At 42.4% G+C, this 72,089-nt stretch overlaps 1 protein-coding gene across 5 annotated transcripts; it reads right to left on the bottom strand.

Annotated features, from left to right (window-relative positions):
- Positions 1–17,540: 17,540 nt before the first annotated feature.
- LOC147888477 (Protein phosphatase 2C family protein) lies at positions 17,541–55,735 on the bottom strand. 5 transcript variants are annotated; one of them, XM_087392215.1, is made up of 12 exons: positions 55,500–55,735; positions 54,575–54,740; positions 53,927–54,389; positions 45,331–45,439; positions 44,893–44,929; positions 43,981–44,025; positions 32,858–32,910; positions 32,455–32,652; positions 19,227–19,310; positions 18,850–18,939; positions 18,672–18,719; positions 17,541–17,895 (listed from the first exon to the last, which is right to left on the bottom strand). In XM_087392215.1, the coding sequence occupies exons 3-12, from the start codon at positions 54,376–54,378 to the stop codon at positions 17,764–17,766; spliced, it is 1,248 nt and encodes a 415-aa protein (XP_087248341.1). In that variant the 5' UTR covers positions 54,379–54,389; positions 54,575–54,740; positions 55,500–55,735; the 3' UTR covers positions 17,541–17,763. The 5 variants fall into 5 exon arrangements, with proteins under 5 accessions (XP_087248341.1, XP_087248343.1, XP_087248342.1 ...); XM_087392217.1 differs by having other exon boundaries at positions 54,615–54,740; XM_087392216.1 differs by having other exon boundaries at positions 55,442–55,511.
- Between the last annotated feature and the right edge of the window lie 16,354 nt (positions 55,736–72,089).

The following is a 72,089-nucleotide window of genomic DNA, read 5'->3' as shown; positions in this document are numbered from 1 at the left end:
GTAAAATTGGATGTTGCCAAGTCTTCTATAAAGTATGTTGAGGATTCTAGTGTCATCCCAATTTTTAAATCAAGGTATGGATCGACTATCTTAGGAAAGTTGATTAACAAGACATCAAAGATTTCTTGAGTTGAAGAGATTTCTAGAGCCTACAATGGTGATTGTGTGTTTGAGATACCACCACCATCAAGCCACGGCACAAGAATGGAGGGGATGGAGCAAAAGTATGGTGGTCACATATGGACAAGGGTTGTCACAAGCCATGTTGCATTCAATGGAGTGGTTCGAGTTTCCTATTGTGCAAGGGTATTTGAAAGTTGCAATCCTTCATGCCTCCATTTCATGAACAAGGGTTTAGCCAACAATGCTATTTTTAAAGGCCTTCTATCAAAAGGTGTGATTTAGGCAACCTAGCTACAATGCAAGGAAGTGTCTTGACTTGCCATTTTTGCAAGAAAGTTGTAAAATTTATTGTTTCATGTTCATGTAATGTATATTACGTCATGCCAAGGGAGCTATCCTTGACAAGATTAATGATGAACGTGGGTGTTCACATGCATGAGGTCCAAATGGGAACGTCTAGATAGAACATGGAAAATATACATGCACTATTGGAGAATTTCATTAAGACACATAGGAGTGCTGGCCCCCGAAAAGTTCAAATGAAAATTGAAAATGATCTGATCCATGATATGGTGATGAATGTCTCTCGCAAAGAGGGGGAGCTATTTGGATACCTGGAACTATATAACTTCTTAGATGAGTTGTTGCCATTACCACAAACCAAAAGGTGAAAATTATCATATAATATGTAAGATTTTTTTTCATTCACTTGTGTTCATATATCAATGTAGAAATTGATTTGCAGCTTCCAAAGAATTGTTGGAAGAGCGAGAAAAACATTGCCATGAGGTGGTGGCCTAGATAGGATCCTAGAGTTAAAGAGAATGTCAATGTATGACTTTTTCCACTGTAGTCAATTTCCAGGGCAAGGATTTGAGGATTGCTGATTCATTTTTAAAATGTCAATGAAAGGGCCAGCTTCGGGAGTGGATTTGCTAAATCGCATGAATCGATGAGGGAGTGGTGATTTGAAATGTGCATGTATGTTTCACCATACTAGATGAGTACTTTGGGTGGACCACATTAGTTTGTCATGTTTATGATTCAAGGTACTATAGTGCTCATAGATTCTCTTGCACTAGGTGCTAGCAATGTAATGCATTGTCAACATGCAATGTTGCTTTATCATTGTGAAGCTGCAGGAGCTACTCACTATAGCCACATGCGAAATGAAAGAAGAAGGTACAGAAGCACAAATTGTTTTTTGGGAGATGCTCAATGAAGTGATAGTACAGTTAGGGAATAAAAAAGCATATTTCTTTGGGTTTATGGTGGCTGATGAAGCACAAGCAAATTGGCAAGTTGTATGACATGTATTTAATGCGGGTACAAACAATGTCATGCATGGATGAGAGCGATCATGCCTATTCCATTGGGATCAAAGCATAGTTTGTCATACATAGGCATACATAGTTTGTCATACATAGGCATACATTGTGAAAGAGCATCAAGATGAACACAAGGAGATGTGCGAGCAATCGAGGACATCCACAACAAAAGAAGATGCTGAAAAGATGTCTCAGGTAATCCAAGTGCGGTGGCATGATGGAAAAGTAAAATGGAAAGCTGGCTAAGTTGGTGGAATGTGAGGATTTACAATTGGGGAGAATTTAAGGGAGTGGTAAGATCTCACTTGTGTCTAGGCCCACACCCTTGTTTTTGCTATGCTAGCACCCGAGTCATTCATCTTGTATTTTGTTTTCTCCTAATACAGATCATTGATAATGTTGATTCAAGGTGCATTCCAAGACCAAATATGTCTGAATGCAAGCATCATAGTTGGCTAGTTGGAGAGGTTTCTAGGGCCAAATTAGTTTATGCAATGCATTTGTATCTGACCTTGCGAATGCATTGATTCAAATTACAAAGCAATATGCTTATGAAAGGGGGAAGGACAAAGGTTAGGGGCCAAGCTTGGCCATGCTTGCAAAGAGGGCCATTGAAGCAAAAGCATATACACCATCTAAAGTGGTATAGACTTTGAAGGAGACTATTGCAAGAACACCCATGTACCACAAAAGAACACACTTGATTCATAAAGGGAGAAAGCCAAAAATAGTGATAGATGTTGAAGAGGGGAGCAGCCATATGCCTGAATTTGACCACATCACTCAAGATCATCAACTTGGAGGTCGGCCAAGGAGAAAGCTTGTTGATCGTGAGGATGCAGAAATGGTTGAAAGGGATATCCTTCAAGATGGAGAGATTGTGGTGGAGAGGGAAGTTAACCAGGATTTTGGGCAATTAGGAGAACAAGAGCAGGTAGTCATGTGAAGTGTCTAGGATGGACACCAGAGAGGAAAATGTGTAATGAGTCTATATCTAAATCGAGGAATGGTTGTCTTGCACTTAGCTTCTTTTCAATGCAGAAGTACCCAAATGGTGGAGTCACAACACAAATTTTTGCAATACCTCGTATACACATACTTGGAGTATGGACAACAACATTTCCCATGTGCCTGCAAGAGTTCCTAGTATATGGCCCATGGTGGACAAAGGCACAAAACTTACCCAAGAGGAGGTAAATATGTGTTACTCGTGGTGGGTTTACGTTAGAAACAAGAGAGGTGGAAACTAGGCAAGAGAGAAACCTAACCACCCCTCCAGCTGAAGGTGAAGAGAAACTAGGCAAGAGAGAAACCTAACCACCAACTGAAGGTGATTGCAATGAACAAGCACAAGCAATGGCCAAAGTTCATGGCGTCCCCATTATAGGTCAACTATATCCAAAGAAGCAAAACAAAGGATTAACCGAGCTTTAGATATGGCTACATTTGTGCTTGGCAAGAAGGTTGAGAAGGTTAATGCCCATGAGAAATTTGAAATAGTGATGAATAGAGGCAGTGTTGAGGATGGTGTAAATTGCACCATCTACATAGGGCATCTACATAGGGCATAGGGGCAAACCCTAACCCTAACCCTAAGGGTTCACATGTATATCTTCATGTTCATGTTCAATACAACTTAGTGTACAAGTAGCTATATCATGTGCACTCCTCTCTCTCTCTCCCTCTCTCACTTCTGCTATCATGGTATTAGAGCCAAAGGTGCTCCCACTCCCTTCATGCGTGTGAAGCCCTCCTTCCGTGAGGCATCTTCCATTGAGGGAAATTTCCATGAGAGAGAGTACAAGCCCTTGTTTTGTCAAGGTATGTAAGCCCTTGCTCTCTTGAGGAACAAGCCCTCTTCTTGAGGCATCTCCATTCCATCTCTAGCTCTCTTCTTGAGGCATCTCCATTCCATCTCTAGCTCTCATCGTAGATCTCCTCTTTGACTCGGTTCAGAATGCTCAAAAATCTGCTTCCTGGAGCTTGAGATATGTATGTGTTTTGAGATGAGACAGATGGTTAAGGTTTATTCTGTGAGGTTCTTCGTGATTTTTTCAATTTTGTAAGGGTGAAGAATCCCAGGGTGGTGAGTTCCTTGTAAGGTTTTCTGTTAGAATCTGGCCTTTACACCCCGGGTGAAGACTCCTCCCTGGCGCATGCAGAGAAGCAATGGTCTCCTAGCTTCATCAAGCGGCTTCGACCAGAAGGGAGGTGCAACTCCTTGACTGAGCAACAACTGCTTCTACAAACGCCTAGGTCTAGATCTCCTTCATCGACCCATCTGCTCTCAGTGCCTCCACATCGACCATAGCACAACAGGACATACAACGACTCCTATGTCTCCGATGAGTACTTAACAAAACAATAAGTTGCTTGAATCCAACGACCAGTCGCATGAGCGCTCAATGCCCAGAACGTCTGACGGCCCTATCACAGTTCTCCATCGACTGCTCAGACACCTTCTCTAATGAGCTGAACGACTTTCACGTTGCTCTTTACGGGCCTCTTCAACGTGCAATACCAAGCACCTTCAACAAGGCGACTGACAGCTGGCTCCTACGATCTGCAACCAGAGCTCCAAACTGAAGCTCAACATCTTTAGCGGCTTCCGTGACAGAAGCAGAACTAGCCATCGACAGCTCCTACGGCCCATCTCCATACGACTGTAGTAGCAGCACGGTTCCCATATGCCTCCTCGATGCCATTTGAAGTAGAGCAGCCGATGCTACCTCTAAGCCATCACATCAATGCCTTGCCATATAGCCTTTAGGCCTCCACGACCGATCACACAGCTCCCATGACCAGACCTCTCCAACCCGACTGCACCACCTTTGTAACTCTGCAATAGCAAGGGCGGCTACCTCTTCATCAGCTCCAGTGCTCCAGCCAATGTCAAACTGGCTCCAACACATCCAGCCGTGACTCTCCTCAAGCAATTGACAATAGAAACCCGCTCCACGCCCAGCCACCTCCCTTCGATCTTGCAATGTCGATAAGTAGCCCAGCACACGGCTAGCAATAAAACGGCCATCTCCAAGCGTGCGCAGCACATCAATGGCTTCCATAGGAAGGGAGAGACGACTCGTCAATGCCATAGCCAGCTAGTGGCTCTACCACACCCGACGAGAGCCCACAACTGTATCACCTCCAGAGACCAAGCGACCTCCAAGTCATCTCCATCCTTCACCGGCGCTAACATGGTAGATATGGTGGTTCAAACTAAGGCTCGTTAAGTTATTTGGGGTTAGGTTTGGCTAGAGGTCTTTGGTCAACAGAGTACCACGAGGCAGATAAGCTCAAACTTGGGTCAGGTCAAGTTGACCCCGGTTGAGTGGTTATCCTTATCATGCCACATCACCAAACTTTCCATAGGCCAACATTAGCAAATCCTCATCATCGGAAACCACCTCCTAATCCATTGTAGCATACCCAGTACTTAAAATGAATCCTTATAAATTCATTTGCTGCATTTTGCGATTCGACGTGTAGTCTAGCTGTAGACTAGCATCGTCATAGAGGAGATCCAACTCCACCAAGCCAAGTCATCCATTGCCATATCACCTGATTAGTATCCACCGGTGTCAGCCCCATTGGATTTATCATCAGTATACAAATTCACACATCTGACACCAGTTCAGTTCTCTTGGCATTCAGCGGTCATCACACAGTGTGACACTTAGCATTGATCTTCCTCTCAAATTTAGGATGGTTGCATACTTCTTGCACACATGTATGCCACCCATGTATAGTCACATTTGTTGAATATTTTTTGGCATTGGTTCTTGCACACATACATCAGCCTTGTACAGCCTCATGGCTACTCCCGACACAGGTTTTTATCATTTTACTATAGGCTTGGTCCTTGGCATACACGCATTTCTTCCACCATGACTTGGTTCAGATTTGACAATTTAGCATAAGCTCGCCAATGGCAGTCTTTTACAATGTTCTCATGGATAGACACTCTTGCCGATACATGGGTAAGCCTCTTGCACAGAGCACCAAACCACCTCCAGCATGGATTTATTGACATCACGCTATTGATGATACACCAGTCATGACTCCAGATGAGATCCATGAGTGGAAAGCAAACCTACTTCGACCATTCATGCCACAAGGTATGTACCAGTGTACGATGCAGACTTGAGCCTCATTGGTCTTGAGAGATTGGGTGCAGAGGCTTCGGATATTAGCATGGATCAGCCCGTAGTTTTTGATCATGCACACTTCTTGGTAAGCCCTAAGCAAGCATGCGGCACATTCAGTAGTAAGCCCTCAACACAAGGCAAATTTAATGGTAGGTCCTCAGCCGAGGTAGTCTCATCTACATCAACATAGTCTGATTCCACTGATGTACAGCCATTAGGTTTATGCATGGATCTGACTCCATTTACTGTCACATCAGATAAAGATATTGATTAGGAGTTCAGTAATTATGCATTTTTTCAACAGGTAAGTCCTCAGTACGAGGCACTCACATATTTTGCAGCATGCAAAGATACATGCCATAGTGCATTCATCTCTTTAGGTGATTTCATTCCAGAATCCATCATTGATGCTTTCACCTCTGATACAAAGCACATAATCTCCTTGGACACAGTATCCACGAGCAGTTTAGATTAGCACATCAGCCAATCATGCCGCATTGGACCACCGTTGGATCCATTTATCACCACCTCTTTCAATCAGCAGATCATTCCTCAGCATGAGGATGTTTATGCATCAGTGCAGTCCTACCCCGAGTGCAGTAGATATCATCAGATTCATCCATAGTGCAGCTTGGGGAGACTCAGTGTTTCAACATGCACTTATGGATGTCGTAGATAGTCCTTACTTGATGCAGCTCAGTGGTTGGATCCACGACTTCAGATCACTCCCTAGGTCATTATTCGGCACCGCATATGCCTAGGGACATCTTGTGATTTTTATGTTGTATTTCAGGCTTTTAGGCCTTTTCACTTTTAGCTCCTTCTCAGCGAGCCTATGATAGATGCTACATCCCATGCCAATAGATGTCTAGCCATGCACACATCATATGACCTTCAGCTCATGATAGTTGAGCATACACGTTTGACAAGTTGGCGTACCTTGTCAATTTTACGGGCCTATTCTTTATCAGCACAGCAGTATATCACGCCTACACCTTTGACCCCAAATTTTTAGCCCTTGCATAACTCTATCCACACTGACTATGTGGTCTTCTTAGACCCTGCATCATATGATAGAGATTACTCTATTGCAACATACCTTTGACATTGCTGTCAGTTCTTTTGGGTTGGTGACACCCTTTTTTGTCGCAACCTACCGGATCACATCTCCATTACTACATCGACTAGCCTCACTTCAGGATGCCTCTTCCTTAGAGTAGCTGCACAATCCACAGCGACTCATGACATGCTCAACTTTGACATGTTTAGCATGCAACCATACACACAGTTCTCCACGCGGTCATCTTTTGATCGACCATTCTTTGATCCAAGAGGACTTTGCTTTTTGCATATATTTCCTTTCTCTTCCCTTCTGCCTATCTTCTGGGTTTTATTCTCAAAGGCAAAGGATGACCCACAACTTAAGAGGGGGAATGCATGTTATGTACAAGATCGTAAGTTGTACTCATTGTATAGGTTTTCGTTATGTAGTCATTGTGCTCACCTATGCACATACTACTCTAATTTCTTTCAGTTTTCTTTTCAGATTTGGATGCACCAAACAAAATCCACAAAAATTTCTTGTACATGCACCCTCTACTTACCCAGTGCAATTTAAGGGGGGGTGTTGAGGATGGTGTAAATCGCACCATCTACATAGGGCATAGGGGCAAACCCTAAACCTAACCCTAAGGCGTTCACATGTATAACTTCATGTTCATGTTTAATACAACTTAGTGTAAAGGTAGCCCTCTCTCTCTCCCTCTCTCACTTCTGCTATGAGGCAGTATAATAGATGGAGGGCATTATGATGTTATAATTTGTGAGACACCATCATGCACATGTTTTGATTTTCAAGGAATATTGACAAAGCAGAAATCCTATTTGCCATACAAGCACTTATACTTTGTGTTTCTATAAACAAGGATATGCACATGTTCATGTATTAACCCATTATGAAGAAGTCAGAAATAATCCTTGCACTATTTAGAGAATGGAATTACTCTTAAAAATTGTAGCTGTAATGTTCTCAAACATGTATTAGTTGTTCAATTCATTTTTGTGGCTTCAATAGTTTTTTGTGATTGTAAGTTTTTTGGGATTTTTTATAATAATCTCCCAATTTTTGCAATGTATTTCACATGATCTAGCAATAGACCTACTCTATTGGTGTTATGGTCTCAAATATGTATCAAATGTTACACAACCCATATTTGAGGCTTGTCAATTTTTATAGTTGTAAGATTTTTTTTTGAAAATAAGATCCCAAATTTTGCAATGTATCTATGTGTAAGGTTGTGAAATGATAGTGTGAACAATAAATAGAAAGGAAGTAATTGAGAAAGGAAAGGAAAAGCTTGAGCCCGATATGTATACAGAAAGGAGTAAAGTAGAGTTGAAAATAAGAAGGCCTTGAATAGAACTGTGTGCGCTACTTAGCAAAGACTCTGCATATATAACCAAGTTACAAGAGGTGCGCCCGGCACATAACAGCTAACAAACATGGCCATTATAGATATAGAGTGAAAATCCTACTTAGGAGAGTTATCATTGCAAGTAATCCAATACCCCCCTTAACTCCAAAATCTACAAGTACTGAGTACAACTCTAGTATATTTGGGTTGTAGTGATAGGGAGTAGGAGGGTCATAGGTAGGGAGGCAAGATTTGTGTAGGAGTCCTCGAAGCCATATGCCTTCAGTTGAAGCATTGATCAAGGCCACATATATTCAGCCTTAGTGGTGGAGAGTGCTATAGTAGATTGTTTCTTACTCAACCAAGCAACAAGACTACCTATGAGAAGAAATGCATAGCTTGTGGTTGACCACCTACTAGTGTTGAGATTGCTTCCCTAGTTAGCATCACACCATCCTTGAAGTGGTGAATTTGAACTTGCTTGATAAAGAATACCAACATCTCGAGTAGCAAGTAGATAGCAAAAAATGATCTTAACATCTTACCAATAAACTGGGCCAGGGTTCAGGGTTCTGAAGATACCGAGAGACTTGTGATGTAGTGTAAGTTAGGTCTACCCACCCGTGCAATCCAACTTGAATGGCCCTAACTTTAGCTCGTGCAGGCCATCTCATCTCCGGCCACTCCAAAAGCTCCCCAATAGGCCATCTGGTTCATCTTTGAAGAATACACCCTGTTTGGGTTAAATCCCCACCTCAACTAGAGGGTTAGTTCAACCTTGGGTTAGCAATAGAAATGGCCAGAAGGGATTGGCCCAACCTCCCTTCCTCTTCCTCCAAAATGCCCTTTACTCCAACATCCATGCACAGTAGGGCTAGATATGCCACTGTTGTAGCTGAAACATCGTCTCCCTATGCACATGTTTATGAACGAGGAGGTCTTTCCAACCGACCCATTATTGGGTATCATGTATAGATTTTATTCTTACAGGCTGAGGTGTGAGATTTGAGATTACAACTAGCGGATGCAATAACCATGATTCAGATTCTTGAAGGCCCTAGTAAGCAAGTAGTAATAGATGAGGTTGTCAAGTCTTGCAAGGCTCCCCCCCCCCCCCACTCCTCAATTAATTTCTATTGTCAAAGATTTGGTTCAAAATGTATAGGCAGCCAAGCAAGAGGTCACTATAGAGGTTGAAGCAAAGGTGAATAAAGCTGATATTCATGAAGAGATCAAAGAAAATGAAGCCAAACAGGACAAAGCAAAGGTGAATAAAGCTAATATTCATAAGAGATTAAAGAAAATGAAGCCGAACAAGACAATGCATTAAAAATTAGGGGTCTTCTAGATGAATGGTACAAGGCAAAGGATTTCTTTAATGATACTTTAGCACAAGTCGAGGAAACTTTGCCTAGCATTGATTGGACACCAAATGAAGATGATAAGCCCGATAATCCTAATGAAGAGGGTGAAGCTAGAGTAGTCAATATCGGTTATTAGAGAGGGCATGCTATAATTTCATTTAATCCATGAGATCTTCGACTTAAAGTCCTTAGACAATCTTACAAGTTGAAAGGAACTAAACTATGGATAGCCAAGAAACTCACAAGAGCCCAATTGAAAGATAAAGCAATGGAATTAGCTAAGGTTAAGAGCTGCTAGGAAAGATGGAAAGTGGTCAGTTTACCATGGTGGAATAGCACTTATCAAGGAGTTTAAATCCAAACCAAAAGACTCTTAGTCTTAAAATGATGTATGGACGATGATATATATGATCTTAGAACATAGTCTAGGTACTGTAAATAAGTGGAGTTGCTTCCACACTCCTTGGGAGTGCCATGTGCCCTCCCTAAGTTGATGTACTGCATGGTGTTTTCTATCGTACCATAGACCTCTGGTCTCTCGTGGACGTTAATAGACTTTCTTTCTTTCTCCACCCGCGCCTCTCACTTAGCTCGTCTTGTATCTCTCACCTACATCCTCCCGTTGCCCCCCATTCTTCCCACCTATTGTTGTAACCAGTAGCACAGCAATAGAGGGAGGTGCCATGGGCCAGGTCACGGTGATGGAATCAACACAACAGTAGCTCAGTTTGATCCTTAGGTTGTGTGGGAGGGGGGAAGTCCTTTTTTTGCAGGTCATCAACCTAGGAGAGACACAAGAATAGCCTATCCTCAGCCCCTAGGCCAAGTTTATTATGGAGTACTAGAGATAGCAAAAGGCCCTCAGCTATTCACAGGGCACCATGGAGCTCCCAAAGGTGAAAACCTTTGTTACAACCCCTATTAATTAACCCTCCTACTCCGACATCGCACAGCAACACCCAGTCCATACACATTGCATTACAAGCGAAGGACTAACTCAGACCCACAAAAGCTGATATACTTTCCACAACAGAAAGTAAAGGAGCTCAGACTTATGGTTGCATCTCTCAGGATGAACGTAAAGGAGATGGAAAACAATGGTCAGTAAGAAATCATACAGGACGTACTACAAATACACAGGGAAGAAGCGCTTGCACCACAATTGGTAACCAAAGCCCAGGACATGGGTCAAGTCAATCGAAGAGAAAATCTCAGCACAATAATGGATAATAAAATCAACAAATGTGAAGTATATGGAGAGGTACACGAGCAAGAAAAAAGGGCTACTAATGCTCGATGTCTACACATTGAGGACTACCTAAAGATTGGCTTGAAGGGAGCCTGGCAAAAAAAATTGATAATATCATAGCAGTGACCCCTCAAATTGAGTGGGATTTAAAGGACATAACCATTGTGGCTCCTATTGGATACAAGCTAAAGTGGTGCTCAATGACAAGAAGGAAAGAACCAAGATTCTTATGCAAACAAATAAGTTGAGAGGTACCAAGGTATGGATATCAGAGGAGCTCACCCCAATTCAGCTCATGATGAAGTCCACAGAATTGAACAAAGAGAAGGATGCTCGCAAAGAAGGAAAATGTGTTGTCTACATAGATGGAAAGGCACTTATCAAAGACTTTAAATCCAAACCCAAGGACTCCTAGTCTTAAACTAATGTAATACAAGCCGATCATCTTAGTACAATGTAGCTAATCTCTATAATAACTTTGGGAGTGGTATATGCACTTCCAAGAGACTCTTAGTGTATAACTGATGTTTGGAGGAAAATGGGTTGTGTACTAATATGGAAAAGAACTTATCAAAGAATTTAAATCCAAACCCAAGGACTCTCAATCTTGAACTGAAATAATACAAGACAATGATCTTACTTAGTACAATGTAGTCAATCTCTATAATAACTTTGGGAGTGGTATATGCACTTCCAAGAGACTCTCAGCCTATAGCTGATGTATGTTGTTTACCCTTTTTTATGTGTGCACTTTGTCTCATAGTCCCGCGAGGGCTTATGAAGACTTTAATATATCTTTTTTTCTTTCTTTCTCAAATATGTATCAAAATGTTACAACACCCATATTTGAGGCTTTAATTGTTCTTGTGGTTATAAGTTTTGGGGGATTTTGAGAAGATTTGAAAGTTTGCATTGTAAATAAGTTCAACTCGTATTCATCCCAAATCTCATGAGAGAAGTTCATGCTCTAAACATGGTGAGTAATCAGTACATATCAGGGATGTTTTTATCGAAGCTATACTTATATATTAATATAGAATCTTGGTGAAATTTTATGGAGCTAGTTTTTTTAGTTTCACAATATTTGTAGAAGATATTACAATTTTATATATTTTCTTTTGAATTGTAAAGAAAAAGTTGTAAATCCTGGTGAAACTTTAAAATTTTTCACATAAAGTTTCAAATCTTGGCGAATTTTTCAAACCTTTATTTTTATCAAGGGATTCAAACATTTGACACCAATATGAACGTTTCTCTTCTTAATGAAACTTATAGGAAAAAATCATCCATGGTACATATGTATTGAGTAGCAGATGTAGATATTGAGTTATCATGTGTTTGGGTTACTCCTACATCTATGCAAACCAAAGATGGCAAACTCAACCTCATATCATATTGCATGCAATTTTTCATTGCGAAACTAAAATATACTTATGGAAGGAGAGCGAACCCGAATGCATAGATAATGTGCATGTTGGTATGGAGTAGTTGATGGAACAGTCACAAGTAGAAGGATTCTCCTATAATTTCCCTACAATTCTATAATCCGGAAGCTTACCAAAAGTTGTGAGCTTACAACTTAAGGATTTTCCTATAATTCTAAAATTTGAAAGCTCACCAAAGTTGTGAGCTTACAAAAAAGTCGCCATAAATAGCTTGCCAAAAAAGCGCACTCTCACCTAGGCTACAAATGAATGAAAAAGAGAAGGTTCTAATGTGCCACCCTGAAGTTCATAAAGAAGAAAGCTAGCATTGGAAGATTGAAGGTAGATAATGCATTCTATCAATAAGGGAGTAGAAACTAAGTGGAAGATGAAATTGAAGTCTTGATGGTGATCTCAAAGTTGTCTCAAGGGTGATCTCATATGTGTCCCTAAGGTGATGTTGAAGGTAGTCTCAATGGGTCTCCACATGGTTTGAAAGTGATCTCAAAGTGATAAAGAGAGGGAGTCATAGAAAGCGCATGTGGCCTCATCCATGAGTGACACGTGGTAAAAGGGGCACCTTGTTAAAGTCTTTTCAACCTACCTATGCAAAGTTACAATCACACAATCACCTATAGACTCTTACATAGCCCAATGCTTTAACCTTTTGTCTTATCTCATGAAACTTGACTCTGGTCTATTTTCATATCTATTTAAAACAATCAACGTTCAACTGATTAATTTTTTATAAAGTGGTCAGATTGAGTTGGTCGCCAAAGAATAATTATTCAATTTTCATGCTCTTCCAGCCAGTTTAACCTCTAAGAAAGATTATAGGGGCCTTTTTTTAGTTCAATGATCGAAACTATGTCTTGGAAGGGTTAATGAAGGGTGTCACTAAACTTATCCCATCTTGAGGTGTGCTTTTGTGAAGAATGTATTATCATCCAAGGTAAGATTTAATCTTTCTCTTGATGTTGAGTATGTCATGTTAGAGGCATCCCATATATCCCCCATCCAAAGTAAGCTTTAATCCTCTATTCTACATTCAATGTGTGCTCGTGAAGAATGTATTCTCATATTCCAGGTTCAAGGTAAGCTTTAATCTCTGTCATGTTGGAGGCATCTCAAGGTCAATCCTTATTCTAATATCTATACTCATGAATGTATTCGCAACAAACATTTTCTTGCTTTACCTTGTCATTGCCCTATTCTCTATCATGAGATCACTGATATGTTGGTTTTGATGCCCTAGAAGTGGAGGTAGTTGAGAGTGTGGTATTTTTCTTCTTTGTGCACATTACTAAGAGAAATGTTGACCATACTATGACCCTAAAGGATTGGGATTCTCCTTTTTGAATTCGGCTGGTACCCCCATCTCATTCTGCCTACCCGTAAGGGATGAAAAGACCTTGCTCACGTCTTCACATGATTCCCTTTGGAGCTTTTGAATATTCTAATCTAGATCTTGGATGTTATGGAAAGATTCATCTTGGAGCTTTTGTGTTGACAAGTACCTAAACCTGTGAAGGAGGAGGTCTACTACTAGAAGTTGCAAACAAGCGACCACCTTGTGAAGGTCGAGAAGAGCTTGGAATATCTTCATCTAGACCCAACATAATGGATATCAAAATCCCTGTGGTGTTTCATTCTTGCACTAGGATGGAATTTATTTTCTCTCCTGGGTTTAATTTCTCTCTAGAAAAGATTGCCCAACTGACAACAATCCATGCAGTGGATTGATTTGTTGAGAAAAAACTTGCCTCCTCGTATTAGCAATTTTGGGTCATACAATAGGAGCAACACACATTCCTATCATCATTGTTCAATCCCAAGACTATCATGATTAAGATCTTTAGGCTATGTTAACCAAAACTAGGATTAAGCACACTAAGTGGGGTTTTTAGTTATAATGAGGCACGGGCTATTTATGGCTCGTGGTTTACGGGAGGTCTATATAAGTGACTTTCATTTTTGGAGATTGCTCCTCATACCTACATTTGAGGCCAATGAGACCACAACATGATCACATCTCTAAGCGTGTAGTGGTAGTATGGGGTAGTAGAATCTTTGCACATGGAGCCCATGTTTATGTTTGTCTTTGTTTATGCTTAAATGCTAGTTAATCAATATAGAGCATTTACATTGCTATTAGAGCCCTGACAACTTGGATTAATCCGAGAAAACTCCAAAAGGAGAGGAGAAAATCAATCATCTGGGACCATAGAGTGTAAAAGTCAGTAAAACAAATGTGGCTTTGGCAATAGATCGATGAGGAGAGAGAGGGAGAGTGGCGCTAAATAATTAAGACCAAAACCATACTTTTTTAGGACTTGCTATACACTACATTCCACCTTGCAACATGGTACACACCACCATATCCATCTAAGAGCTTCCATCAATGTTGCATGTTGCACTAGATTTGTTTCAATGGAACATTCCACTCCCATAAAATGTGCCTAGGTCATATTTTATAAAGCAACTAGGGATTGAGGCATGAAAATGTAGCCACTTGAATAAATCAGTAGAATGAATATCTTATACCTTTTCTTTAACAAACTATTATCCCTATGAAGAAAAATGTGTAGCAACTGTACATTCAAAATAGGCATCACTAGTAGCAAGTGGCCCTTGTTGATGTTAGTACCATTTCTTGTGATTAGGAACGTCCTACATTTTTAAATCCTACCATAGGCCCTTCTACACACCCACCATGATTCATGTTTGGAATACCTTAATGCTTAGCTTTTTTCATCTCTAATTTGCCACCACCTATAATTTCTCCCATAAGCTCCCTAATAGGACCACCATGGCCAATGTATGGCGCAATATCCGTATCTCACTTCTCTCTTGGATTTAAAGCCACGCCCTACTCAATGCGAATCTCTCTAATGGATATGTGTTATCATTATATGGCTCTTCCAATAGTTTCAATTCATGGCTTCTAATTCATATGCAACCTCAATGCTAATAGCTACCTTTCTGAATTTTCGTAACAAGATTCCCAACTCTTGTAGTAGGTTATAAGTTCTTGACTATACAGGTAGGTTCTTGTGTATCCAATTCCTACCACCTCCTAGTCTTTCAAGGATTTTATCTTAATGTCCATCTATGTAGGTGGGGAACATGAGAGCTTGTCCCAGAGGCACAACTCAAATCAAACAAAGTCAATAAATGGATAGAAGTACACTTATTAACAATATTAAAGGGTACTTTTAAGTCCCAAAAGAAATAGATTGGCATCCTTACATGGAATCTAACGAAAGAGTGTGTATAATCATGACCATTTCTTTGAGTTAATACATATATATTCCAAAATATAGTACAAAAGTTTGAAGTAATAACAAGCTAGCATGGCTTATTGATTATTCCTAGTTTTGTAATAGAAGTGGAGTGTTTCTTAAGTCCTCCATCTTAGATGAGGGATCGAAATCATGGGGACTACTTCAAAATGGAAATACACGTGTAATGGGCATGTAAGGGATACATGGTTGAATAGAGGGAAAATGGGGAAAGGCAAAGTTAATTAGTGAGATGTGAAGAGAGAAGCAAGGCAAGTGACCATAACATATGTAGAAAGTAGTTATGATCGTAGGTAAGGGAGGAAGATCTAGTGAGTAGAGGGTGTCGGGGAGAGGTGAGGTATAGGTGCAAAAATTTTAGAAAACTACAATGCACAAGGGAGAAAGATGTAAAAGGTAGGAACATGAGCTGCAAATGAGAAGGAAGCAAGATACACATGTAATAGAAGGGCCAAAGGTAGGAGAGGCCATTGGAAGAGAAAATCATCAGAGAGAAGGATGTAAGGAGCAAGAAATGAGGACATGTTTCTCTTTTCATTAACTAGTGGTTATCTTATTCTTGCTTCTACTTTGGATACCCTACATCCTACTTCAACCTTGGGACCCTACCACTTGCATGCGTCAACCTTCTTTAATTTGGACTTCATACTTGGATTTGAATGATGATACCCCATTAGGGGTGGTGAACATTTATCCACATTCTTGTTAATTTCATTTTGTCCTTGTCTTATTGGTGGAAAGTAACCATGACCATCAACAAGTGACTTGATTACCTTTCCTCCCAAGGCTAAATAAATAGCACCTTTGGAGTGAAGTTTGCATTGAAAAATAGCCGTGTCCACCAAGTCACAACTTTGGTTTATGCTTCCAATACTTGCTTGAATATAACACTAGACGTATTTTGAACTGATGTGCCAAACGTAATAACTATAGATTGCTTCTCCTCAAGCTCCTCCTAATCCCAAAACCTTTCAATGATACTAGCCTTAAAAATGTCACCCACTTCCTTGAACATGCTACTAGCTCGTATGCAAGGTTCATATTGCATGATGGCATCCAAACCATACACAACGTACAGGGAGAGCATCCTATACTAGTCTTACATGGTGCTTTATATGCAAACATGCTACTAGAGATGGCGCATCCCAAGCTTGGTCAGAATGTGATGTGTCTTGTTGGTCCTTTTGTGAAACATGTTGGGGAGTCCATCTTGCATTCCTTCATAGTAAAGACCACTTCAATATGTGCACACATGATAAATGACATCCCCATTGCATTGATGCAAAATAGGTGCTTTTACTAGCATTCCCTTCAAGTCCTCGAATGGGAGTTGTACCTTTGCCTAAACAAATGATCTCTCTTGGAAAACATCTTGGGTGAGTGACACATGAACATGTGTATAAAGTGGATAAATTTGTTATAGAATATCCCACATGCCCCATGAAGGACTTCACAATACTCTCAAATCTAGTTAAACATTTGTAGCTAAAAGGACCGTCACATGCTGTAGATGTAGATGGCAATAGTATGAGCAAAAGTAGTGTTAGGAGTTGCTCTCTAGACAGCTACTACAAAAGGTTTCCCCACCAGAAGCTCAAGAAGTTGCTTCCTCAAACCCTCGAGATATGTAAATTTGGAAGCATCATGCCCTGAATTTCACAAACTGAGAAAATAAAGCAGAGATGATACCTTACATTTTGAGATATGGCGTCCAATAGTGCATGGCAATGGTTTGTACCATTACCCATGGTCTAAGCCTATGAGGCGACAAATGTCAAAAGAACTATCGTTATGAACTTAGATTAATAATGGTTCACAATGATATCACACCATGTTGCATGCATTCATCTTCAATACATAAGAGGTTCCAAGTATTACAATTGATTCACAGCCAACATGATGCTACCAAAGTCTATCATGCTCGACTATATTTTACCATAATGCAAGCATTTATAATGGCTCACTTGCTCATTGCCAATCACTTTTATTTAAGGTTGCACACGTGTGCACTGCTAAGGGTTAAATACGATCATAATGATGCCACAAGACAACAACTCTGCAGTATGGAAGGTTAACAATGGTGCATGAATATAATACTCAGCTCACGTCCCTCTACTTCTCACCGAAGCATATTACTGAAAGGGAATCGAAGCATAACAGACCATAATTGTTTTTAACTAAGATCTTAAATAGAAGAAAAGGAAGTGCGAAAATACCCAGATGTTACCTGATTTACTTAATGTATCCATGATGGCACACGCCCATGCTAACACAATTTGACAAATCATGCATCAAACATGTGTACTAGGGCTAATCGAATCATATATCTACATACACTTTTTTGTTTTCATGTGTGCGTATGAGTATGTAGTAAAACCTAAATCCAAAAGTAGGTCCTTATTTCCAGAATCTCAGTGAGAAGACTTGTGTGTCTGTGCATGTTTGAATGAAACTAGCAATGCAGTACAATTATCCTTGCATCTTCGCTCCCGAATCGCTTCCCGAATAAGCCTGCGACATGCTACTCCAACAGAAACACCTTCCTGAAACAGGATACAAAGAAATCAATTGATTAGATACACAATTTGCTTGAAGAGAAATACACCACAGAATGTTGTACTTAGTTTCTTACTACACAGGTCAAAACGAGCCAGCTCTACAATTGATACATCCAGTAGATTATATCTGCGTGAGTGCAGTCTCTCTGACATCCTTTTCCAGAGAAACACTTTCAAAAAGAGTTCAGTTTTGTGAAAAATAGTACATTCAGGAAGATAAAAAATCCAACATTGTCCTGCAATCTACACGTCTAAGATATGATTGGAGGATTCCCAATCAATGTCAATTGCAGCTCTCTTTGCAAGTGAAAGCGGACTTTTCTGGAAAGCAATGATGTCCTCCCTAGCTAGTGCCATCATCCATGGCAGACAAACATCTCAAGAATGTATACAAGCACCACATGTATTAAGACTCATACAAAGATTATTCTCTCTAAGATAGACAATGAGTCATGCCATTAGAAATTAGAATCCCATTAGCAGCAGGCATACACACACTTATACATATAGCCTGAATCTAATGAACAAGCATGAAATGCAAACCAAAATTGACGATGCTTCTGAGGCTGAATCATTAAGTCATAGCATAGGGCAATCATGATCTCAGAACCCCAAGGGAATCTGTGAACGAGACCTTGATGAACATAGATATCTGCAAACTTGCATATTTGCATAATCAAAGCCAAGTACAAACAGATATTTGAAAAAGAGACATTTTCAAAGCGTCATCTTTGCAATTTTACAACAGAAGATTCTCTTACCCTTAATTGTGCATCAACAAATTCAACAGCATCGCTTGGTCCAAACACCTGGCAAAATGTCTTATGAGACACTGGATAAACTACAATATCAAATCCATTCTCTTAACCAGAACACTCCAGAAAATGCTAGTCAACAGAAATTATATGAAAGTTTGTAATGTAGCTTCGATATCCTCACCCCCCAGAGTCCATCACAGCCTAGTATCAGAAAGCGTTCCCTTTCGGTTATTTCAAAACTGTTGACATCTGGAACTGCAATTACGCCTACCTGCAATGCCCGAATTTCACATATATATGTACCTTTGTAAGACTAGAATATATCCAATCGTACAAATTCAGAGTTCTGTTGTTCTAAAGTCCAAAATTCTACAATAAAATTCTGCAATTACACCTACCTGCAATGTCCGAATTTCACTTATGCTTAGAAAAGAAAAATCATGATTTTGCTAAGGGTATTCTAAGAAAAACTGTAGAACAAAATATAATCAAATGCAAATAATGTGTTCAAAATGCAGATATTGAAAGCATATTTGTGTGAAAAGAGAGAGCTATCACCTTTTTAAATTGGCGATCGCCAAATGCTCTTGAAACCTCAAGCCGATTTAACAAGCGACCGTTTTCCCCTACATAGCCTCCAGCCTGATCCAGCATTGCAAAAGCACGCAACCTTCATGTTAAATCAAGGAACATTCAAGTAAATCACACTTGAACAAATGTCTGTAATGCTGCGCTAGTTCCTTATTGCCTCCTATATAGACAAGTCTCATAAGAGATTAAACGCTCCATAAACTCAAATTCATGAGTAAAAAGGTAGAAGTTTGCTAAGAAAACAGCGCAATTAGTGCCAATGCTTTGTGGAAATAAAGAGGCTCCTAGAGTTATGAACAAATTATCTAGAAGGAAGTTCAACCAACAAAGGACATCTTCAACAGCTGCAACTTTTGTGCAGCAACAAAAATCAAAATGCAAGGCTGATTTTTCAACTCTTAAAAACTGTGCATCTATCTTTTTCATATCTATAGTTGAACATAAGCTTTCCTATTTGTGACTTCAAATCTTCGAAGTCTATCCTAGTATAGGGTGTAGTGAAATAGCAAAATTGCAGTACACTTCTCTTCTACACTCCGAGAGGAGTCAAAGAACTTTATGACTGGTATACCTCCCACCGAATCATTCAAAATCCAACTTAAATCTACTGGAACATCAGCTTCTCTCAATAAGCTTCTCCAAAGTTCATGGACAGTTGGCCTTGAAGCAATAACTCAACCACTTTGAGACATTTGTAAGAGAATTCTTACAAGCCGCTGCTACAATGAAGAAAGAAGAGGCTGGAAAAGGACATATATAGATGTTTGGGAAATCATATGCGAAGGCAACTCCTCCTACTATATGGATGTTTTGGGCTGCAAATCTGTACTTGCACATCAAATTTCCAAAACATGGAAGGATACGCATGCAAGACAGCTAAAGGATCAAGTGTGGTTGACTATGTGATCACAAAAACTAAGGAGGACGTGGGTAAAGCCCTAAAAAAGCTAGCTAATGAATGGGAAATCTCCATTCATGCAAGGGCTAGTGTGGAAATGTTGACATGGGGAGGCGAGAAGACAGAAAATGCTTACCAGGCTTATGAATATGGCTCTCGAAGAAGGGTTTCCTTCAAAATGGTAGCTTAGTACGATTGTACCAATCCATAAGAGGGGAGATAGCAAGACGGCAAAGAATTATCCGACAACCATAGTGAGTAGACTAATGGCAAACCTATATGGCACTATCCTTGAGGAAAAATCAGCAAATAGGCACAAGAACAAGGAGTCAGAGCACCATCCCAAGCAACGTTTTGTCCCGAACACTTTATTTGGAAGAAAGAGGTAGTCTACTATTGCTTTGTAGATTTCAAGAAAGCCTTTGACACAGTTCCATGTAGGAAGTTGTGGGAAAGGCTAGAAAAACTCCTAGTCCCTCTAGAACTCAAAGAAGCAACATATCGACTCTATGAGATAGTTTTAGCATAGTTAGCACAGCTGCTAGTACATGGATCAAGTTCCAAGGGAAAAGCTGACATAAGCAATGATATAGGAGTGAAGCAAGGATGCCCCCTGTCACCAACACTTTTTGCCTCTTTATCAATGATTTAAGAGAGTGGATGAGAAAACATAGCAAGGAGGGCGTGCAGATCGCAAGATACGAATTGCTAATGCTTATCTAACTAGAAGATGTGGTATTCTTCGCAAAGAGCAAGGAGAACTTGCAAGCACATTTAGATGCATTGAGAGAATTCTGTACGCTCCGATGCTAGTCAATATAAATAAGTCAAAGAAATGGTGATTGGGACACGTAATAAACAGGTAGATGTCAACTTCAAAGGACAACACCTGTAAACAGTCAGCACATATAAATATATACGACTGGATTTCACAGACGACTACAAAAGGATAATACTGCGAGTGAAAGAGTTATAGCTTCCAAAATAAGAGCAAGAAGGCACTACAAACAGTGATCCTTTATGAGTGTCCAACATGGGCTCCAGGCTCTCTAAGACCTACTGGACAAGATCAGAAACTTTACATTAAAGATTTCTTATAGGCACATTGCAAGTTAAGGCTCCCCTATCCCATCCTACTGGCTGAGACGGGTATGATACCTCTCGAAGGGAAAGGATTATGCCAATTCATGGCTTACCTCAACAAAGTTGAAAAGATGGATGCCAACAAGATACCTCGCAAGGCCTTGGAAGCTATATAAACCACTAGATGGCACTGAACAGTTGCTGATATACCAAAGTATGAATGTGAGATCACGGAGTTAGTGACACAAAAGATGCTACAAAAATTATGACAAGACCTAGGGGCTAAAATGCAGTTCTACAAACAGGAAATCAATCCAATGGACAACTATGAAATGCAAAAATACTTTGGGGAAGACATATCAATGTCTAAAAGGCATCTATTATGTAAAATGAGAACCCGATCATGATCTAGAGATGGAGAAGGGGAGGTGGGCAAGACCTGGGGTCCCAAGAGAAGAAAGAATAAGAAAATCTGCCACCACAAGGGACCCAACATGTACTCCTAAGATGTCAGGCCTATTCACACATCCAAGAAAGATATGATGACAACAGCAACAACCTGAAAAATCTATTAGAGCAGCCAGCTACAAAGCTAGGAAGTCACCTAAAAGAAGTTTTGGAAAACCGCAACAAGGTACTTGGATTAGCACACAACTAGCTCAACAAGTACGAGCTAGCTTGTGTGCTAGCAAGTCTATAGTATTTTCTTTCACCGGATTTAAAAGATCACTATTTGTAGATAATGATGACCAGTCCCATGGATCATAAAGGGTCTCAAGAGGACCTTGATACAACCATATCATCTCTCTCTCTCTCTCTGCTTGCCATCCATCCCTGCATCCCCCTCCACCCAACTCTACTCCCCCATACGCCACCTACGCCATCACTGCACCTACCTGCCGTGACCCCCCCACGTCTGCTGCTAGCTCACGGGATCTGTGTGAGCAGCCTCGCACCTGTGGGAGCCTGTGTGCTCTGCTTGGGGGCTGCTTGTGTGCCACCTCAATCCAGGCTGGCTGCCTCTGGGAACTCTGAGGCTCCAGCAGCAAGCACGCTGCTTAGAGGCAGTGCCTAGATGTCGCCTAGTAGGCCCTAGGCTGACCTTAGTGGCCAGCCCCACTCGCCTCAGGCTCTGCACTTGCCAGGAAACTGCACACTGCCTGCACATTCAAGAAGGCTGCAAGGACAATCAGAAAATACCAAGAGAGCTACCAAATATTTCGAATTTTCAGAGAAGGGGGCCATGGAAAGCTCACCCGATCAGAAAACCAGAGGAGGAAAAGACACGAAATACTAGACCAAAGGGCAGAAAGTAGAGGATGGGAATTATAAAGCATGTCTATCCACTATCAAAGAGGCATGTAAGCTACAAGATGCTGAAATTGAATGCTAAGAAATAAGAGCTTGGAAGTTCAGGTGATTAGTCTCCAAGATGAGAATGTAAAACTGAAGGCAAATACACACGGAGATGAAGGGGAGCTTCAGCCATCCCTACACGAGGAGCTGAATATCATCAGGGAACAAATGAAGCAGCTCAAGGGGGCAAAGGGAACTTCAGAAGAAGGATACAAGATTATAGATGAACTGAAATCGAATGAAAAACTCAGAAAAGACTTTGCATTTTTGCAAGACACTATGCAGGGTAAACATGCTGAATTTACACAAAAGATCAAGAAAGGAGCGGCTGCAATCTTGGAATGGAGAGATGTGGTCAAGAAAGGCACGGCTTCCCCCAAGAAGAGTTCATTTCAGATGCTCCGGAGGAGGAAAAAAGGAGAAACAGTAAAGCCCTAAATGTTTTGGTTTGAGGTCTCACAGTGGGAGACACTCCTATGGCAGATGCAAAAGCCTTGTTCACCAAAATGGGTGTGAACCTGACATGTGAGACAGCTTGGAGAGTTAGCAAGCCCGATGCACCCACAAGGCCACTTGTGATGAAGCTCCAAATAGCCATGGATAGGAAAACCCTCATGAGCATGAGGGTGACTTTGAAAGGAACGCGGATCTACCTAGACAATGACCTCACCCTCCTACAGCAAGAACACTGGAGGGAAGGTATGGTACGCGTCATGGCAGCGAGAGAAGCAAGGAAATGGGCTGCATACAGGGATAGTAGGATGATCATCCGAGAGAGAGGAGATCAGGACCAGGGGGAAAAGGAAGAAAAGGAAGAGAAAGAAGAGGGTGAATTATGTCGGTGTCGGGCCAATGGGGCACAAAGTGGACTGAGAATGGCAGTGTGGAATTGCAATGGCACACTCTAGTCTGATCCGGGAGGTTTCTTGGAGACAACACTGACAAAGACATGGTCTTCTAAATTGAGACACATGAGAGCCCCGAGAGAGGACTGCCCATTGTGACAGGATATACACGGGAGTCATCTCATAGGAAGGAGACAAAGAGAGACACTGGTGTGCGGGGCTCGGGGGGAGTGGCTATCCTCTTTAGATCACACATGAGACCTCTCATATCAGTGGCACAAAGAGAGGAGCATGCACGACACGTTCGGATACGAGTCCAACTACCAGACGCACAACCGATACTCATAGCGGTGTGCTATTTCCCCCTAGATACTACATCCTATGCACATGAGGTCACCACAGAAGGGCACAGCCCGTATGGGTCGATTCAGGATGATATCATTGAGTTCTCCAGGCAAGGGGACATCCTCCTGCTTGGTCACGCACAGGGGACAGGCAGATGGGCCTACTAGACTCTGCATTGAATTCCCTTATAGTACCAGCACTAGATGCAACTGAGCTCGAGATAGTGAGGCACTCCTCAGATGCACCATAGGTGAAAGAGTATAAACGACATCTACTTGAGCTAGGGGCTGTCCACGATTTGATCATTTACAATGGTCTACAGAGATGGCCATTATCTGGTGGGCTCACTTGTTTCCCGCATGGTGAAGGGACAAGTAGAGTGGACTACCTATTGGGTCCCTTTGCCTTTACCTCACGGATATACGACTTTATTGTGCCCCCTCCCCCACTTGGTGCTGATCACTCGTACTTTGCCTTCTGTATCTCTGCCACTATGCCAGTCACAGGGAGGGTCCCCCCCACGCCCACTCATGTACAGGTTCACTTTGATCGTGACCTAGACCCCATCTATGTGAGCAACTTGGTGAAGGGGCTTCCAGCCCTACTACTTGGAGATGAGGTAGACCTCACCCACGCCTCAAATACCCTTGCCACAATGGTCATGGACGCAGCTGTCAGGTCTTTCCCCACGACTCGATCTGCACGTGCCTCACCAGGGAAAATGCCACAGAACCCTTGGTATGATGATGAGTACAGAGGATGAGAGCTCATCTCACATGTGAGCGAGCCCTTGGCCACTTGACATCAACCAAGGCACAACGGATCTCACGGCAACTGACATGCCGTAAGCAACGGGCCTTCCTCACCCACGGAATGGACGAGGTGATCAGTTCATTTCGCGGGGGGGGATCCCACCATTGGCTGGGGGCTTCTATCGGAGGGGAAGCCGCCTATCCCCATCACAGACCCAAGTATTTGGCACACTTATGCATGCTCTCTTTATGATGTTCCGATGCAAGCACCACCTGATATGGCCACTATGCCTAGGCCCACCAATTGCCACTTGTTCACTGCACCAAATGTGCGGGCTGCACTCAGCCAACTTCATTACCGGAGAGCACAGGACCATGAGGGACTACAAACTGAGCATTTCAATCATGGACAGAAGGTTTTGGCTCCGGTCCTAGTGCAGATGTTCAACCACGCCATGTCTCAGCTTCCCACCCTCTTGGAGTACCACCACCATTGTACTGATACACAAGGCAAGTGACCCCATGGATACTGGGAACTATCGCACTCTCATGATTGGCCATGCGCTGGCAAAGATCAATGGATCGGTACTGGAGAGGGCGATCAGCAGCCATACAGAGGCACATGGGCAACATGCTCTAGGGCAAGCACGTTTTCGGAGACAACACTCCAAACTAGACCACATCTTCACCCTGAGGACTATCATTGAGGAGGCAAGAGGTCGAGACGCCAGAAAGTCTACGCTTGTTTTGTACACTTTCGGAAGGCCTTCAACACTGTCCCGCAATCCCGCATGATCTGGGGACTACAAGATATGCAGATTTCCAGAGGGGTTCTGATCTAGGGAGTTCTGAGCCTATATGAGTCCGTCAGAGGGAGAGTTGCCCCAGGAGGTCTATCAGACTGGGTTGAGAGCACGATCGGGTTAGAGCAGGGACGCCCTCTCTCACCGACTCTCTTCGGGCTCTACATTGATGAGATCACATCTTTCATAGACCGCCCAGGAGGCAAGGGAGCACCACTAGCTGACTTGATGATATAGATTCTACTATACGCGGATGACAGAGTCCTCTTGTCATCTTCGGCAAAGGGACTACAGAGACATCTAGATGCCCTAGAGGTGTTCTGCAGAGAGAGACACCTAATGGTTGACCTTGGGAAGACCAAGGTCATGATCTTCAAATCCTCTTACACAGTGCTTCACCACCAGAGTCAGCCAGTGGAGATTGTGCAGTCCTACACATACTTGGGTTCAGTCTTCACAGGGCCAATTTTCACGATGACCCATGCAGCCAAAGCACAACTCACACGAGGGCATGGTGCTTTGGCCCAACTAGAGCAATAGTGCTTTCAGGAGCACTTCCAAGATCCATCAACGAAGTGTTGGCTTTTCGACACTCTGGTGAGGCCGACTACCATGTATGCACACCTTTTTTGGGGTGTGATCTTTCAGCAGCAGAATGGAAGAGATTTGAGTGGCTACAGGTGATTATGGGCTCTAGGATGGTTCGGAGTAAGCCCTCGGTGCCCCATCAGATAGTACAAGCAGAGTTTGCCATGACCCCTCTCCAGGTTGATGCCATCTTTCAAACTGTGACATTCCTCCACAGAGTTTGGGACCTACCTCGCAAGAGACTTCCGAGACTGGCACTAGAGTCCTCCATACGACTAGCAGAGAGTGGGGTCGGTACAGCATGGCATGCATGCATCACCGCATAGTTTTCCAATCATAGCATTTAGATGGACCGACTTCCCCGTTTTCGTATAGCATGGATGCACTGCCTGAGTTGATCCCAAGGAATGAGATTAACCACATCATACGGTTAGATCTCCTTCAGCTCCACACATCTCGCACTTGGGGGGAACTCCTGGTCCCCCACCAAGACCCAGCTCTACTATGACCATTTCCTAAGAGTATCGGAGGATGGGCTCATCATACGACCTCAGTATCTCAAGGACAGAGGAGTCTCACACGCATTGAGGGTTGCCATCGAACAGATGCGGGTCTCGTCCCATCACTTGAGGATCAAGGCAGGGAGAGCTGCAGGCATACCCAGAGAGCAGCGGACTTGCAGGTTGTGCACGATGGGGGCGATTGAGACAAAGGAGCATTTTCTTTCTCTCTCCCCATTTCAAGATAGCATGGATGCACCGCCCGAGTTGATCCCACGGGATGAGATTAACCGCATCATACGGTTAGATCTCCTTCAGCTCCACACATCTCGCACTTGGGGGGGGGGGGGGGGGGCCTAGGAGTTTCCCACCAAGACCCAGCTCAACTATGACCATTTCTTGAGATATCGGAGGATGGGCTCATCATCCGACCTCAGTATCTCGAGGACAGAGGAGTCTCACATGCGCTGACGGTTGCCATCGGACAGATGCGAGTCTCGTCCCATCAACTGAGGATCAAGGCAGGGAGACCTGTAGACATACCTAGAGAGCAGCGCACTTGCAGGTTGTGCACGATGGGGGCACTCGAGACAGAGAAGCATTTTCTTTGTGTTTGCCCAGCCTACTATGAGATCCGAGGGCGCTACCACTACCTTTTTCAAGAGGGACACGGCTTTGGCACACTCTCACGACTGATCCACTTCCAGGACCAAGTCTGTATTGGACTCTGCCTGATGGAGATGCGATGACACAGAGAGAGACTACTATGACATATGAGAGAGCAGCAGGATGGGACCACTGCACCACAGAGCACTGAGGTAGACCAAGCACAGAGACAATTCATGGATTTCTATGCATTTGACTCAGCTCCAAGGCCCTCTGGGGTAGAGGAGGAGGAGCTAGCCGACATGAGAGATGTATGGATTGGTGGAGAGAGCCGACACAGCACTGCTGGATGAGGACTAGAGCACACACGATCAAGGTTCAACCTATTTCAGCTCTACTCAGGGGAGATCGACAGAGGTGAGGTGTCACCCTTGACATAGCCCATCAGGTCAAGAGATTGAGGAGACCACGCCCTCCTCCACCACCACGGGAGACAACTCGACAGATGCAGATATGTGAGCTCTTTGCCTCTCATTAGAGAGCCACCATGGAGCCTGGATACGTGCAGCCGGTTCATGCACTTGGGACTCTGGCTCTAAGCACTTGATATTTACTCGTCACCCTCATACAATTTTGCTATTTTGCACAAGTATAGCATTTTAGTACTCAGCAAGGGCCTTAGCAAGCCCTTTGCCCCGACCCACAGTGGTCTGTATGAGTTACTTGATTCCGTACTTTGTCTCATAGGCCCGCGAGGTCTCCTGCGGTCTCTCTCTCTCTCTCTCTCTCTCTCTCTCTCTCTCTCTCTCTCTCTCTCTTACATGAGATGACTCGCCACCGAGATACCTCTCTCCGAGCACGGCGACACGAGCAGCACACATAGCGTGAGGACACCCAGCGGCCTATCACTGATTTCTTCCAGTCACAGGATACCTCTCCTCAGTCTAGCCGACGACGCGGACGTGAGCGAGAGCCAGAGCCACGACAGCTGCGCCAGCGGACAGACTCACACATCCGGGTCCATGACATCTCGTCTTTGCTCTCTGCCCGCCCCACCGGGGTTACCGTTGCTCTCATCCACAGGGCCACCCGCCGCCCCCGACGACCGAGCTCGACTAGGCCGCGTGACGTCAGAGGCCAATCATCTATCGCAAGGTTTTTTCCGACCTCCCATTTGACGGCCCCTCTATGATTGGTCTCTGACGATCACCACCTGCACATATATACTGTATCTCCCCCCTCTGCCCCATTTTTTAGGCCCCCCCCCTTCTTTTTTGTATCATCTGGAGGTAGACACATATTTTTTGTATCAAGACTAGACACACCGTCCTTCATAACCTCTTTTTTGTAGAAACGGTTGGCTGGCCCGTTTTGAGACTGCCACCGTTATGCTCATTGTATCAGTTATCTTTAGTCTCATAGACCTTCACGGTCTCCCGAAGACTTTAATAAACTTTCTTTCTTTCTTTCTTTCTTTCTCTCTCTCTCTCTCTCTCATTTCAAATGTCCCTACTGAGCACTTTGTAGACCCACTAGTTGAAAAATGAAAAGAGGACAAGGCTGGAGTATTATCAAGACAACATAAACCCTTCATGTTGGTCTACATACATGTCCATGAAGGCCTCTACTCAGCCCTGCATTAGCACACCTATTCCCCTTGTCTATCGCAGAAATATAGCCAGGTTTCGCACCAAATCTCATACGCTTGCTATAGAGAAGGGAGCTTGGATGCATCAGCCCAGACACGCCAGAGTTTGTACTCTCTGCGATGCTATCAGTTGAGACGGAGGCACATGTAGCTTTACAGTGCCCCCAATCAGTGTCACAAGAAACGTTTCTAGATTTTTACAGGCGTTTCGTCTAGAAACTCCTAAAAATACTATATTTTATAGAAGTTATATATACTTCATAAATAATTGTCTTCAGATTCTCTCTCTCCCTCTCTCTCTCTCTCTCAAAAGAGCTCTCAGATATCCATATTGTGCACACAATGCACACACATATTACACAGTTGAAAGAGTAAAAAGATGCGTCACGCAGCCTATAAATTGAGGTTTACAAAGACAGAGATCTTCCAGTTTACAAATTACTATTAACTAATTAGTTGCAAGTGCATATGGCTGCTAGCATATGCCATGGCCCATAGTTCAAACAATAAACTTTTAACTTTATAATTCAAATTTCAGAATCAAATTTCAAGATTCAAGATTCAAGATTCAAAATATAACAAAATGTATTATGTATTATTGTTTACATCATACATGTAACATGCCATAATGATATACTGGTAGCTGTATGGTGTAAACTGTATACATAATCAAAGCCCGTCATCTGCAAGCCAGCTGCTAACAACTGCAGTGTACACAGTACACTCTAGAGTAGAGGGTAGAGTAGAGAGTAGAGGCTAGAGGAGAGTAGAGGGTAGAGTAGAGTAGAGTAGAGTAGAGGGTAGGGTAGAGTAGAGGAAAGTAGAGGGTAGACCATAGAGACTAGAGTAGAGGGTAGAGTAGAGAGAAGAGAGTAGAGGAGAGTAGAGGATAGAGTAGAAGGTAGAGTAGAGGGTAGAGTAGATGGTAGGCACTAGGAGCAAGGCAAGCAATGGAGCAGCGCGGGAGAGGAGCGAAAAAATGAAAACGGCGGCAAAATTCAAAAAGAAACCCGTCGCGGCGGATTTTTTGACAGCCGGATGTTTCGCCCTAACTGCCCGTTTCGGACGTTAGACGAAACATTTCTTTGCGTTTCGGTGCCCCAAAACACGTTTTTTGGTGACATTGCCCCCGATATGCACAGATCAGGGAGGACTCCCAGCAGATACTGGAGGACTCCGCTCAGTTGACATCAGTTCTCTCTATTGCCTCTCCGACAGCGTTGGGATCTTTTGTCACCCGTCTTTTTACATGTCGCCAGGAACTCATAGATTCCTCACCCCTCTTTTTTAGGAGACTTTCTTTACATTGTATTGAGATGGTCCCATGGGTCATTTTTGGCCCCCCGTGGACATTAATAAATTCTACTTCTACTTCTTTCTCCCCCGTGGACGTTAATAAATTCTACTTCTACTTCTCTCTCTCTCTCTCTCTCTCTCTCTTCATCGTCGCCGCTCAGCCCGTCCTTTGCCTCAACCGTCGCCTGCCCCGCCTACCTACCTATCTAACCTAGCTAACCAGCTAGCAGAGCCGCCACCAACAGCCAGTAGCCGCCAGAAGCGAGCAGCCCCCAACAACTGTCAGCCGCCAAACCCCCTATCCCGTCGTCACCAACAAACCCCCAATCCCGTCGTCAACAACAAACCCCCCCTAACCCTAACCCTAACCCTAACCTCGAGTTGGGCTAACTCCTAACCCTAACCCTAACCCTAGCCCGAGAAACCTGGGGGTTAGGTTCAGCTATGGGGTTCTACAGACAGCCAATTATGTACTGGCCTACCCTCTCCTCCAAGTCCCCCTCAACTCCTTCAACTTCCATCAGGACTCGGTACTCTACAGTTGCAGCAATAAAACCCTCTCCGTATGCACGCAATTATCAACAAGAAGGCTCAAAACGACCCATCCTTGGGCAACAGGATTAGACTTTTTATCTATAGCAAGCATTAAGAGAGCTACGATTGGAACTAGCAGAAGTAAAAGCTCGACTTCACATTCTAGAAGGGCCTGATAAGCAGGCAGTAATTGATGAGGCTGTAAAATCTTGTAAGGACTCCTCCCCTACCCCACAGCTAGTCTCTACAGTCAAAGATCTTGTTCACATTGAAGTACAAACTGCTAAGAAGGAAGTGATTGTGGAAGTGGATACCAAAGCAAGTAAGTCTGATATTCAAGCAGAGATTAAAGAACACGAAGCTAAATGTGATAATGCGCTGAAGATTAGAATAGGGGGACTTCCGGCAGATTGGTACAAAGAGGAGGACACTTATAGTGAAATATTGACAAAGATCAAAGCAGGCTTGCCCAACATTGAATGGACGGATGATGATGAGCAGGATGATGACGACTCCATGTCCGCTTCTCTTAAGGGTACCAAAGTATGGATAGCTGAGGAGCTTACACAAGCTCAACTCAAGAATAAGGCAACTGAATTAGCTTAAGTCAGAGCGGCCAAAAAGGATGGAAAATGGGCAGTTTACCGTGAAGGCATAGCCCTAATCAATCAAAACCAAAAGACTCTCAATCTTAAACTGATGTATGGCTGATTACTCTTTCTGTAGGTATTCTAAATAAATGGGGGTTGCTTTTGCACTCCTTAGGAGCTGCCATGCGCCCTCCCTAAAGCAGTTGTACTAGAGGGTTTCTTGCTATCCATAGAACTTTTGGTCTTAGTGGACGTTAACAGACTTTCTTTACTCTCTCTCTCTCTCTCTCTCTCTCTCTCTCTCTCTCTCTCTCTTCGATTTTGGCAAAGCCATTTGACGGAGCCGTTTGCAGTGGTTTCCCTCACACATAGAGCCTTAACACCATTTCCCGAATCCCGATCCACAAGGCAAGGGATCCCACGAGTTTGGAAAGCTACAAGACCATTATGATTGGCCATGTCATGTCTAAGATTTATGCATCAAGACTTGACACTCAAATTGGTCACTTTGCGGAGCGTGAGGGATTTAACAATGTTGGGACAAGTAGACTTCCGAGCAAATCATGCTCTGATGAACCACACTTTCACGCTGAAAGGGGTCATTGCTTTGTGGATTTCTACAAAGCTTTTACATATTTCCATGGGAATGACTATTCAGGTGACTACATGATCTAGGTCGGAACAACATTTGAGCAGTCCGAGCACTCTACGATCGGGCATCAAGCAAAGTTAGTGCGACGATTAGATGGACAAAGGAAAGCATGAGGACAATTGGGATCAAACAAAGTTGTCCTTTATCCCCAACCTTATTTGGCCTATACATTAATGAGCTTGCGTCCTTCACAATGACCCTAAGCGGAATCGGCTCATATCTAGCTAGATCTCTGATTCATTGAGAGGATATACAATGAAAAGCCTGAGGATCTCATCATACATCTAGCATTATAAACAACCGAGAATTGAGGGGTAGTCACTTCATGAAAGTCCACGCATAGTGCATCAAAATATCAACCTTTGATCTACATAGTGTATAAGAAATGCTATTGGCATCCCTACTATGCCATTGGCACCTAAAGTAGATGTAGGTTACATAAACAAATTGACTAGAGCATCCATGCAAGTACACATAGACTCCATACTGAGTAACGAGTTACTAGAACCTCTCCTATGGTAAGTCCAAAATGTAACCCATGATGATAGCACAAGTCTAGATACATGATCCAATCAAATGTAGTCCTTACAATCTTATTCACACACAACCTTTTGCCTAGTCTATGGGCAATATCAATAATTGGCTTTAAAAGACTAAGCAAATTAAATATGCACTTATCACCATTAGAAACATTAATACCTTTTCTATTCGTGCTCGTTCTACAGGGAAGATAGCTTTATGTTCCCTCGTGATTGTAACACCTTTCAAAAAAAATCCTTGTGTTAAAGTCTTAGATCCCTTAGAGCTTGTTGGACTGACTTCCTCTCTTGTATTGGAAATATCTTTGGATGTCCTTGCTAAGACAGCTTTTGCATCTCCAATATTCGCAACAAAGACCTGCAAAAATACATCAAAAACTTAGCGCAGCACATAAAACCTAATACACAAAGATGAACAACCAAAAAAGTAAATAATAACTAATAAATAAAAAGGGGCATCCTTGAAACTATAGAAAGTCTACTTGGTGTTTCAAAATTATGAGAGTGGCTATGAACAAGTATAGCAAAGGCTACAAACACGCGAGGGAACTTTGTCATGCTACCATGTTCCCAAGGATCCACACACAAACAGCAGTTGCTCCATCTTGCCATCCACCTACAAAAAACGTTTATAATCAATGTCCATCACCCACCTTCAAAATCCTCTCTCTCTCTCTCTCTCTCTAGCAATGGCACTAAATCAGGCTTTGATGCATGGTTTCCCAACAGAATGGCAAGAGAATTGGATCAAACCAATCTACAAAGGGGGTGACCGCAATCAATTAACAAATTACAGAACAATTATGGTATGTTCCACTCTAGCCAAACTATATAGCACAATAGTAGAGGCAAAATTGAGTGCTTGGGCAGAGAAAGAAAATAAAAGAGCAATGGGACAAGCTGGTTTCAGACCAAAACACTGTACAGTGGATCACCTAGTCACTCTTCGAGTTTTGATGGAGGAAAGCCGCCTCAAGGGGAAGCCACTCTTCTGTTGTTTCATTGACTTTAAGAAGGCATTTGATACAGTGCCTAGGGATGTGCTATGGGAGAGAATGGAATGCATAGGGGTGCCCGAGGAAATAAGGTTTGCTGTCTTTAGACTTTATGAGAAAGTAAAATGTCAACTAAAATGTAAGGATGGGATGTCACAAGAGTTCTATAGTAATATGGGGGTAAAACAAGGATGTCCGCTCTCACCCACTTTGTTCGGCCTATGCATTGATAGACTTGAGGAGTTGGTGAATGAAGAAGCATGTAAAGATGAGTTATACAGCCCTCATCTAGCAGGTCTCGTGATTTGGTTGCTTCTTTATGCAGATGATGTGGTTGTTTTCACTGATAGTGAAAGTAAGATGCAAAAAATGATGGATATCTTCAGCATATTTTGTGCAGAGAGTGGGATGGCTATTAATGTCAACAAAACTAAACTCATGATAGTCAAGACTATACAGCCAAGCAGCCCCCTCCAAATCTTATATAAAGGACAACCCATTGAGACAGTGCACTCATTCAAATACTTGGGTATTGAAATTCCAGCCAATAATAGATGGAACAGCTGTGTGCAACGGAGACTTGATGCAGGATGGGCAAAATACTTCCAATTTGAAAATGAGTGCAACAATAGCAATACGAGAAGGTGGCAAGTACGAAATATGATCTTTGGGGCATATGTGATACAGACAGTACTCTACGGAGTAGAGGTATGGGGTGGGAGTATATCTCCATCAACGTGGAATGAGATAGAGAAAATGCAAAAGTCTTTCATTAGGAGGCACCTGGGCATCAAGGCTACTACACCATACTCTTTGTTACTCCTAGAGACAGGATGTATACCCATAGAGCTACATGCTCTGAAGAGAGTACTCAGATACATCACAAAGGTCAAGTGCATGGATAATGAAAGGCTACCAAAGAGAGCATGGAATGAAAGTCAGAAGCTTCAAAAGACAAACAAGGGCAAGATTTTGACATCCGGATGGGCACAGGACCTAAAAAAATGGTTCAAGAAGTGGGAAGTAGAAGAGTATTTGAACTACTCTTCAGAGGAGATTGATGAAGAGGCTTTTCATTATGACCTGCTGAATGCACTACACAGGAAATGGCAAACAGCAGAAAACAAAGATAAATTTGAGTACTATCGCACATATATCAACCCCGAATATTGGTCAATTTATACAGGAAGGGAGACAACAACGCAGAAGTACATATGTACACCTATAGCAGTGCATAAACGGAGGGCTTTAGCCTCACTTCGCACCCGATCACACCAGCTGCAAATAGAAACAGGGGGATGGAAAAAGATGCCAAGGGAGAGTAGAATATGCCAACTATGTGATCAAGGTATGGTTGAAACAGAAGAACACATGGTAATGATATGCCCTCACTATGCACACATTAGGGAAGAGTTCAATCACCTCCTTGAGGGACATAACAAACTGGCTGATTTGCTGCATAAAGGGTCACCTTCAGCTTTAGGAACATTTGTGTATAAGCTCTTCAAGCATAGGAATCCACCTGAATCCTAGAAGGTGGTTTCTCTTTTCCACCCTCCCATCTTCGGGAGGAGCTTTCATGTACTTGTGATATTGTATTGCTCAGGTCCCATAGGCCGGTTTTGGTCTTCAGAGGACGATAATATATTCTTCTTCTTCTTCTTCTTCTCTCTCTCTCTCTCTCTCTCTCTCTCTCTCTCTCTCTCTCTCTCAGCCTCTGCCTAGCCTAGCTCCTCCGCCTAGCCCCTCCGCCCACGCTGCTGCTATCCCGTACGACGGCACCTCTGCTGCAGCTGCTCTCAACGATGTTGCTGCCATCGACGCTGCTGCTGCTGCTGTTGCCCCGCTTGATGCTGCTGCTGCTGCTACTCTGGGCGACGCTGCTGCTCTGCTCCACTGCGCCATTGCCCCGCGCCACTACCCTGTCGCTGCACCGCCCCTTCCCTTGCTGGTCCCCCCTTTGCCTTGCCTCCCCACCTTGCTCTACCTTTCCGCCTCAGCTTGCCTCTCCCCCCCGCTACCCCCTCAGTCCACCTTGCTAGCCCTTTGCCACCTCCACCAGCCCTCAGCCCACGTCACCAGCCCTCGGACAGCTCCCCAGGTCCTCAGCTCCATTCGCTGCACCTCCTCACCTCGACCTCAAGCTGCAAAAAAAACAAGGGAAAGAAGGCCTCAGCCACATTACAATGAAAGTGGGGACAGGGATGGGGACGTGAAGGAAGGGCAGAAAAACACTATTTGATTGAAGCACCATGTCTACAAGAGCGGGAGTAGAAGACACATGGGGCAAACTAGCTTTGGAGACAGCTATGGCAGCCCGCTCTACAGGGACAGCTCACAAAGGCACCATAGAAGTACTCACATGCCTCAACAAAATCTGCCTCGTGTTGATAGAAAAAATAGACAGTTTGGAGGCCACCAATGTGGCCCTATTGGCTGAGACAGCACATGTGGACAAAACATTGGCTGAGATTCGGAAACAAGGTGGGAAGGTACAAGAGGAATGGAGAAAGGAGAAGGCCAAGAAAGAAGAATGGGACAAGGAAAGAGCAGGATGGGAAAATGAGAAGACCAATTACACACATTGGGGACTGAGTTACAACAAATGAAGGGCAAACAAATAACATCAGACGGTGGCTGCAAAGTTATGGATGAGCTCAAAGCAAAAAATGCAGCTCTTAAGAAAGAGATGGAGGCCATGCAGACTACCATGAATGGTAAGCATGCTGAGTTTGCACAACAGCTCAACAAGGGGAAAGAAGTGATGCTTGAATGGACAGAAGTTGTTAAAAAGGGATTAGCAGCTCCCAAAAAAGAACTCATTTCTGAGACACTAGAGGAAGAGAAGAGACAGGCCAGTAAAGCAATGAATGTTCTAATTAGAGGTTTCATAGTGGCTTTTGTCTCACGGATACATAACCTCACCATACCCCCCCCCCCCCCACTTGGAGCCGACCACTCATATCTGGCCTTCGATGTTCTTGCTACTACACCAGGCACAGGGAGAGTTCCTACCACTACTTGTACCCAGATCCACTTTGACCGTGCCCTTGATCCAGTGTATGTGTGTCACTTAGCCAAAGAGATTCCGGCGTTATTGGAGGCTGACTTAGACCTCACCCACGCCTCAGCCACCCTTGTCACAGTGATACAGGATGTTGCCGCCAGATCCTTCCCTTGCATCATTCCGGGCTGCATACATGCTTTCTAAGATATCCCACACTGCCTTCGAGGTCTTACACGACCGGATATGCAGAATGATAAATCTTTTCACTGAAAGAGAGATGCATGACAAAGCTAAGGCATCCCGTGAATCCCATCTCTTCTGCTCTGGAGTAGTGGCTATAGCTGCACCAACAACTTGTTTTGCAGCTGCACCCTGTAAACGACCTCTTCCACCTCCTTGCTGGGGAGGGGTATTAGGTGCCATACCTGCTGGTCAGATCTCACCCCCATTCACATAATCCCATAAATTGCGAGAAATCATAATATTGCGTACCATAAAACTCCAGAGGGAGTAGTTGGTACCATCCAACTTGTCTTCCTGTGAAAGACCACCGAACTGGAAATCATTCTGATTTTGCTGGGCCATATCTGAGAAAGAGATTTTAGCAGATACAAGACTGAATTCCCTTACTGGGAATGAAATGCACAACTCCCAAAAAACACAGCCAAGCACTGGCTGTAAATGCAACTCAGATTTCTGCACTTGCACTATCAGAAATCTGTCCAAGCATCAAAAAACTCTCCAGAATCTACCAAAAGTGCTGCAAAACACTTCAAGAAAGGCAGTATGAACTGAAATCTCCAAAATTGCTCTCCCAACACAAAAGCCCCAAAATAGGCCCGAAATTGCAACCAGAAAGGGGTAAAAGCACAGAAAGCCCCAAATTTTGCAATTTCAGCAGAAAGCCCCAAATTTTTGGCTAACCCTCTGAATCTGCCTACAATGTTTGCTTCACAAGCAACTATGAACCCGAAAGTACCCAAATGACTGCAAATGTCTGCACAAATACCACCAAATCTGCAAATGTTGCAGAAGAACTGCAAGAATGCCTACCAAGGATCACCGGTAGATGAAGGAAACCCTGTACGGATCTGCATGTACAAATCTACAAGTACGATTTCTGCAACTGGACTATACGGTTGTATGGAAACACACGTGCGGTACGGACGAGCAGATCTACCGTACGGACGTACGGATCTACGAAACGATACGACGAAGTACACGCGTACGGCGACAAGCCGTACGGTACAGTACGAAAGGCAACGCTACACGTGTAGTACGGCGACGACCATCTGTACGATGACAAATGGTGAATGACAAGGCGTCACAGGTACAGTACGGACGAGATTGCATGTGCGACAGGTACGGAAGCAATAGGTACGGTACGCGTAGGTATGGCAAGTATGAGCAAGTACGGATGAGTGGCGCAAGTACAATGCGAAACTGTACGTAAACAGTCCGTACATATTGTACGGACGACGATTGTATGGATGGCGTGCTCCAATGGGAATGCAGCGTACAGACGGAATGCAATAGGAGGAGGAGCACAAACTATCCGGGCAGGAGGAGCTTGGGCTGGGAGCAGGAGCTCAACGAGGCTCTGATACCAAATGTGAGTATTGGGGAGAGAGAGCAAGAGAGAGTGAGTTGAGAGCTGAAAGCTTGAAAGCTTAGTTGCAATAGAAGAGTGTGAGAGTACAACTGAAAGAGTGAGAGATAAGATTTTTTCCTAGTGACAAAACCTTAGTAGTCACTAACCATAGTTAGTGAACTAACTGCGGTTAGGGGAAAAACCTCTTAAAGAGGGAAAAGTGCCCCTAACTAGCTTATTAAATTACATTGGTCACTGCTGAATTATATCTATAATTCTAATAGCATTGTCATGTGCATGGTGTACCTAGGGTTGGATAGCAGGTTAACGTGGGTTACAGGATAGCATAGGGCTGGATGGCTATTTTTAGCCGAGATTGCTATATATAGAGATTGATTCATATATAGTGCTCGCTTTATATGGAAGGAGCTATTCATAGCATTGTGCTATCTATAGCGGGTTTCCTTCTATATAGAGGGAGGGCTAGTGCTATTGTGTAGATCGGTTGAGCACTCCTCAACTGATGGATGGGGCTTGGACCCAGGCCGAGACTCTGGCCATCTACATGGCGGATCATAGGTGGTGTATCAAAGGTCTTCTGGACGGGCTCAGGTGGTATGGGACGCCTAGGTTAGATACGGGCCTATGGATTAGTCGAGCTGTAGCCCACGTGCTCGGGGCTGGTCGGGAGGATCGAGACACCTGTGCTATGATTCTGGTTGTATCGAGGACGAGATTCTAGGTCAGTGATAGGATCAGATCCTGCGGGGTCGTGTCATCTGGTATCAGAGCCGTCCTATCACAATTGAATTCAACGCGAGGTATGCAGAAAAGATGTCTTCCAAGTACGCTTTTTCAGATTGCTCTTGCAAATCTGAATTTCCACTCATATATGGGCTGAATCGTTGGCTGATGATGTGCGCTCATGATTGGGAGAGTTGTGGAAGAAATAGAAGTCCATAGGCTGTGTGCTCTCTCTCGGTTGCTACGTGTTTGGAAATCGTGATTCCCTGAGAAGGGTAGGCGATGAGAAGACTTGATGCTTTCAGAAAGAGATATGAGGATGGATCGTTTCTGACCTATAACTTCCCACGCTTGGGTTGTTGATGTGATTGGCTGTGTGGGGACCCGTAAGAGTAGATAGGGAAAGAATTCGCTCTAGGTTCTCAAGGATGAGATTCCTACCCTAGAGACCTAGTTTTGCTGCAGTTGAGAAGTAGGAGGAAAGAGAGAGCATTCAGCCTAGAAAGCGGCTTGTGTAGGAGATTCGGGCATCAGAGATAGGGGCGATATGATTGGGGGCAGGAGCTTGGCTTTGGGAAGGAGAGTATGGCCTGATTTTAGTGCGTTTTGGCTATTTTTGGCTGGCTGGAGAAAAGCAAGACAGGATCTATTAAAAGCGAGACTGTTTTTTGGTTAAAAAACAGGTTGCTTTTTTGTTTTTCTCTAGCAAGGAAAGCACTTGCTCTAAATCAAGCACCCACCCTAAATTCGCCTAGCTTTTGGTGGCCATTCCTGGCTATTTATATACCCGGGATCTCTCTCTCTCTCTCTCTCTCTCTCTCTCTCTCTCTCTCTCTCTCACTTTAGCACTTCAGCGCATGAACGCGAATTTCCCACCCTCTTTCTATCTGAGATCAGCCTATCAGATTCCGCCATCTTTCTTGCTGTCCTCTACCCGCCTTCTTCCTTGATTCCACCCAGCACCAGATTCTCTTTTGCTAGTGTGAAGAGCACGTGTTGGACGCAGCTGTTTTTCTTCTAGTCCCTTCCCGTGCGAGATATTTTCCAGCCATGGAAGGACATCAAAGTAATGAGACACCTATGTTGGATTACTGTTTTATTGAGATGGAGGACGAGGCTACATTGGAGGTTATTCCTCGTAGACCTCATGACCTGCTACAAGAGATGGATTCCTTGATGGATGAACTCTGGGCAGCTCTTCACTACTATAAAACCCCTCAGTACCAAAAATATATTGCAGAAGGCTCATGCTGTTCTAAATGTAGACAGCTTGTTTTAGAGTCTTTATACCGCTTCTGAGTTATTGAGAAGCGATGAAGAAGTTGAAATCCTCAGTTTTGACTGACAACTAATTATTTTTTGCTCGACTAGATCCTTTGAACCACGTTTGGTTCAAGATGCTCCCCAATTTAGTATGAATTATAAACTGTCTTGTTATTAAATTGACCAAGTTTTGGTTAACTTGGGTTTGATTTGTAACTAGTGGCATCTATAATTTGATGGTTTTTTTTCAAATTATACTTTTCTTGCATATATCTTGAAGTTTTTTAGATATATGGTACATTGATGGTGCCCGAGTATTTGTTACATATTAGACCGGATTTAACAAAGGCAATTGGATTTCCCTTTCTCAAATCTTGGTGCATAGATTCCTGTTTGGTTTCTATTTGAAGTTTTGATCTCGATGTGATTGTGAGTTATGACGTTTCTTCGAGTTACCATTGGACATATGAAGGTTCTTATTGATTAGACCATGATGCATCTTGTTGGATACCTTCTTTAAATCATGTCCAAAGGCGGGGTCATTGTGATTCTCACTCTTTTGGCCCGAGGTCATGGATAGTCAAGATTCAAGAGTTGTTAGGGATGCTACCTACTGGTTTTCTTCTTTGACCTATTGGTTGGGGTATTGTAACACAAGGGGGTGATATAATCACATTAAGAAAAGGATTGAGAACGGATTTGCCACCTTGACTCAATCTAGGATCATCTGAGTTGAAGAGGGATTGGCTACCTGATTCACTCATATTGTCCACCGAGTTTTTTATTTGCAGTATACTTTGGTGGTATGGGACACTAAGGTATGTTACATTTAAGATTCTCTGATGTGGTGGTATAATCCAGCTGGAATAATACCCAAGGACCTCTAGGGTGAAGTACAAGTAGGCTGAATTGAATTGGGGGCAACTTGATTAGATTTTATTTTTACGAGGGCTGACTAAGATTCTTTACCCTAAGAGAAGCCATGTATTTTTTGGGTTCAACCCTGGAGCTCCATAATCTAGACACAATCTCAGGGAGGGTTACCGCATCTCTTCTGATGATGGTCTATCAGTGCCGTGTTTGGAACTTGATGTTCCTAGATAAGAGATCCTAAGAACTCAATGATCCTGTGATAGGAGCGGTTTATTGTGCACAAGTTTATACAGGATATCCGATAGTGGATCTTATTTTTAGAGATTTCGGATTGTATATTTCCGTAGTCTTTGGATCACATAGGATGCTATTCCTATGATGGTTGACTATATACATGTCTAGAACAGTACCATTGACTGGATATAGCCAACTGAATTTTTATTGATTATCCTCATGTAGAGGCATTTCGAGGATAGATCACGGGGACCATATCTTTGGTCAGGATTTTGCCCATTGATACTTCCATGAAGATTCTTCCATCATGAGTTATGAATGGATACCTAATTGTTCTGCGATGGAAAGTCTGTCATGTATTTCAACCCAAGAATTTGAATTACAAGGGTATTCCGTTGAGGGATTTTCTGAATACTAAGTAATTCAAGAAAAAGGGTTGATAGAAATTGCAACCCAAAAATTGGCCTCGAGGGGTTCAATTGATGGAGTAGTTCGAACAATGATTCCTCGATCTCAATCTAAGATTTTTGAGTTCAAGGGTATTCAGCATAATGAATATTTTTTCGTGAAATTTGAATTCCCAGTTAGAACTCAATAGATAAGGTTGATAGAATCATTTACCTACACGTACGGATTTTACCATGCTTGTGTATGGATATGTCAACGGAACTAACTCTGTGGATTCAAGCGTTACTTGATTTCTCGAGGAGAATACTCAATGATACGTAACCTTGTTTAGATTGAGAGATTTACTTTCCTTGGGTTGGTTATCAAAGATTGTGGCTTTGGCCTTAGATTCTCTTTGATTTGAATCTCATGGAAAGTAAAGCACACTCAAATTGATAGTCACAGTATAGTTATTGGCATTGACTCATCTTCAGAGAGAGTTTTCGGGCTTTCTAGTGAACTCAGGAGTGAGTTCTTAGAGGAAGGGGAGCATGTCATGTGCATGGTGTACCTAGGGTTGGATAGCAGGTTAACGTGGGTTACAGGATAGCATAGGGCTGGATGGCTATTTTTAGCTGAGATTGCTATATATAGAGATTGATTCATATATAGTGCTCGCTTTATATGGAGGGAGCTATTCATAGCATTGTGCTATCTATAGCGGGTTTCCTTCTATATAGAGGGAGGGCCAGTGCTATTGTGTAGATCGGTTGAGCACTCCTCAACTGATGGATGGGGCTTGGACTTGGGCCGAGACTCTGGCCATCTACATGGCGGATCATAGGTGGTGTATCGAAGGTCCTCTAGACGGGCTCAAGTGGTATGGGACGCCTGGGTTAGATACGGGCCTATGGATGAGTCGAGCTGTAGCCCACGTGCGCGGGGGTGGTCGGGAGGATCGAGGCACCTGCGCTATGATTCTGGTTGTATCGAGGACGAGATTCTAGGTCAGTGATAGGATCAGATCCTGCGGGGTCGTGTCATCTGGTATCAGAGCCGTCCTATCACAATTGAATTCAATGCGAGGTATGCAGAAAAGATGTCTTCCAGGTACGCTTTTTGAGATTGCTCTTGCAAATCTGAATTTCCGCTCATATATGGACTGAATCGTTGGCTGATGATGTGCGCTCATGATTAGGATCAAATCCTGCGGGGTCGTGTCATGCATCTCCATAAGAACCATTATGCCTTGCTGAAAGGTAATACCAACACAAAGCTTGCTCGTAGGTATTACGGTCCTTACAGGATTATCCACAAGGTGGGAGAGGTAGCATATCAGTTGGAGCTACCCAGTACCTCCAAGATCCATGATGTTTTCTCTCTGTCTTTGCTAAAACCACATGTTGGACAGCATTTCCATGTTCTTCCTGAGTTGCCACCTAAGGATGAAAAGGGCCACATCCTCTATGTCCCGGAGCGCATCGTGGGTTTCAGAGACCATGTACTCCAAAACAAGGCCTACGTAGAGTATCTTATCAAGTGGCGGGGACTCCCTGAGGATGAAAAGTCATGGCAGCCAGAAAGCATTGTCCAGGACCATTTCACCTAGTACAATGTAGCTTATCTATAATAACTTTGGAAATGGTTATATGCACTCCCAAGAGACTCTCAGTCTATAACTGATGTTTTGTGTTTACCCTTTTGGTGTGTGTGCTTTGGGTGGAAAACGTGGAGGGACTATATAAGTCCCCATCCACCCCCTACTATGTACTTTTTGATGTGACATCTAATCCTATCTACTCCCATCTCCTTCCTCCTATGTGCTGCCTACACTCTCTCTCTCTATCTCTCTCCCCTTCCTTCTCCCTTCTCTCCCCATTCTCTCTCTCTTCCTCTCCCTCTACCCCCTTTCACTCCTATTTCTCTCTCTCCCCTTCCTCTCGATGAGATAGTCGACTACCGACATGACATGACTATGTTGTACTTAGGATTTAGTACCGACATTGGTGTGGATGCTCGTTTAGTAGCTCCACCACCACAGCTCGTTTGTACCAGGTTTTTCAGAGTCTCATAGACCCATTGGTCTTCCGAAGACTTTAATAAACTTTCTTTCTTTCTTTCTCCCCTCTCCTCTTTCCCCCTTTCCTGCCATCTCTAGCGCTTCACCCCGGCCTCCTTCATTGCAAATTCAAATCCAATCTTACCCAGCTATCTTGTTTACCCCTATTCAGTCTTTCTATAATGGCACTGCAAGCTCTGGACATTTGGCCAATGCTATATCTGTTGATTAATAACATTTGTTGTACATGATATTGTGTTGCTGGACGATCCAGGTTGCCATTCCTCAATAGAAGAAGTCTTGTGAAGAGCCAAAGCATAGCCCAAAGAAGCTCACCCAGGTTTTCACAAAAAATTAGTTCAACTAGAATATCATTTGGTATCCTGGGGTGTTAAAAGCCGTCATTTTAACAAGCCATAGGTTGAATGCAGGATTGTGCCAACGCATCTTAACAAATTAAGAAGATATAAATGAATGAGAAAATTATAAACACAGTCCATTTCCAAAATCATAAAAAACCCCAGCAAGCATACCTGCAGTGCTTTCACGGAGTAGCAGTTCATCGGTGCGCTTAAAGCCTGCATAGAAAAGCTCATATTTTATATACATGCATGGTGGAACCACTTCTTCATGTGCACAGAACAATGGTGAGAAAGCGAGCATCAAAAAGTAAAGTACTTTGTACAAAATCAACTTCTTTGATGAAAGTTATTTTGTACAAAATTAATTTAAAAACTACAAAATGTCATACCTTCCTTGATGAAAGCTGTACATCTACAAAAGGCTCTAACTTACGTGGTCACAGTTGAACATCTCCTCACAATGCCACCAAGATGCAAGTGATCAGCTAGATAAGATATCCAAACATAGTGTAGTGCATGCACATAGTAAGACTGCAAGGTGAATTCCCACCAATGGGGTACATATGCTTGCAAGGAGGGCAGCCAATCATGACTTTACTAAAGTTTTAATTGAAGCCAAAAATGAAGATAAGAATGTGAATGCAGCAACAAAAAGAAGGCAGTAGATCAAAGATGACCTCAAGTTATTCTAAAACCTAGGCACTCAAGAGTGATAGATGTTTGCAACCCTTTAAACAAATTCCACTCATAAAGATTTTGACCATTGCTTCATCCTGCACAGTACGGCTTCATGCAAAGAGGACCCATAAAGTTCATTTCAGTCATAAACATGCGCCCAGTGAAGTTAAATTGCATTTCTGCAACAATATTTTCCTATCATTTCGTTGGAGGTAATTGGCAGTTATAGCCTTGACAAATGCAAAGGGATTAAGAGAAGAGCCAATCCCCTGCAACGTCAACCTTAACATTCAGCCACAACTGCAGCAGGAATTTTTTCCCAATTCAGCATGCTCATTAGAAATTAGGTATAATCTATTTCATGGGGCAGACAAAGATAAATTAGTGGACCTAAGATGTACATACCGTCGATAATCGCCTTCTTTGCAGCCTTAACATTTAACTGCAACATAATCCACAAATAATCCATGTGCTCAGAAGAATAACAACCTTCTTCAAGTAAAGCAAAGACATAACCACAAGCTAGAATACGAAGTCTCACATTCCCAGTCAAAGCCAGATTTTGTGCCCCTATGCTTTTAACTTGAACCAGTCCACAATAATTAAACATCAAACCATGCCTTGCAGCCTAAGCTCAGGCCAGACCCATGATGCACAGAACCTTTCAGCAAGGGACCCATGGAATACATATGCTAGCTTATTGAAGAAGGCATTTACATATATTTGTGCAACTCACAAGATTTTCCATGTAAAGGTTTGTGACTACACTTAAATAATTTCCATCTACACCCAAAGCAAACCGTGTCCGAACATCGCACCACATATTGAATCACACAGACCCACCAACTCACGAGGTAGCCCTGCAGAAATGACATTGGCATGCAAATGGACACATGCGTACTCAGCAGCTTGTCGGCCACCATGTCCATCATAGACTGCGAAATGAGCACACCTGAAAATGCAAAAAGTCAAAGATCCAAAATAGCAATATAAGATTACGTGCAAGGACTTTGATCAAGTTCACTTATAAAAAGCCAAAAAATAGAAGTTTGTGTCTTTCTTTTGACACGATAAAGAAACTGCAAGGAGAAAAAATAAAATTAGCAAAGACGTATTATTCAGGAAAGGCTACTGCCTTTATGAAATTGGCAATGATGTACGATTGACATAAAACTAATTACAATTAGATTTCCAGTAGAATTTTGTATGTCACCCTAATCAAGACAATCCATGCAAAAAAGAAGGGGTGTGCATAGATAACAACGGAAGATTGGAAAGTTGCTAGAATAGAATATTACACATATAAAAAATGTTTAGTAATAAATCCCACATTGCTGAACATTGATCAAAACCAATCTTGGTACAAGTGGTTTGTCTATAAAATGAACTGAAAAGGCTTCAATAGCTGAACATGTTAAATAAGTTATCTTCACCAACCATGACAACAAGTAGGATTGCTAACTCTCTTTTTCCCAGAGAAAAGAACTTCTATTAATGCTTGAAAAAACAACCATACAAATCAGCAATCCAGAACTGCTGATCATGGGAGAAAGAGAAAAGAACTGACTGTTAGAAAAACCAGCCTGTTTGCACAGACCCCAGCTCACTGCCTGGAACAAGGACTAACAACTAGGATGGAGCTCTCTACATCCAGCAAAGACCTTGTGCAGTGATGATACCTACAGGACAAGCCTTGCAAAAACCTCCCACTTTCAGCGGTTGCTCAAGAACATGAAGCTCAGCTGGTGCGCAAGGTGTCGCTGTAGATGGTCATTGATATCCTGCTAGATGGCGACAAAGGTGGTTTCCTGAGCAACCTGATAGCCTCCCTGCAGCGGGCAACCTATATGTTCCAGGCAGTGATGCTGGACACTGTCTCCCAAACACTATCCTCTGGTGAGGTGAAGGGCACGAGCGGGAAGGAGGCATCGCATCCTGCGCCCCTGCACGTTTGGACATTATGAGTTTTTGGTAATGCCGTTTGGACTTACTAATACTCCAACTACATTCGCCATGCTTATGAACGATTTACTACATCCGTATATCAGAAAGTTTGTAGTACATTTTATTGACGATATTCTTGTGTTCAACAGAAGTATTGCTGAGCATCATGAGCATCATGAACACTTAAGAATAGTGTTCAATACTTTGAGGAAAGCCAGTCTTTATGTAAATAAAAAGAAAACTGTACTATGTATGGTAAGACTTGAATATTTAGAATTCATTATTACTCCTGAGGGGGTAGAAATGGATCCAAAGAAAGTGGCTGTGATACTGACTTGGCCTATACCTCAGAGTTTGACCGCTTTGCGATCATTCTTGGAATTTGTCCAATTTTATCGAAGGCATATCAAAGAATATTCCGAAATAATATCGCCATTGACTGATCTGACCTTAGATAAAGTACCTTTTATATGGGGACAGAATCAATAGGAGAGCTTTAACACCATAAAACAAGCTGTGGTCTCAGGACCGGTGTTAAAAATAGTTAATCCCCAGAAGCCGTTTTTCCTTGAAACCGATGCAAGTAGCATTGCGGTAGAAGCAGTTCTCCTCCAAGAGGGAAGGCCAGTAGCCTTTGAAAGGAAGAAGTTTTCTCCCTCTCAACGAAATTGGCCAACTCATGAATTAGGCTTGTATGCTGTTGTCCATGCTCTGAAAACATTATTTGTATGGGTCAGAGTTTTATGTTGATGTTGATCATGATACTCTGAAACATTTTTTTAAACAACCTGACTTGAGAGGCCGCTAAGCTAGGTATGCGCTGGCCACAATCCGAAGGGCTCCCATCTAGATCCTCTGCGATGTTGGGCAGCTCCAGAGACATTGTGATATTCATCTCCAAAACTCTGTCTGCGCAACAATGGCAAATACCATCTACCTGCATCTGCTCCAACCAGGGGCCGACGGGCAAGCCTCATGTACCACCATCCAGAAGAAATAGATCTTCTGAGGCCTACAGCCAGTCCAAAGACGTGGCCCAAAGCAAGAGATAACCTCCATAGGAACCTACTGTTCCATTCAAATGATGCTCTCATGAGGGGGTCTAGGCTTCTGCCTCTCAATTGAAGACATAGGCCTATACAAGTTGTGTATGAGAAAACCTCCTCTACCCGATCCAATTGCCCTGCATGAATGGGCCAAAACCAGTCACTCGAATCCCACTAAATCTCCCAAAGAGGCTGGCCCTCACATAACCAAAGGTGCCACCTCGTCCCCTCTTGTCCTGCCGAGATTAGAACTTGCCCAAGCGGCCTACTACCCTGACCCTGTGCCACTCGAGCGAGTCCAAAACCTCATCAGCCTCTCAGTCCCTCACAGTCTCGGCTGAAGAAAGCCCCGATGCCCCACTCTGTAAAATCTGCACCAGTAGGAGCCAAGGGACTGCCATAAAAACTGGATCCTGAGAGGCACCCCAGTTTTCGAAAACCGTCCATCACCAATGATGGGGGTCCAATGCACCTCGTAGTCCCTTCCACCATGCTCAGGGATAGCCGCGCCAGTCTCCACCATGCAAGTGTCTGTCCGCCTCAGATGAGAGAGTGCTTCCCCTCATGACTCTGCCTCCGCGAGAAGGTGGCTCTAGGTGCCTGTCCCCCTCAGATGAAAGAGTGCTTCCCCTCATTACTCTACCTCCCCAGATAGGAGATTTTGTCGTATGCTGTGACCCCTTTGTGAGCCCTTGTCCACGGACAATTAGTTACAAGCTACGTAGGTCAGTCTCTCAGCCTTAGGTCAAGTCAGTAATTCAGTTCTTGTTCACTAGTACCCACTGGAGAAAAGTAGGTTAAGTGTTTCCATCTTATAGTTTAGGTCTTAGCCTAGGTTAGGAGCCCCTTTAGGGTCCCCAAAGGCTGGACAGGTAAGCAGGGAAGGCAGCCTGCAAAGGCTGCCCAAAAACTCCCCTGGCAAATGAGCCAAGGAGGGCTTTTATAGGCTGGTTGTAGGCCAACCAGTCTGTAAAACAGACCAACCCAGTCGGCTGTTTACAGACTGGGTTGGCTCAGTTCCAGCCCTAGAAAAGGGCCCCTTGGCTGCCCTCTTTCCTCATTCAGTTTGCTCCTGCCTTCAGCTCTCCTACAGCTCCACTTCAGCCTCCTGTGCAGCCCCTGAGATCCTCAGATCTGGCCCTGCTCTGCCTCAGTCCCTTGGCCATCAGTTCAGCCTGATCTGAAGGTGACCACGCAGCACAACAGTCGGAGGTTTGGACCAGCAAACGGAGAGAGGTTTGGACACTGTTTCCTCAGCTTTCTCAGTTTTCTTTTACAGTTTACACAGCTCACTCTCAGCTCTATATTTCAGTCATCTCTCAGTTCTCTCATAGGATCTATCACTCCTACTTTTCACTCTCTCACTCACGCAGTAACCCTACATTCCGGTATCCTTGCCTTGCAGAAGCGTCCTACATTGTCAGTGTGGACAGAATCAAGGTCTCGGTATTGGTCGGCGTTGCCTCTTAGGTCCTTGGATCTGCTATACGTGTGCATAGTGAGCTCTTCAGAAGCGCGTTTCGTGCTCTCTCGAAGAGTGTTCTTTGTATTTCTCAGTTCTCCAAGTATAAAGCAAATTCTCCCCTGATTGGGTGGGTACAGGGACCCAATCGGTTGTCGACTGTACTCTCTCTCTACCCTCATCTCCTTTCTCTCTCTATGGTAAACAATGCCCATTCCTCGCTAAAGGTTTAAAGAAGGTCTTGCTGTGAATTACACGATCAGATTACCGTTGCATGTTACAAAGTCTGTCTCCATCTAGTTTGGCGATCTGACCACTGCAAAGCCTCATGATCTGTGCAAACTGTGAAATCCTAAACATATAAAAAATGTTTCCATGTCTTGAGGGCATGGATGACTGCACATGACGTGTTGTCGTACACTGGGTATATGGTCTCTGCTGGAATCAACTTGTGTCCCTCAAATACGACTGTGGGTGACCATTCTGCTCCAGAACTGCTCCAATGGCATAATCGATGGCATGCGTCTGTACATCAAAGGGTTGATCCCATTGTGCCAATGCTGTGGTGACTGCCTCCTTCAGCTGGGCAAAGGCTGAAAGTTGTTGGAGTAAACGTGATACGCTGCATCGTGGCTTTTACTCCCTGTAAAAGGTTGGTGATGGGAACTGCAATTTTTGACAAGTCCTTGATATGCTTCCTGTATGCCTAGTAAATGCCCATAGACATCTGAACCTCCTGGGTTGTGGTAGGCACCTCCCACTTCACTATATCCTTTACCTTGGCTGGGTCTAGGCGAACACCTGTTATAGTGATGATGTACTTTTCTTGGCATTGACGAACAACTGGTTGTCCTTCAAAAGTTAAAGAACCTGCTGAACATGCTTGACATGCTGCACTGGATCCTTTGAAATAATCAGAATGTTGTCTAAAAACACAGACACTCTTACCTATCAAAGGTTTGAAAATCCGGCGCATCATATGGTTGAAGGACAAAGGTGCCCCTGTGGGCATCACCATGAACTCATACTGGGCTTTCTCCATGCAGAAGGCTGTCTTCTGTATATCCAGCTTGTGAATCCGAATCTGGTGGTACCCACTCTTCATATCAATCTTTGAAAACATCTTGGCTCCGTTTAGGCGCTCCAAGATGTAGTCAATCCTCAACATGGGGAATCTACTCTTGATGGTAAGCTTGTTCAGTGCACGGCAATCCACAACTGAGTTGTCCTTCTTCTTAACAAAAAGATCGGAGCTAAATACGGTGAATTACTGGGGTGGATGAAGCCATTGCGTAACAACTCCTTTAACTGTTGCTCAAGCTCCTCTTTCATCGTCTTGCTGAGACTGTAAGGATGCTGGGGATGATGATCCACGAACGAGCTCAATACGATGGTCCTTTGGCCAACTCGGAGGTAGATTTGAAAAAAGGCTCAATGTTAGGAAAATGGCTTGGTACTGTTGAAGCAAAGCTTCCTGTTCGGGGGTCCTGACGGGAACTTATGTGCTGGTCGAGTTGACGTAGACTATTATGCCTCCCCTCCCCGTCGGATCTCCCGTGCCATCTAGCTTGCAAAAATCAAGGGGCGAGGCAAAGTATTCTTGAGCCAAGGGATGAACTTACCCCCATGATCTGGAATTTTGAGGTCAAAACCCTAGTTCTGATAGTCCGGACGGTACTTGGAACTCGTGCCACCATCGAGCTCCCAAGATGATGTCCACTACCTAAGTTTGTGCTACCCTGGAAGTACAGGTATCCGCCCACCCTCCTATCTTCAGAGTCATGGTTGTAGCCACAATGTTGCTCTCCACCTGCTGTCATGTGAATGCCCCATTTAGGGCTATGGTATCTAAAGGAGTGAGAAGCAACCTAGCTCGCTGAGCGGCTTTGGTTAGAAATCATGTCCTTGGAACTCCCTTAATCTGCGAGAATAAGGACTTTCTTGCCCCAGCAGTCTGGCTGTAGAATGGAACATAGTGGGAGCCTGTTGAGATTCCCCCTTCTGTTGATCTTCGATCTCCTCTATAACCACTGAGGTAGTCTTGGCCAGAGTCAAAGCTGTAGAAGAACCACCTGGTGTGGTGCCATCTGCCTGAAGCTTCTTAGAATGCAGGCAATCCTGCTTCTTGTGCCTCTGCTCATGGCAAAAGAAGCAGCGGTTTGCTTTGGCATAGGTAGCTTGGGTGGCTGCATCCACGTACCCTCCATGGTCGTTGCTGTCCTTTGCCATCCAGTTTTTCTTCTATTGCCCAGTGCCGGATTTCTTCCGACTATCAAGAGCAGCAAAATCCGGGGGCTTCTTACTATTGACCTATTTAAGTCCTTGTTTTGACCCTTGTGCATGAGCTCAAAAAGCTGAGCAAGCTCGTATGCAGCACACTCATAGTCTCGTGGCCACGTACCACTGGATGTCCGAAAGCCCATGAAGAAACTTGCTCAGCAACAACTTTCCTCCAGCTGCAACTGTACGAACACCTAAGTGAATTTGTTGGCATAATGATTCATTGTCTCAGTGTCCTCCTGGCGTAACTCATAGAACTAACTCTAAAACCTATCCAAGTACTGGGGGGGCAGGAATTGTGATCGAAGGTCCTTCACGAATTCCGTCCATCTGTAAAGAGGTGTCTCGTTGTCTGCATCATAGTGGTCCTTCTGCCACTTGAGCCACCACGTGACTGCCTCGCCTGTAAGGTGCATGGATGCACCAGCATGGCCTGCACCTGCTCTTGCATCTGCTCATACATGGCAATCCATGCGTTAACGTGGCTGCCTGTGTGACAGCTGACATGGTTGCCTGCATGGCAGCTGCTGTGCTGGCTGCTGACATGGCTGCCTACATGGCAACTGCTGCACTGGCTGCTGACATGCCAATCCAGCATGTCCACAGGCTGTGGATACCCAGGACACTACAGCAACCCTTACACAGCAGAATAAAGAAAGACTTGAGATCTCACAACAAAAAAATCAACTGCCAACTCACTCCATGCATGCATGTACAAGATCACTAAGATGATAATTTATTGGATAAGCTTAAGGTGCAGGATACTTTTCAAAGATTGACTTTATGTTGGGATACCATCAAATAGGGATAGAGAAGAGTGATCAACAAAAAACTACATTTTCAACTGAAAGGGTTATATGAAGATCCTGTCATGCTCTTTGATCACATGCATGCACCAGCCAATTCGCATTTCTTTTTTCCTTTTTTTTAAATCCTTGGTCTTCTTTGATGATATGATAATCTACAGCAAGAATAAAGAGGAGCATTTCGTGCATACTAGGGAGTTTTTTGAGATGGACAGATGGAAAGGGTTGAGAAGTGGGTGGGAAGGGTATTCTTAGATTCTTTCGTCATGACACAGGCAAGGCTTGGGATAAACGGTCATGTTTGGCAAAGTATTCCTACCACATTACCAAGCATACATCCATTGGAATGAGTCCATACGAGCTTTTGTATGGCTGCAAACCCAGATTACCCATCAGCGTTGAGAACCAGGACATTAGGACTTCTCTTGTGCAGTAAATGTTGATTGAAAAAGGGGCATCGCTTCAGCTAGCAAAGTAAAACATGGCCATGGCAGAACACAAAACGAAGGAGAATGCTGATAAGAAAAGGAAACCTGGAGTATAATGGAAGGGTGGCATGGTATGCCTTAAGATACACAAACACAAGGCAGAATTGGCTGTTAGAAAGAGGAAGCTCACACAGCAGAAGCAACGCTCCTGTGCATAAGGGCTCACAAGTGGGGGCAATACCTCCAACATTGGTGGCTTTTGAGCTTGAATTGCCTCAACATCCAGAGCTCATACTGCATATCATTTCTCTTTTCTTTAAAATGCACATCGGCCCTAATGAAATGTCTTAGAGGAGCTGCCAACTGTGGATGATGGTGGACATATTTGATTTTCAAAAATTGTATCCTAAGAGTTGAAACTGTTATTGAATTCAAGGTTAAGTGGCAACGCTTTTCCTGAGGATGAGACTACACGGTAACCACTCTCAAACTGTGGATCAATATCCTGCACTACTACCTTCAGAGGATGTCCAGGCCTTGGTTGATCTTGGAAGTGCTCATCACTAACACAAGCAGTCACCACTTGGAGCTGATTTTCCAGCACACACATGTTTACATACCAGTTATTTTGGTTGCTGTTTTGGACTGGTGCTACTGTCCTCATTAGTATATCTTGTTCCCATTCTTTTTCAAGCAGGGATGGCTTGTAGCAGCTGTAACATTTATATATGGCTAGATAGATAGGCCTTTTCTTGTAGATAGCTCTAGGGTGTTCAACCATGTCAATCTGAGCAGCAGAGCTCTAACTATGATGGGTTCTCCATGCGACTTAATCCCATAAATGAATTGCAAATGACTTTTGGAAAGCCACGTGGCACTATCTTATAGTCTCGTATACATAGCTGAACTATTGCCATAGCTGAACTCTTACCATGGCTTGCACCTATAAAATGTCCAGAGGATTCATTGTAAGATCATCTTGGAAATAGCATGCCACTTATGCATTTTCTGAGATCACAATCCTGACCTGGCCGAGTCCGCTTCAGCAACGTCACACCATCTCTAGATGCATGTTACACATGGTAGCAACCATAAGGTTACAAACCATCAACTTGGACTGCTACTACATTTCCACCACCTTCATCAGCGTACTACTTGTGGATGGGGATCAGTATGTATCCATATGTCTACATCTTTCATGCAGAAACTCATCTGCACCTTTGCAAACATGCAATCTTGTAAATGTCCTTGTGCTTCAAGGTCATCAGGTTGATAATTAATCATGTATTCACAATTTCAACTTTGATCATTAATCTAGCTACTTCAATTCCACTCCGACTCCAAGTTTGGAATTGCCAAGTTTGGCTCTTCAACCTGATGTATTAGGTTCTTTGACCTGCAACAGGTTTAAACTTCGAATGAAGTAGACTAACATAAATGGACTAAACATGAGTTCCAGGAAAAAACACTAACCTTAGCTTCCAAGGCTGTCCTATGCCAGCATCCAAAAGGACCACCGATGCATCTTCCATTGTGTGTCGTGAACCCTTATCTTCTGCAGCATCTGCCTCGACACTGATGTTTAATGGATCAGTTGGATTCCCACTGTCCGAAGCTTCGAACCTTTTCTCCTCTGTTTCAATCACAAATTTTTTCTGACACAAACCATCTGTATCAATACCAGTGGTCACGCCTAGCGGATCTACATCACTATTTATTCGCTTTCTGACTGGGCTAGCTCTTATGTCTGTATCTTCCCTCGATCTGTCCAGGCTTGATTTTAAGCACGCATCAGTCTTCATTCGTTTTGTGGATGATGCCATGACCTCAACATTGGCATGCTTAATCTGCACTTCAGCTCCTTTACCATCTGCAGACACGTCAGAGTGTGGCCCAGTATCTTTCCCTCCTGTGCATGGCCACATAACTCAAAGACCTGAAGCAAATTGTCATGACACCCAAGAATCAAACTTAGAATGCAACATCAGAAATTCTGGACACATGATACGCAAAAAGGTAACGTTAAGCCCTTGACAGAGTTGCAAGTTTAGATTAGCAAGGTCCTAGGGTATTCACAATAGGCACACACAAACCGAAGATGTGCAGAAAGAATGGGCATACTTTGATAAGACTGCAAAAACTCTGGTTACAAGAGACTTGCCGGCTGCGATGAACCCTTTTATAGGATCGGGGAGAAGAATCTCCTCTTAATGAAATAGAAGCGTGCCAATAGGCTTGCCTTTAACCAGAGAGGATGTCTGAGTCTGCCTTTGTATAGCGAGCTAGGCTGTCGGCAGCATGTGTCAATTAGATTGAAAAACAAGACCAACAAGTGCCACACTTCTTTACAGTCAAGTTCCTTAGGAAATATTTGAACTTGCAGCTTTCCGTACCACATGAAAACAACGCATAAGTATTAAGTAAAGACATTGGTTGACGTCAATCATGTAAAGCACATTATTCCCACTATCTTTGGTGGAGGAGAATAAATTTGTGATCGTAGGTTGGAGTCGGTGGCACTGATCGCACACATCCTGAATTCTTATGGAATATTTTCAAGCTCTGAAAGAAGAAATGCAGCATGTCTCGAGAGGGCAAAAAAAACTACCATGGACTTCATGGCAACTGCTAGCGATGGCTACACCTAAGCCACGAACAGAGAACAACTTCTCCTCCCCCTTTTTTTGTCTTTCTAAAATTGCAAATCGGGGAGCTGCCTTCTTTCTATGCTGATCACTGCTCTGGAACATTGCTATCTTTCCAGATCGAAGATTGCTTCGAGAAAAAGGGCAACGTTTCAAAACTAGTACATATTTCGATTGTCTCGCTACCTAATCAACTTGACATCAATATTGGACAACCATGCAGGGCCAAATACACAGCAACCAGTAAGGTGGAACTCAATTCAGCAAGGAGACCAAAGAATTATTGAAAGAGATCTTCTACACCAAAATTCATGAAGTAGCTAAATCTTTTGAAGATCAAAACCTGTTCGATTAAAATGTACAGAATCAGAGAGACAAAATGGAAGTAAAAGATTGAAAACCTGATGATTCTGTTTCTAGTGACCGATCTGCTTTTCGAGTACCTTTTCAAATGCTCGCATTATCTTATGCCCTCAACTTTTAAGCATGCACTTACAACAACTTCCAAGAATCAATAGCTCTCTAAGAACCTGTTCCCACGCACAGGAGATACGCTCGCCCCAATGCGAGTTCACACCTTGGACATTTCCCGGTGGTAGTCCAGAGATCCAATTGAACAAATGGATGCCCACACTGCCACCGGACCCAACAACGCACAAGAAGAGACCCTAATACACCCCTGTCCTAAAAACATAACTAAGGGTGGGTTCAGACCACCCACCCGCCCGTGGAGGAGGAAGTACAAGTGGAGGATGGTCGTCGAATGTGGTGGTTCACACCAGCTGGCTGTTGATTTATGTCACACCAACGTGTGATTAGTGTAGCGGTTGGAGGAGATCGAATGGGCCAATCATGTAGCAATTGGAGGAGTTAGCCATGGAGTGGGTGGCCTTCATGGGCTAGGCACAAATCTTTTGTGCAAGTGTTCGGGCCCGTACCTCCTATTGGGCCCACTAGGATCTTCACACCATCTTTTGAAGGATGGCCGCTAAGTGGTGTGAACCCAGCCTAAAGGCCTTATGACATTATGATAGTTTTGTGGAAAATGGAAACTTTAATGCCAAGGTGGCATGTGGTTTCCAAAAAACCGTTGAGCTCTTGAGGTTAATGATTTTGTGGGGAAGTGAGCCATTTGAGGGTTGAAAATGACATAAAATCCACATTTTCACCAAACATTATGATATTTAACATGGGGAATTGGCTTTCCCATTAAAGCATGAGTCCTTTTTGGGTTCAATTAGGAATTTCCTATAAAATAACTCTCGAAAAAGGTTAAAGTCTATGATTTACAAATTAGGTCTGTTCGTAATGTCCCTAAAATGCACATGATATATAGGGTTTGTACATATTGAGCACCCCAAGACCTATGCTAATAAAGCTATGAGAAAATTTTGGGTGAAAAATGGGGCATGTTCTCCAAATGTGTACAAGATTTGTGGCGCAATGGAGAAAAATGGTACCCACAACCATGCACTCAATGTAAACATAGTTAAAACGTTATGATGAGACCCACAACCATGCACTTAATGTAAACCCAGTTAAAATGTTATGATGAGATCCTCTTTTACTATCCTTCCCCTCCATGGTTGTATCCAAAAGCATGTAATTCTAAAACATGGGTCTCTATAGGAGGAAAGTCATGAATGCATTTTCCTAAGAGCTGTGTGTTTCTTTACCTTTATGAGGTGGAAAAAGAGTACCGAGAAAAGGCTTGCCTCCATCTTATGTTTTGAGAGTGCCTTAAGTGACTTACAAGTTGAGATATGTATCCAAGTCTAACTTGAAGCACAACCCTTTAATGAGGTAATGCTAATATATTAAAATGTACAAGCAACTTGCTTGGGATAGGCTAGGCGATCCTGAACACCTTGTTATCAAGACTCGTGATTGGAAGGGTGTCTGCATTGTTGTTCCTTTGGAGTGCAAGTGGGATAGTGAACACACACTTTTTTTTTTAGAAATACTTTATATTACTATGTCGAAAACCTCAAAAGAGGTGAAATCCCAATATGAAGTACAAAAGCTAAAAAATACAAGTAGGAGCTCCCTATAAATGAGTCAGGAGACCAAAAGAAAGGAAAACCTCAAGAAGAACTAGAGGGAGGTGCAAGGATTAAATCATCCAAAGTCAACCTCTAGTTTTCCAAATAAGCATGCAAAGGAATAATTTCCCCAGTATCAAAATGAAGGCATTTGATCCCCTTACAATTCTTGCTAATGGTAGCTCGTATTCTAAAATTTTGAAGTAGTGGTTCAAAGACTAACTTCATAAGGGGGTGAAAGAGCTCTAAATCAAAAGAAGTATCAGAAGCTACTTCTTAGCCTGATAGAATCTGTGAAGACTTTGCCACATAAGACAGCCAAGCTCAACTTCTAAGCATTCAAACACATATCCTACATGGATGTTGAACAACATTTGTGACCGTATCCCCAATTTCATGAATGGGTAGAGCAGCATGAGATGCAACGGACATATCAGCAGCATTAGAACCAATAGGAACAACAGCATGTGGAGGAGAGCTATATCTAAGCCTGCAACCTCTACACCACATGTGTCATCCCTGAAAGCCTACCGTGGGTGGTATAGGGATAGTAGGAGAATCCACGATAGGAGAAAGCACACCTAGCTGAGCAGGATCCATGATCAACCATATCACAAGGAGCCTACAAGTTTAGGACGAAATGGATTGGAAGTGACTGGAGGGGACTTCTATGCAGAGATATACTGCCTCTCAACTCTCTTCCACTGCTTCTTAGCAGATGAAAAGGTGATTTCTCCCCCAAATTTGTGAGAGATAATATAGTTTATAGCGGGGGAGGAGGTGAAGCTCGATATCCTTATAGAGAGCACTATCGAGCAAAATGACCAAGCTTTCCACGTTTATAAAATGCATTGGGAAAAGATCAAAATTTGAGAGAAATACGATAAGGAGAAGACACGTCTAATCTGACATCCTGACAAGTAGGGATGGACATTTGTATATCCCAAAGAATACACACTCTAATGTAAACTGAAAGGAGGGATTTACCTTAGGAAAGTCACTATGAGTCTGTAGATGCTCAAACAAATGATTGTTAGGAGTAATTAAAACTATCTCTTCATGGACATTCCTCTTCTTTCTAAATGCAAGCAATGAATTGCACCTCGAAAGCATCTGTGTGCTACTGAAGAGAGGTGTAGGTGAGGCAAAAGCAGATAGTATTAGGCCCAGCTCTTGTGACACCAGCAAGTGCACAACATGTTCTTGTGATGTTCCATCGGGAGGGTTTCGAGTGGCCACATCGAACTAATCAGGCATTGTTGAGAGGCTCCGATAAGCCAAGGGCAAGCTGACAAAAATGAAAATGGGTGGAAGCAAGTTTGGACAAAGCAACGGCTAGGGCAGACGATGAGCCAAATGAAGTAATGGCTAGGGTGTACGATGAGTAGAATGCCATCACTCACATGCATGCACGCACACACATACACACACACACACACATGCACGTGTGCATGTATGTGTGTATGCCTACAATTTATGTGCATGAGCATATACACATGGATATATTTACATGGCAAATATGATATGATATGATATAGTATAATCATAATTATAATCTCTCTCTCTCTCTCTCTCTCTCTCTCTCTCTCTCTCACACACACACACACACACACACAAAACATGCGTCCATATACACGTAGATATAAATATGCATATACATACATATGCATACACAGAGATGTAAATATACATACATAAATATGCATGCACACACATGTAAATATACATATATGTGTACATAGAAATATAAATATGCGTATAAGTCTCCACTCTCTTTTTATTTCAAAATTGGAGCTCTCTCACTTGTAGAAAACATAGTGGTAGTGTGTTATGTGGGTGATAAGGTTGCTATTATTTAGTGCTTGGACTTTGGATTGGGCTTTTTCATTTTAGGTAGTAGTATTTCTTACTGAACTTTGGTTTTCATTGATGTTGTTGTATTTTCTATATGTTAATGTCATCCATAGCTCTTGCATGTATTTTCGTCTAAATGTGTTTACCTGTACTTTATCACCCCTAGAGGTGAGCAACATCAATTCAAAGTGCTCTTGTATGTAGTTACTTTCAAATGTGTTTGCCTTTGCTTTATCACTCTTAGAGATGGGCAACATTAGTTCAAAATGCTCTCGAAGGGCTTAAAGCTACTCACATCAACCGCCATTCATGCAAGAGTCTCTTAACATTCCTAGTCCATACAATGTAGTGGATGACTTGTTTATTTTATTTTGATGTTAGCTCTTTGTGATTTTGTTGTGCAAGCCTACACATGCATTAAAAAGTACATGAAATTATAGTCTTAATTGGGTGTCTATTGTTTTAATGTGGTATTTATAGTTGGTGCATGGAGACTATATCTTGCCTTGGGACATTTGTTGACAGTGGGAAGACTCTTGCACTCTTGCCCCAAACAACTCCTCTATGAACGTTGGATCCACTAGTAATGCGACTTTTGTAATGGTGATCAACCATCCTCAATCACATTGTGCTTATATGTGGACCCACATTTTAGTTGTATTTGGCCCTAAATTGTGAGCAGATGTTGCTTCGCTACTTTTGATTCATGTCGAGGAGTTTTGTAAGTTCAACGTTATAGCCGAAGTGAGCTAAATTGAGCAAAAGCAAGCTGTGCAAGTCAAGTTGTCTGTAATCTCCTTTGCCCCTTTCAATATTTTTTCTATGGTGTGTTTTGTTAATCCATTTGTAAGCTAGGTTTTGTTGATTTGTCTGCAAGCTAGGTTTTTTTTTTGTTTCAATTAATAGGCACATAACTTTGCTCGTGTCGTATACATACACTTTCAAAGGGATGCTCGCCATGCACATTATATTTGTTTGATGTTGACAAATACAATCGTTCCTCACTTTTTACATTTTGCTAGAGCCTCTTGTTCCTCTATTATTTGTGCACATTTCATTCTTGAATTGCATAAAGAGCTATACCATGAAGCTATTTTACTTTCTTTTCATCCAATTCTTCTTTCATAAAGAGAATCACTAAAAGAGTTTATTATTTATGTTGCCATTGTTTGCTATTGTGCTTTTCTATCAATGTGTGAATTTGTTTATCCTTGGATAAATTTTTCAAAATAAAAAATGTTAGTCAAAACACATGCTCTAGGACAAAAATTTTGTGGGGGAAACAAGGCTAGAGAACTCAAGAAATAAGAATCACTCGAATTATTATAACTATTAAGCTCGCCCAGTTGAATCTAGCAACACCCTACTTGTGCGAGCACACCCACTAAGAAACAAGTCACTAAGATGGCTAACAGCTCTAGCATCAAGGAAGAAAGTAAGCTTTCCAGCTATTTAGTACAATAGATCAATTACATTGTTAATCCATTGAGGAAATCACTCAAAATGTAACAAAAGTTTTCTCCATATGAACTTGCGAGCGACAACCTTCAAGGAACTTGTCGTGTGCCTCTCTAGTAACGCCCAAAGGATGCCTCAAGTTGAGAGTGTGATCACAAGATTTGCCATAAACTACTAAGAACAAGCTTTTAAAAAATTGTAAACAAACTTTAAAAAGTGAGACTGACTCTCAAAATCAGACATGCAATTTGAAAAACCCTCTAAAAGACAAATTTCTAGAATAATTCCACACCAGTTCATGAGATACCCATAGCTAACCAACCCACATAAAAAGTAAAAGTTAAAACTACAATGAGGAGGTAGCTTTTAGAGGGTGTGTTGTGACATAAAGAAGAGCCCTGTAGTGAAGGCCCAATGGGTCAAGTGACTTCGTGTCATCTATACGTTGCCATATGTATGGCTCAATCATGCTAGATTTTGGTGAGTCTAGGAAGCTGGACAGAACTAGGCAAAAGGCACAGAGCCAAAACCTATCTATACATTGGATGCCTCAGGGAAGATCGAGATTATTGCAAGACTATGGGTGATACCCCATATCTAGTTAGCAATATATGGCACATGAAGCATGGGAATATCCTATGAGATCTTTATGAAACAAAAAAATTTGGGAGAATTATCATGCTCCAGAATCAATGGCTCATCATCATGATGGGGGAATGGCATGACTTCCTTGTAAGAGTGATGGCTCTCAAGGATCAATTGTCTATGGTTGGTCACAAATTAGTTGTCCATCTTCTAGTTAGCGAAGAAAAAATGCTTCTATTGTAACACACTTGGATATTTTGCTAAAGATGATAGAAGCAAAAGGTTAACCAAGCAAAGAACAAGGATGTGTTTGATTTGTTCAAAGCTTGGTAGAGTCTATGGCAAAAACCCACTACCATCTTTCCTCACTTTAGCATTGCAACCATTGTAGATAACTCTCGACCATTTTTCATCACAAATGAAAATACTAAATTACCTTCATCAAACTTCTAAGATATCTTATATCATCCCTATAATCTAGTTGTGAGGAAAGAAGATTGGCATCGGATGTGCTTCCTCAACTATCTTCTGTGAAGTTAGCATGATCCCATAGTCAAGTAATGCCCTCTTTGAATTGATGCATCCCACCCAAAAGTGTCACTTGTATAACCACAATGCACTATACTTTTTGTATTACAACGAAAAAATAATTGAAGTAATGAGAGTGTGCAATATTAGTGGTGGTGGCCACACGATCATCAATCTTAAGCATTGTGGAAAAGTTTGTCCCTAGATGGTATCACCCCCATTGACAAGGGGATCCCATGAGCTTGAGAAACTATAGGACCAATATGATTGGGCATGCGATGCCCAAGCTAAAGATCCAGTGACTCAGGGCTAATGAACTAGGAAATCTTTCATGCTGATCATTTGACTCTAGACCACATCCTTACATCCTAAGGCTTCGTTAAGGATGCCAGAGCATGGAAATAGAGGGTTTATTACTCATTCATGGATTTTTGCAACGCTTTTGACACAATGCAAAGAATTTACCTTATGAAACACTTGCAAGATCTAGGGTACAGTCAGGAGATCATTTGGGTTATTTGCCTTTCATGAGCGGACTCAGTGAGGGCTCGATCGGCTACTGCATGGATAGAGGAGATCAAGAGCACTATGGGGTCAAATGTGTTATCCACTATCACCAACTTTGTTCAGCATCCATGTTGACGAGCTTGAGACCTTCATTGGGACACTAAGAGGGGCAGGCTCCTCTCTTGATAGATCCTTGATTTAGATTCTTGTCTATGTAGATGATGTAGGGTTACTCTCCTCATTAGTTCAAGGCCTCCATAATGACACTTGGATGCACATGATCTGAAGGTCACACTTGGTAAAACCAAGGTTATGATCAATGCATCCAAGGTAGTCATGGACGGATTACCAATGGAGGTCATTACATCCTACACATCTTTGGGAGTTCTTTAATTTGTTCTTATATTCAAGACGACGGTAGTGATGTAGGAACGAGCTAGAAAGGGATACACTATGCTTGCTAGGCTTGAGTGGTAATGCTTTCAGTCTCAATTCCAAGATCCCCAAACCAGGTCTCTTATCTTTGACTCCTTGGTCCACCCAGTAGGCATGGATGGCAATCCTTGTTGGGGGTTTGAGCTACTAGAGGTAGATAAGGCTCGTGTGGAGAGGCTCCATGGTATATTATGGTCAAATTATTATAGTAAGTAGTCAGTTCCACATCATATCATTTTGGATGAGTTTGGGGTGCCCCAACTCCAACTTGATGCGGCATTCCAGGTCACATACTTTCATCGAGTGAGGGACTTCGTTTCTTTCAACTCAAGTTGATGTAGGTTACCATGGATTTATGATGTTAAGGGTCCAAGTGTGGGGGAAACCGGTGTAGGCCGCTTCCTTGAAAAGCCCTACCAAGATTGGGGCCATAGTACTTATTCCATATGCAATGTATCAATTACACAGTCCCTGATGATGTTTGGCTTGGCCATTACGTACTTTAAAGTTGAGTGTTTGGCATCAATGGTGGTGAATAGTGTGCGATGGGGTGGGGCGGGGTAGCTGCGAGGGGTCAGGTGGTGGCTAGTGGGGAAGGTCATATAATGTGCATTCATAAGAGTGCCTAAGTTTGGTGTCAATGAGAGGAGAGGGGGATCTTTGGTCGAGAACATTGCACCAAAAGTCCTTGGAGTTGTTACTAAACATAATATTTATAAATCCATTGTTTTGGCATATCAAATCCTACTTCTTCTAGTGGACCAGACAATGATACTTGCATATTGTCTCCACTTTGCTCAAAGATGATATTTAGTCTTGAATCTAAGTTGATGGCTTTATGCCTTACACTCATCATCATACGAGCTATTGCAAGGTATCAAGCTAAGAAGTGGTGCAAAAATGGAGCAGGTTGTGTGTGTGAAAGTCTATAGGGCAGTCTAATGAAGGGAATGGGTGATTAAAGTAACTCAATCCTCCAAGCTCGAGATGTCCTCAAGATTTGTAAGATGGAAATATGTGTAGAGTACTCAAGGGAGAGTCTATGACCGAGGTGGGTGTCATGATTTTTGATGTGGATAGCATCCACTCCTATCTTAAAGGTAGTGGATCTCAACGAACCATTTGTAGATCCCAATGAACCATTTGTGGATCCCAATGGACCATTTGTGGAACCCGATGAACCATTTGTGGTTGAAACATATGCCAATGATTTTCTGTTGGGGTGGTACTTTTACAAAAGGGTCGACCAGTGGATTTTGAAAGCAAAAAAGTTAGACCATGTCCCGCGGCCTTCTTGGGAGACATTATGGACTTTAAAAGGAAGAGAGATTCTATGGAAAGAGAGAGAGAGAACTATAGAGAGAAGGAGACAAGAGGAGTGGACTTTTGTCAGAGATGGCAAGAGTAAGGGATATAGAACCTCTTCTTCCAAAACTAATATCTAATAACAATGATTTGCACTTAACTAAAACAGTCACTTGAAGATGCTGTCAAGAACCTAAATCAAGTGATAAAATACAAGGATGGACCAGAAATGTAACTCTATACTCAAGGGCACAAAGTGCACAAAAGCACTGGCTCAAGAGCACATGAAATTTAGGTCTCAAGAAATGGATAAGAATGACATGTCACTTGAATGTCAATAGTCATATTCCCAAGGGTACCACCATTGCTCTTTCTACAAAAGTGTTGTTGTCACCCATGGAAGCATGGCTTGCAATATCTTTACAATGTTTGGCTTGATGAGAGCTTGAGAAAGCAAAACTTTAGTTCAGGCTACCTACCATATGGATAAGTATACATATAAGCTCAATAATTCAAAAAACACTGTAAGATACAAAATAGGACTGTATACTTATTCTTGGAAATGTTCAATGATTTATATACATGTGATTTTGTTTTTCTAATTAATATACTTTACATGCAAATGTTTGGATAGCCTCTAATGCATGAAACATCAAAGTTTTAGTTTATAAGCATGTGCTTGTGTTTTTTAAATCAATATGCCCTACGAGCAAATGTTTTGGATAGCCTTTAATGCATCAAACATCGGTTACAATATGAGCCAATACTGTAGGTAATACTCCAAGGTACAAAGATACTTTCTTTTAAATAACTAAATTCTTGACCCATGCTTTACCATATACAACAAATGCAGTATATTAATAGTTTTTTTGCTTAATAACACATCATAGTATGCTATCTTTTTAACTTACCAAATTGAGCAATTATATAAGGGTCATTGTTTGCTTGGGTGTTGCCATTTTTGGTGAGGTTTAGGGCATTTTTTGTTATATAGGTATCTTGCTTGACCCATAACTTATGCATTGCTCAATGAAATTCAAAAAAATTTGTCTTCAAGTTGGAGTACACGACCAACGAAAGTATGAAATAAAGATATGGAGCTAGACCGTTAAGGCATTACAAGTGCTATGTTGCATGTGAAGCATGCATCTTGAAGAGTATAAGATATAATAATTTATTGAAAATCATCAAAATTTTAATTTGCACATACATGCAACTAAGTAATCATTCAAAAGTATACTACATGAGCTTCTCCTCAACTGAAGGACACACCTAGTTAATAACCTTAGGTATGGTTTAAGGGGCCTCTAATGTTGTGCTAAAATTATGCACAACCATTCAAGGGAATGCTCCATAATTTTTATTGTTTTGTTAAGAACCAAAGCGAATAAAAAATTTGAAATCCAAACTAGTGGGACTACTGCATGGTGGTCTTAGAACATTGATATTTGGTGATTTTGGTATCTAGATTCACCCTAGAATGGAAGAATTTAAAAATATGCAATTTGTGCATGTGCAAAGATCTTTTAATAAATCCAACATTATTTACAATTTTGTATTAGGTTTTTTTTCATGCACTTGCTTGCTATATGGCTCATAAGCATGCCAAAGGTCATTGCATTTCATCATACATAGCATCAAATCCTATCACGTACCCTTTGGGCTATTTGTGTTTTGAAGCAATTTAGGCCACATTGCACTTGCTTGGGATATCCAATTTTTCAGACGTGTATCACCAGAGGGGGAAAACACCAATGGTAGCTAAAATTTTTGCTACTCTCACGAATTTTAAAATTTCACACCTCCCGCCTGAAGTCTTTGAATATCGTAACCTGCACCACCTTGCAACCTACATATTGTAATCTTTGCTCATCAATCCTGACCTTGAATACCATAACATGCACCACCTTGCAACCTACATATTATAATCTCTACTCATCAATCCTGACTTTGAATACACACCCAAAACCTCCCTTCCCCTAAGCAAACATTAGCATTGAGATGTTGAATGTGAAGACAACCCTTGCAGCCCAAATGACGTTTAGTAGTGGGCGATGCATAAAAACATTAAGGTTGGATGACTTGGATGAGTTGCCTTCTACTCTGTGCTCGCCTCATAAACTAGCCGGTCTCTATTCTAGAGATTCTATTCTGGCGATTCATTGATCGTTTCCATGGTGTCAATGGTGGCAAGATCCATCTCGTCATGACTTGCAAGAGAACTAAACAGAGGCTACAGATAGGAAAGTGAAAAAGCTTGGTCAAGGCACAAGGAACAGATTGTAGGTTGAGGAAAGCAATGGTCGAGGCACAACGAATAGATTGCAAGTTGAGGAAAGCAATGGCACAGTATCAAAACAACAACAGAAGACACTTTTGCAACGTTTGTGGTAGGAGAAACAACAAGAAGAAAGAAGACTTCTTGCAGAACAGTAGTAGGAAGCAGTTGCAATTGCATGCCCATTAGAGCAACATGAGCTTAGATCAACTAGCAGTAAAGAGGGTGACATTAGCTATGTTGGTGTCCCTTGGAACATAGGAGAAACATTTTGGGTGCACAATGTCAAAGATGTTGTCAATCACAAGGACCAAATGGCTCCAATTGTTGGATCCGGAGCGAAAGCAATGCACGATCATCTTAATCTGAAATAAGAAGGACATCCGTAGAAAGTGGTGGGATGCAAGAAGTATCATACACATCCTAGATATGACACAACTCAGTGGTTGCCTAAACCAGCACAGTGGTTGTCTGTGATTGAGTTTTAGAATTGTTTAATTGTTTAATTTTGAAATCAAACCGGCTTAAATGTAATCTGATTGTCCTAAACCAACCCGATTATTGGAACATCATGTGATAGTCCTGAACAACTATTTGTGATTGAGTTTTGGAATGTTTAATTTGTACATCGGGCTAGCTCAGACTTAATGTAATTGTACTAAACTAGCCCGATAGTTGGAACATCAGGCAACCGTGGATGGTTCAAGTCAAACAATATTATGTGAGTATCCTAAACCAGCGTGGTTGAATAGAAATAAATAGCAATATATTTTGCAATAGAAGAAATATACTGTTATTGTCTAATTGATGACCATCCTGATGGTTGAAATTGATGTGTTTCTTAGTAGCTAAATTATTTAAATTTAAATTTCATTGGTTCAGGTCGTATACCATTTAATTTCTAAAACTAATTGTCTAAACCAGCTCAGTGGTTAGAACATCACCAAGTTGGTTCAAGTCAAATAGTAGTTACATGATTGAAATTGTGGTTGGATAGAAATATTGAAGTGAACAACAACATATTGCTATTGTCTAATTGCTATATATCACCAAGACCTATTTAGGTCAGACACTAGTTATGTGACTCTCCTAAACCATCTTGGTGATATAAATTGTTTTGTTTTCTAGTAGCTTTGATTAGTTTAATTATTAGCTTGATTAGATTTATAAGATTGTGTTTTTTGCACGTATAACAATATAATATCGAGCCGGTTCAGTTCACACACCAGTCTGGTGGTTGAAACTGTGACTATCCTAAACTAAAATTGTTTTGTTTTACTAGTAGATTGATTACTTTAATTATTAGCTTGACTAGTTTAATTATCAGCTTGATTATATGTGACTATTCTAAACGAGCCTGATGGTTGAAATTTTTTTGTTTAGATGGCGTTTTTGCATGTACTGTGTTTTGCTTTGTTTTCCTCATAGAAGTGCAAAAAGGGGGGCTTAGTACAGTTGTGTGTGCATGTTGGGTGAGAAGACTCAAGACTATCTCATTTGAAAGATCCACACTGCAGTACCATCCTTCACATGGAACGATGTCTATTCCAAGTGGGTAGCTCTAAGAGACCGCCTAATTCACAGCTCAAATTTTGAAGATCTGCGTTGCAGACTTGAGGCCATCTAATTTGCAAGATTACATTTTCAAGATCCACATTGTCGCTTCAAATGTCCTTGAAATAGACTAATGCCTATTCTTGGACAGCTCTAAGATTGTGGATGATCAAAGTTCATTTGGACAATTATAGCCATCCAGTAAACACCGGCCCTGCATGAGAGCGGTCATGACCATCTAAATTCTCTACCCCACATCAGACTCCTATAATAATGTTATGATTGTAGGCTTGGATTAGCATTGAGCTAAATCAAAATCTAAGAAAAATTATAGTTATGACATCATTCAAAATGGTAGTTTTCTTGCAATGGAATTATTATGATGTTGGCTCTGTTGACTAATAAATTCTCCCATGGCATTATTATGATGTTGGCTCTGATGACTAAAAAATTCTCCCACGGCAACCATCTAATCACACGTCATGGGTGGCTAGACGATGATGTATATGATTGCCTATGCTAGGCTATGCTACCAATAAGGTGGGTGCTGGCTAGACTATTTAATTGGGACTCTACATGTGCCACCGCTCCTCCCCTCTCATCCCAACAAGGTGTCATCTAAAGGGGTGCAAGTATCATGATGGTCTAGTCATAGCAAAATCTAGCAGTAGCTATAGGCAGCTAGAATCACACAAAATGACGTAAGAATTGAAGGGAAAAAGAGTGGGAGGGCAGTAAGTCCTCCAACCCAGCTATATGAAGGCCTTAAGGGGAGAGAAAGATTTTGCTAGAAGTCACTCTCAAGTGTGGAGTTTCATGCTCCCAAATGGCGTTCAATGTGAAGATAATATCCTACCAGGAGGGGAGTTCTTACTAGGTTGGCATTTCAAGTAAGCTAAGTTATGTGCTACTTATTTGTGTTAGTCTTTAACTATGCTATTTTACTTGAACTTCTCAAAATGATTTTTTCTCTTCATGCTTTTTTCTGCTAGGTTGAGTACACTACCAATCTCATGCAGACCCTTAGTTGCTAAGAAGGTGCCAGAGGAGATGAGAAAGGATGCACAATGCAAAGAGAGAATCAGGATTCAAAAAATATATGATGACAAAATGGGAATGGTGAGTTCATGATTATTTTCATGGGCTTGTTTCATTGTTCATTGTTTAACATATCATACTTATATTTGTCTTTGCAATGGACTTTAAGGTTCTCAACATTCTTGATCCCCAAAATGGGGATGTTTGGAAATCCAAGGTCTTTTCTTTGCACTATGATGGGCATGACTCCATAGTCACACTGGCAAAGGTTAAATATCTTGCCAATGTTAAGGAATGAGAAAAGGCTTATGTTCCTTGCTCTCCTAGATGCAAATAAAAGTGTGAGAGACCTACTACTTGCAATTTGGAGATAATGAGTATAGAGGGTGTGTGTTTCATGTATTGTGCTTGTAAAAATGACTTTAAGTGTGGTGATAATAATCAAGTCGCTAATTCGGTGGTTCATCCTGTGGGTGGTTTCCTTCTGATTTTAAGCATGGTGATAATAATCAAGTCGCTAATTCGGTGGTTCATCCTCTAGATGGTTATTGAAGGAAACTTTCCTTGAGAAAGTGGAGGTTTCTTCAATGATGGATTTGGAAGACTTGACTACACTTTGTGCATTGGACCATCCATTGGAGTTGCCTGTTGACTACATGTTGTGGTAGTACATTGAAGACATTAAGTTGGAGGGCCAAAAACACATGTTCTCATCCCTCCGGTCTAGGGACAATAAGGCCAAGCTAAAGAGGAAAAAAAAAGGAGATGTTGGGATGGAGCACAAGAAGGCAACTGAACTAGACCAGGCAGCTCAGCATGTTGTATACACATATTGCAAAATGACATTGTTACTATGTTGCACACACTTGACTATGTGATAAGAGTTAACAAATATAATGAAGGTATTTGTCCCACCTTTTTCAAGAAGGTAGATTGCATGACTAATGGGTGGCTAGAGATGCGTAATCCTATGACATGCATGGATCCCAAATCCATGCATAGGTTATCATAGTGGCAGCTTGCACATTGGCCTTGGTGGGTTGACCTCAGTGAGGGGCATGTGCCTACTAGAGAGAGCGACAACTACATGCAATATGCAACAAGTAAAAAATTTGTGGAGAAAGAGAGTCCCAGGCCTATAGGAAAAAGAGTGAAATGAATGGAAGTTTCAAGAAAATAAAAAGAAGGTATATATCATAAAAGTTTATATGACATGCTTCTATTGAAAAGTCTCATGAATCTGGCTCTTATAAATTTTAATGATTAACTATTAATTTGTAGATTTGACTCCACCTATTAAAGATAAACAAAAAGATGAGATTCCACCATTGGATAAGGATGGGGATGCACATGGTAAGCTCTCCTCCATAGTTGTTGTGTTACACTTTCAATGCCTATCGTTCCAAGTGTGTGAGTAATACTAAATAGCTTCATTATCTTGTAATTGTTGAAGATGTAGGAATGGAGATTGCTATTAAGGAGCAATTTACTTTTGTATATTATCCTCCTTTCCATATGGATGCAATTGTTAGCCATCTAGATACCTTGTTGTGTGCTTGTGTTGTTGGGGACTATATCTCTATGGGCATGGACTTTATTGCTGGAAAGAAGAATGATGCTTATACGCAAGCACATGAGTTCTTCTTGAAGGTAGCTAATAAAGATAGGGCCCACAAGAGGATGAGCAATAATATCAAGTGGGTGGCCAACTTTGTGCTACTTGAATTTTCAACGGGCTTTGAGTTAGAGGGGAATTTGGGGTCCTTGCATGGAACAAGCTCATGGAGGAGCGTGTGAGATATGGTATAGCTAGGGCTGCAACAAACTACTAGGTGATGATCGGCGGTGGCTGGTATGCAACACAAGCTTTCTTTTTTAATTTTGTCCTTGTTGCATGAATTTAGATGCAACTTTACTATTTGCCTTTGGGTCCTTTGTTTGAATAAATATCAATATTTGATTTGTTAATGAAGGACTGTGTAGTTCTTGGATGGAGCGGTATGTACACGTCCAAGGTTTGGAGGTGATGTGTCATATATTCTTGCTTAAAATATTTCCTTACGGTCACCAGAAACAATGGGGCTGATATCATGGTGCATTGCATTAAAATATATTTCCATTCATTCAATTCACATGAGTGATTAAATGATTTTGATATGTTTGTCATGTTCTTGTAGATGCAGTCATGTATGCTTGTGTTTTGCAAACAGGTGGGCCATAGAATACCAATATTCTATGCAGAGAGTAAACCTCTCTTTAGAGGTTGAAAATTCAGCCCATGTATGACCATTGGAATCACTCCATGCTAGTGGGTGGCCAAGAGTACATTGGGACCTTGCTCAACATGAGCACTACGAGGTGCAATGGAAAGGTCATCTTGTTTTGTTGAGTCTATTTTCAACCTTTTGTGTCTTCCAAGTGGCTTAACTATGGACATGGGCTATAGTGTGACACCACCAATGAGAGAATGCTTGGCTAGAGGGTCCACATACTTCTCTATTTATAGTGACACTTCCATTATCAAGACTATTGTGGAGCCTCTTGTGCAAAAGTGATGTTGCAAAGATAGCTTGAGTGGGTGTTTTAGATGAGGAGGGGCATGAGGGAGATGAGTATGTGGTTGTGCTCATTGGAAACCCATATGACTCATAGTGAGATGCTAGCTTGACTTTATTTTTTACGATTGTTCACGTGATGCATAGCACAATATGCAAAGGGAAGAGCAAAAATGGCCTACAGATGCTTGGATTTAGCAGCCTAACAAGCCAACATTGATTGTGTTTTTTGTAAATCTAAGTATCCTTCTCACAGTATCAAGGTGACTCTTGCAAGGCTTTTCAATAAATTGTGTCACCACACTCAAAGCATAACTCAAGTCCGGTCTAGTGATGATGAGATATATGAGACTTTCAAGTTTCAACCATTTTTTGGAACATAGTCACATCCTGCAAGTATTACCCATCTCCTAATGCCTTGGCCACATAAAAACTCATCAAATTCATAGGACATGTATTCTCCACCATTGTTTGTATGAAAGAACTTTATGTAACACCCAAGATCCTTCTCTATCATTCTATTAAATTAGCAAAACACTTGAAAGGCATCACTTTTAGCTTTCAAGAAATAAACCTATGTAATCCAATTGTAATCATCTATAAAAGTGATATGCTACCTTGTTCCCTTGGTGTTGCATTGTCCGTAGGTCCCCAAATATCCAAATAAACTATTTACAAAGGGTACATACTCATTCTCCCCCTCTTTGAGAATGGAAACCTTGTTTGTTTTGCAAATTGACATGCGGGGCATATGTGGCTAGAATCTAAATGGCCAAATATAGGTAGCCCTCTCACCAATTCTTTGGTTTGCATCTCCTTCAAGCATCGATACTTAATGTGCCCAAGCATTTT

This window comes from Dipteris shenzhenensis, chromosome 21 (assembly GCF_047967505.1).
Source record: "Dipteris shenzhenensis isolate YYH24624 ecotype China chromosome 21, Dip_SZ_1.0, whole genome shotgun sequence".
In the NCBI taxonomy this organism is placed as follows: domain Eukaryota; kingdom Viridiplantae; phylum Streptophyta; class Polypodiopsida; order Gleicheniales; family Dipteridaceae; genus Dipteris; species Dipteris shenzhenensis.
The sequence above is the reverse complement of the archived record's forward strand: the minus strand, read 5'-3'. Positions and strand labels throughout refer to the sequence as shown.

Coding starts and splice junctions, on each gene's coding strand:
- LOC147888477 (XM_087392215.1), bottom strand. CDS start 54,378: ATGTGGCCATGCACAGGAGGGAAAGATACTGGGCCACACTCTGACGTG. Junction 44,930..45,330: donor CAGGGCTACCTCGTGAGTTG/GTGGGTCTGTGT, acceptor ATTATGTTGCAG/TTAAATGTTAAGGCTGCAAA. Junction 19,311..32,454: donor AACGAGCACGAATAGAAAAG/GTATTAATGTTT, acceptor ATGCTGGATCAG/GCTGGAGGCTATGTAGGGGA.